Below are 72,089 nucleotides of genomic sequence, written 5' to 3'. Positions count from 1 at the left end.
AATTGGATACAATCATCTTATTCCTTCTGCCATTTCTATATTGACCCAGAATCTTGCATTTCATGTAATGACACTACAGCTAATTTTTCTGATTATTGAAAATTGTTATATTCTTTTATGTGTTAAAAAATATAGCCAGGCATGCTGGCACATGCTTGTAGTCCCAGTGATTCAGGGAGGCTGAGACAGGAGGATCATGTGTTTGGGGTCAGCCTCAGCAACTTCGAAAGGCCCTAAGCAATTTAGAAACATCCTGTCTGAAAATAAAAGCTGGGGATGTGATTTAGTCACAAAATCCCTGTAGGTTCAACCCCCAGTTACAATAAAAAATAAAATAAAATGTGTATGCTACATAATGACATTTTGAACAACAACAGACCATATACATGTAGAAGGTTTCATGAGATTATCTTGCCTAGGGATATCATAGTCATCTTAGTTTGTTGAAGTGTACTCTATGATGTTTGCAGAATCATGAAATTGACAAAAATGCATTTCTCAGATCATATACCAATCATTAAGTGACATATGACTCTGTGTGTGTGTGTGTGTGTGTGTGTGTGTGTGTGTGTGTGTGTGTGTATCTCCAAGCATTCTGCCCTGTTTGGATTTTTGTCATTTGTAAATAGTGAACACACAGGTTAATGATATTAACATTTTAATGCCAAGTTTAAGAAGTCTCAGTGATCTGAGTGTTTCATAACCTTAGGAGTACTCTTAAGACAAATTTGATTTTAGTTTTAAGAAATAATTCTTAATATCAAAGCTTAAACTGTTTGCTTAACATTTAGACAACCAATAAAATGCCTCAGAATTTTTTAAATGACAACTTTATTGAGATATAATTCATATACCATGAAATTCACCCTTTTGCTGAGGGCCATTACCAAGTAGGAATGACGCATCGAAATTTCCTTGCCAAGCGTACCCCATGCTGCTTAGAGGACATTTGATGGGACATTGCATGCATGCTTTAATGAGGTGACCTTGCTCAAGGACCTAGGCAGATCCCGGTTTAGAGCTGATCAGGTTTGAGGAAGTAACCGGCTCCTTGAGTTTAAGGCGTTGCCAGTTTAAGATAATGGGTTTTAGGGAAGTTGGAAGTTGAAGATTATTGCTGGGATTAGGGTGTTCCTGCTGCTTGTTCCCGTTGAGTTCTCGTGAGATTAAAATGGGATTGGGAGATAGCCTCGTGGAGTAGGTGAATTGTGTGGGAGACGGCAGAACGTGTTTGCCCCTGGACCTGTGTGGAGGTGGTGTGAGAGCTGGAATAAAGAATTGCTGTTTGAATCTACAAAGCTGTGTGGTGGCTCGTGATTCTGGTGCCAAGCATTGACCTTGGCACCCTTTGAAAGTATGCAATTCACGGATTGTTAGGATATACACAGAATTTTGTAACCATCAACACAGTCAATTTCAGAACATTTGTATCTCTTCAAAAGGAAATCCTATACATTTTAGCTATCACCCTCTTATTCTTTCAACTTTCCCACCCCCAGCCATAAGCATCCACTAATCAGCTTGCAGTTTCCATAGATTTCTTATGGACATTTCATATAATGAATAGACTCAGACAATATGTAGCCTTTTGTATCTGGCTTCTTTCATTTTACATAATATCTTCAGGGTTCCTCCTTGTTGTAATATGTATCAGTGTTTCTTACATTTTTATGGCTGAATAATATTCCATTGGATTAATTTACACACACACACACACACACATACACACACACACACACACACATATACACACTTTATTTCTCCATTCATCAATTGATAAACATTGGGTTGTTTCCATTTTGTGCATGTTCTGGAATTTATCCTGGGAATATAACTGAGGTAGTACATAAAGAACACATTATATTTATTATAACATTATGAAAGTGAAAAACTTGACGTTACTGGAGTCTCCAACATTAAGGAATTGTTTCAGTTATGGAGCATCTGTATGATGGGTAACTCTATGGCTCTTCAGATGGTGTTGTATAAGAATTCATGGCAGAAAAATATTGAGAACTAATTGTCAAGTGGCAAAACAGTACATAAAGTGTAATCCCACTTTATAAAAATGTTTTATATGCATAGAAAGGAGGTTGGAATCATATGTAACAGAAAACAGAAGTTCTTTCTACATGGTAGGATTATGAGGGGTTATTTTTCCTTTTATGCCTTTATTTTCTAATTTTAAAAAATTCCAGTAAGTACTTATTGAACACATAGTAAGTGCCACACATTGAATGGCACATGAAAAAAGGAATGTGTGGACTTATTTATTGTGTGCACACATATATATGCATCAACTTTTGAAGATGTGATAGGATCTTACTACCAGCAGTAGGATGTTATATTGTAAGTTTAAATAGATTAAGACTTACTGATGGCATACTTAGCAGATAAGAAAGACATTGAATCACTTTTTTCTGGAGAGGTGCTGTATATTTCTGCCTTCTCATTGAAATGTGTAGCTATTCTTTTTCTACAGGAAGTGATTGGAAATGGAATGCAGAGTTTATTTATACCAACCTGGGGTCAAACCAACAAATATAAGTATAAAAATTTATAGTGTGAATGAGACTCATTTCAAAGTAATTTCTTAAATCAGAACACGAACTCAGCTTGGCCTATTCTGAGTAGTTCCAAGTAGTATTATACTGTCACGCTTTTTATTTTTAATTTATATTATTTGCAAATGTATATCTTTGATTAGGACTTAGACTGTTACTAAAATTTTATTTTATCCATGATGTATTTTTTTTAATTCTTTGATATAGAGAAGGGTCTTATTTTTTAAGTATTTCAGTGAAAAATGAGTTCATTGTGAACGCATCTTTTGAAATGTATTTTCTTCATTGCAGGTCCACCTAATCATCTCATGAAAATGGTTTCTCTATGGAAAGCTTTGTTTGCTTCCTACAAATACATGCTTATCCCCTAAGGGATGTGTTATAGTCATTGTGGACATGTTATTTAGTATGTGGATTTGTTTTTTGTTTTACAAGAAATTTGCCTGTTTATTTTTTAATAGATTGTTTAGGATGAGGAGTCTGTGTCCTTATGCAGTAGTGTGAAGAATTCCTCCCATCATCCCCCAAGTAAGCCCAGTTGCTGTTTATGAGCAGTTCCAGTTTTTTTGTAGTATAATCTAAACCTGTTATTTCCCTGCTGTATAATAAGTCAGATTTGGAACAAAAAAAAAAAGAAACTGCTCCCTCCCCCCCAAAAATTGCCAATTCCAGATATACACAATCTGTGTGGGAAAAATTTCAAATGTATCTGAAAGACACAAAAGTAGATTTGACCAATGGCAAGATATCCCTGTCCTTGGATACAACTCAGCACTATAGAGAGTCCAGTTTTAAGTTATGGAGATGGCCTGAAGCGACACATCTGCATATATCTTGTTTGAAAAATGGTCATACTTCACAATTTCAAACAATAACTAAATCAACAAAAACACAGAATATAAACAAGCAAATAAACTTATTTCAAACACATAATTTAACTATACTGAAGTGGAAAACAAAATAACTCAAATAACTTCTGAACATTACTTTGACTCCATGCTATCTGACAATTATAAACAAATCATAATTGCCATTTCTTTTTGTTTTATAACAGTGCCCCATTTAACTCTGAACCTACTTTCAATGCATTCTAGGATCGAACAAGGAAGTAAAAATATGAGATCCAGGTTTCTCACTTTCAAGAGAAAGGAAGTACAAAAATAAGAAAATACAACACAACTCTATTGTACTGCACTGGAACTTAGGTTCAGTACAAACTCATAGAAAGATACAGAGAAAAAAGAGAAGAGACGCATGTACATGGAGGGTGTGTATGAACACACACACACACACACACACACACACACACACACACATTTCCTGACTGTCTGCACTAAGACCTAGAATCAATGACATTCTAGTAAGGAATCAACAGTACACCTAGCACCCAGATCCTAACCCTCAATGCCATCATTAGTGAATAAGGAACCACAGATGGCTGGAATCAGCTAATTCAGGGTGGAGCAGAATTACAAGGTGAGTTTGGAAAATAAAGTGCCAGAATTCAAAAACATCTGAAGAATGAAGAGTCAATGTCAGGACACAGAAACCACTGCTTGAAGCTGGGCACAATGGCACATGCCTGTAATCCCCGTGGCTTGGGAAGCTGAGGCAGGAGGACTCCAAGTTCAAAGCAAGCCTCAGCAATTTAGTGAGACTCCATCTCCAAAAGGAAAAAGGTGAGGAGGGGTTGGGGATGTAGCTCACTCTAAGTGCCATAAACAAAAACAAAAACAAAAACAAAACCACTGCTTTAAAGGACTTCCCACTGGCCATATATGGAACAATTTGAGCATAAAAATAAATTACTGTAATAACAGATTAGATTCCACTGAATAAAACAGGAATCCATGAGTCCATGCTAATGTCAATATATTTTAAAAAAAAGAGTGAAAAAGAAAAGCTCTTTCTTTCAGAATTTCAACTAAAAAATGCAAAAGAAATAATCAAATTAGAAAAACCACTATTTCACATAGTAGTAAATAATTTAGACTAAATCATCAATGGATATGAAAATTCGAGCAGCAAAATAGTGATCTAATCTCACAGCATTTCTCGGCAAAATATTTATTAATAAGGTACAAAAGAGTAACTTTTCAACAAAGAATTCTGACTGACACTATTTTATTTATTTTATTTATTTATTTATTTTTAAATATTTATTTTTTAGTTTTTGGCAGACACAACATCTTTGTTTGTATGTGGTGCTGAGGATCGAACCCAGGCCGCATGCATGCCAGGCGAGCGCGCTACCACTTGAGCCACATCCCCAGCCCACTGACACTATTTTAAAGAAATAACAAAGTTATCATGATCATCAGGAATGAGACAAACTGACATCATACTGCCACATAATTGCACACTGAGAAGACAGAGCACCATTTTTGTAGTATTCCTGCCTGAAATGCATAACCTTAAACTAACAATGAAGAAAAACAGACCAACTCAAACTGGGAGACATTCTATAAAACAACTGGATTGTACTCTCAAAAAATTTCAAGATCATGAAGGTTAAAGAAAAAAACTAAGGAACTGTTACAGATTAAAGAAGCTTTGAAAGAAACAAAGTACTTGGATTGTACTCTGGCTTGATTTTTGTTTTTTTGCTCCAGACACTATGGAAACGTAACACTCTCTAAACCATTGAGACCATAAATATGGTCTTCACATTAGGCAGTGTCATTGGCAATATCCTGATTTTGTAACTGTACTATGGTAATGTAAGAGAAATGTTCTTATTCTTAGGAAACACATGGAAGTATTTAGGTGAAAAGAATCATGATGACAGCAACTTACTCTCAAGTGGTTTATGAAAAGTGTGTAGAGACAAAACTGTAATAAGAATGTACTAAAATGTTAACTAGGAAATCAGAGAATGGTATGTATTACTATTCTTGCAACTTCTCAGTGAATCTGAGATTATTTCAAAATAAAAAAATGCTTCAGACAATGTATTCATTTTACATGTTCCTTTATCAGTAAGCACAAAGATGTTTCATGCAGTAAAAAAGAAATCAAATAAATTTAAAAACATCTTTTTCATTATACAGAAACTCTAAGTGATAAGAGAGAACAGTCAGTTTATTTGGCAATTCCATTTGTTTTTAGTGGTACACAAAGTAACAATGTATCTTATAATCAATGGAGTCTTATGTTCAAAAAAATACAATACAAAGTCTCATAGAAAAAATTGCTCAAAAATGCAAAAACAACTAGCCCTACCATATGTTCTCAGAAAAAATACCAATTCTAAGAAAATATAATTCAGTAAAAAAGCCAAAGTAACTTTCTTATCAAAATCACCATTAATACCTTGTGTTGCTAGAATAATCCCCCATGGCCACATCTAGGAGGCTTCGAACCAAGGTCTTTGAGGGCTCCTTGAGAAATTTTTGCTGGTAGATCCCTACTAAAAGATCCTGTACAGTGAGAAATTCTAGATCTTGCCTGAATTCTTCCATATGTAAAGAAAAAAAACAATTAGTGAAGGTGTGTATCAAAATGGAAACAGGTACTATAACACACTTCTGCAGTGACCCATAGTTTTACTTACCTAATGCTCGTGCCATTCGTTTCAAACACTAATTGACTCTGGCTCTATCATCAGACTGGACAAGGGAAAAAAATTATTTGTATTGTATGCCTACCTTAAGTTGCTTTTAATTAATTAATGCTGTCCTCTCAAATGGGTGGGGGGAGATATAGGGAATAAAGACTGAAGAATTTGATAACTAAATGAGAACTATTAAAAACAAGTGATGTACATTAGAAAAAAACTATTGTTACTACTCACCAGTTACATTTACCTAGCAATGCTAACAAAGTGAGACTTAGGATACGCAAACACATAAAACTATTAAGAAGGAAAATATTATATAGTCTGCTCATGATTAATAAGTACAAAAGTCAAAACCCAATTTCTCTGACTCCTAGCCTAGAAGAATTCAGATAAAATAAATAATATAGTTTTCTCTCAGCATTACAAAAAAGGGGGGGATGCTACATTAGAATTTCTGTAGAAGATAATCTTATGTGGAATAATAGATGTTCAGAACACAGCATCCATTCTTCAGGTTAAAAAGACACTGCAGATATTTCAAGAGGAAGAGCTCAGAAAATATGTTATCTATCCAAGTGAAAATATATTCAGCTTTATAGTCTTCAAAATCTCTCCCAAATCAGTGAAATTTTAAAAAAAGGAATTATATATTAATCACTCTGAAACTACTCAGAATTAATCTCACAAACACAGTTAATATACAGACAAGAATTCTTTTTCTAGGTGCTTTCTGTGGATGTTCCAGTATCTAAATGGATACCTTAAGAACTATTAACTGGAAATTACCTTGCAGTAGATAGGTAGCCAGTTCCCTGGGTTTGGATGAATAAATCTATACAGGTTTTGTAATACAGTTGCTTGGTCATGCCCCAATTCAAAGTTTGAAATAGGAATCTTGTGACTAGAATCACCTGAAGGAAATAAAAAGGAGGTAGAAGTTCAAACTTTGAACAACATAAATATTATGGTGTACTCTAGAAGTAGGAGTAAGAGAAGAGAATAGTAGGTAGTTCATATTTAAGCACTTGTTCCATGCCGCAATCTTGGCTGGGCACAAGATCATGAGCCACCACACAGCTTTGTAGATTCAAACAACAATTCTTTATTCCCGAACTCACACCTGCCTTCAACAAACACGTTCTGGGGAAATCCCAGTTCTGCTGCTGCCCAATTCACCTACTCCATGAGTCTTTTTTTCAAATACTTTTTGAATCTCAGGAGAACTCAACGGGAACTCAAGGATCGGGCATGCCTGAAGCAGCAGGATACGCCCTATCCCCCCGCCCCCCAAGCAGGGTACACCTTAAACCTGGAACTTCCCTAAACCCAAGGACGGGATACTCCCTAAAACCTGATCAGCTCTAAACCAGATCCGCCCTGGTCCTTGAGCAAGGTCACCTTACTAAAGCATTCATGCAATGTCCCAGCGAATGTCCTCTAAGCAACATGAAGTACGCTGGCAAGGAAATTTCGATGCATCATCCCTATTTGGCAATGGCCCTCAGCAGTTCCATGTGCTGGTATGCTTAGGTACTTAACATTTTAATTCATAGTCTTAGTCACTTTAGGAGATTGATGATATATACAAAAGTAAAGGCCACTGAGGATCCCAGAAATTGGTAGAGAAAGATAACAGTTGGTAAATGTGGGGTCAGGACCCAAAACACAGGCTAAAGTGAGCAAGCCTGCAGTGTTTTCATTATTCCCATGCTGCCTCTTGGGAATATTTTGTTAGTAGGGCTGGGGAACACTGTAGTAATGACTACTTTTTAAGAGGTTGTATGATGAAGACTTTAATTACCAGAATAGACCAAATAATTTGAACCAACTCTCCAGGAAAAGGAATAAAATTCCTTGGGTATATTAAGAGCATATGACAAGAGTAAAGAATTACTAAGTCAAGGTACACAAGAATACAGAAATCCAAAAAAGCAAGGCTAATTTTGGAAAAGTTTTCCCCTGGGTTATTTTAGTTACAAAAGAGAAAGCAAATGGCTGAGCAGTGTGCTTTTGCAGTTTTGGGGTTTCAACTTCTAGAAGCACAGTTTCTAGAAGCCCAGCTAAGATGACAATATTACAGGTCCCAAATTACTTACATTTTCAAATACTTTATAATCAAGTACAAAAAGACAAGAATGAGAATCAAAATAAAGTTGATAAAGATCCACAGGTACTCCAGATAAATAATTATGCTTATGTTTGACAAGTTCAAATTATGAAATTCAATGTAAAATTAAGAACTATAAGAAGAGAATGCAGGGGGCTGGGATTATGGTTCAGTGGAAGAGTGCTTGCCTTGCACACATGAGGCACTGAGTGTGATCCTCAGCACCACATAAAGTAAATAAATAAGCAAAATAAAGGTATTGTGTCCATGTTCAACTAAAACAATTTAAAAAAGAGAATGCAGGATGAATTCAGCCTAAGAAGATAAACAAGACTGATCATCCCCAGCAAAATCAACCAAAAGAAAGAAGATCCAAATTAATAAAATTAGAGATAAAAAAGGAGAAATCACAGAGACATCACAGAAATCTTAAGGAACATTAGAAACTATTTATTCTCCAATAAACTGGGTAGCCTAGAAGAATTGGATATATATAGATATATACAACCTGCCAAAACTGAATCAAGAAGACAGAAAACCCAAAAGACCAATAACTAGCAATGAGAGAGAAATAGTAGTAAAAGACTTCCAAAAAGAAAGGTCCAAGACCAGATGGATCTACTTCTTTTATTTATTTATTTATTTTTATTTATTTATTTATTTATTTAATGACTCTGGATTTATTCCAATGGTGTTTTACCACTGAGCTATACCCCAATCTTTTAAAATTTTATTTTGACAGGGTGTTGTTGAGTTTCCAAGGGTAGCCTCAAACATGCAATCCTCCTGCCTCAGCCATAATACGTTACTGGGATTATAATCAAGTACCACTGAACCTAGTGAAAAGCTCATTTCTGTAGAAATTGTCCCAATATAAAAATGATGCATTTTGACTATAAAGCCAGTTCTCCATAACACATGCATACAACTTCTGACTGTAGAGTGGACCACTTATACCCCAGCCTAAGCCATCTATTTTCTGCACAGACCTCAGGTTAATGTCTCTCACTTATAGTTTCAATCTCATTGTTTTAAAACTCAGATTGGAGGTTCCCTTCCTCCAGTACTGTTTGCAACTGAGGCTCAGTCATCAGCCATTTACTAGAATAGGTTAGATTTGATACATCTCCTAAATGCTTTCAATCTCCAATGAGCAACTAAGAAAGACAGCCCCCAGAGTGTGTGTGTGTGTGTGTGTGTGTTTGTGTGTGTGTGTGTGTGTGACGGGAGGGCTGTTAAAGTTCAATTTTCCAATGCTCATGGACTCTTCATTAAAATTTTCTTCTTATATACTACTAGGTCATTGAGATTTTGTGTAGTTTTCTTCAATTCATGCTTCCTGTGAGTGAAGTGTGATATGAGGGATTTCTTTTTTGATGAGAAATCAATCCAATAAATTCGTGTAATGAACAATTGAAATCAACATTGTTACCCATGTCATCTGTCATTTATTTTGCTATTAAAAATAATAATTGAGAGGCAATCAGGCACAAACAACTACAGCCCCTTGAGTTCCTACATAATCAAATGGAAGCCCAAATTAAACAGTAAAATGAAATTTAGGCTTAACTAATCACAAAACACCAACTAAAGTAAAACTGGTAACTTTGCATGTGATTATGCCCAAGGCAGGCAAATGTCCAGCTATAGACAACCAAGTGATTTCTTCACCTCTGCTTTCAAACCATGGAAGCCCACTGCATAGGCCTCGGAGGCTTTCTGGTTCTGAGTTATGCTTGTTTTCATGAATGGTTATTTGCTCAAATTAACTTCATTAAATATATTTTATGTTGTTTTTCTTTTATCACTTCTATGTACAACTTCATTTTGGTGGCTCTGATTGCTACCCTATGATGGAGGAGCAGAATTTTACATGTGGCTTAAGCAGAGTAATGAAGTTTTGCCCTGTGTTTTCAAGAAGTTGTATCTTACTGCTGTTTACTCTAGTTTTGGAGGGTCTTTCTACTATGGGCTCGAAGATGGCCTACACAGTGTCATTTCATTGGAGTGATTGCTGTCTTGGTCACTGATACATTGTGTTATGGTGGCTTTTCCTATTTAGTGGAGGAAAATTGCTGGTATCTCCCAGAATGATAATTATGCAAACTTAAACTATCTTTCATATTCAAATAGTGACAATATAAAGCTTTCTTTCAGAGTCTCTCCAAATCTCAGGGAGGGATTCAATGAGGAAACATAAGCTGATTGGACAGCTCAGTCTTTTAGTTTTTTTGGTACTGTGGACTGAACTCAGGGCACTCAACCACTAAGCCACATGCGTGGCCTTATTTTGTATTTTATTTACAGATAGGGTCCCATTGAGTTTCTTCATGCCTCAACATTGCTGATGCTGGCTTTGAACTTGCAATCCTCCTATCTCAGCTTCCCAAGCTGCTAGGATTACAAGGCTGTGCCTCTGTACCCAGCCAGCTTAGTTTTCTTAATATATGCTATCTTCTCTTGTAATATATGGAAAATATCCTTAGAAATTGTTTGCAGACTTTTCCTAGGGCTGCTTTTATGTATTATGCTTTGTCCCATATGTATCTGCCTTTCCCCAGGAAACCTGGGATGCATCGCACTGAATTCATTTTTCACTGATATCTTTTCAAGAACGAGGTCAGATGCTAGCACAGATGAGTACTTCTGTCTTTTCATTGTGTTAGGAAAAAAATTTGCCCTTCTTTAATGGCAAATTATTTTCTTTCTTCGATCAGCAAATGTTTTCTGTAATTACTCCACGGAATGTATTGACTATATAGCATAAATAAAAAGCCATTCACTCAAAACTTCTTGTCCAGATACTTTTTAAAAATACTATTTTTTAATTGGGTATGGACTCAATGCTTTTATTTGTTTTTATGTGAACCCAGGGCCTCACAATTGTGAGGCAAGTGCTCTACCACTGAGCTACAAATCCAGACCCTTGTCCAGAGACTTCTGATGGCTAAAATCAGATCTCCTCTCTTTGACATCCATGGGTGATAATATCAAAAGGGAGCCCAAATCTTCTCGAGTTTAAATGGACTGCTAATGAATAAAATAAGCAATATGGTTTACCTTTGTAGGAGAATAAATTTTAGTCTAACTTTCTATAGGTCTATTATTTTCCTTTGGACTAGTTCCTATTTATTTCAATCACTTCTTATTTACTTATTTATTTACTGTAGTACAAGAATTATAATAGTGACCCAAATCTTCCAATGCAGGACCTAGTATATGGTACAGTCTCCACATATGTTAGATATATGAAGAACCAATAGATATAATGGTGAATCAATTGAGAAAATACATACAAACTGCTGTGAAACATACCATGCCATAATGCAAGAGCTATAACGCATATTATTATGTAATATGGAAAATATAGAGTGGGATCATGATTAAATAGATAAAGGAGGAGATGATTTCTCTTAAGTTGTATGGAATTATTACATAGGACCATGAGCAAATCATAGCTAACCACTGGAAGGATGCTACAACTCCCCAATCTTATACCCATCTGCACCCACCACTCACAAACAAACACACATATTGGAGACATAGAAAATTTCAACAAGATATACTGAATGATATATGTAAGATCAAATAATACCTTGTTTGTTTAAAACAAAGTAAAACATTTTCCATCACTTTTGATCCCTTACCAACTTGCATTATACTAAGCATCCATCACTCTATACCATATTATATTATTTGTTTATTTTAAAATTTTCTCTATGTCAATAGAAAAGTAGATGAGACAGCTGACTTTGCTTACTGCTATATCCCCTAGAATAATGACTAGTATGTATCAGCATACTTGATAATATTTATTGAATAAACAGATGGGTGAATAAATAGCAGCTGAAGGCTAGAATAGATATTTTCTTATTCTAATTCTTCCTAGTATACCACTCTGTTTCTTAATAAAGCTAATCTGCAATTTTATGTTTTGACATGAATTGTCATGAAACAGAATAAAATAAACAGAATAAAACTGGGAAAAATAATTTTCAGTTCTACTTTTTATCTTATTAGGAAGACTGAAACTTCTTGACTTCTATCTACTGTTATTGAAAGTAAACTCAGACTATTATAAGTATGAAAGTGTAAAAGAAGGTGTACATAGCTTAGATACACAATAAACACAGCAAGATTCCCCTTTTTTAAAAAAGCACTATATTATTCAACAGCATGTAACAGCATATCAAATCTTAAGAGTAATTTGTTCTCCTTAGCATGCACTTCTTGTAGCTCAGAGATTAGGAAAGGTATATAAGGAGTTGAGGACATACTGAACACATCCTTCCTTCTAAGCAATGTTCTAAATGCATGACACTTGTTATATTGTTTTATTCTCACAATAATCCTGTAGAGTGGTCACTTTATAAATAAGAAAAATGGGCAAAGAAAGATACATTCCATTGCCCATTTATTTGGGAGGTGGAAGAGCTAAAACCCCATCTTTCTGAGTACCACACTATATCATGCTAATGTTGTTTAAAAAGAACAGAGGAAAATATCCTTTAAAACATGAGTCAGCACCCCCACCCCATGGTTTCCCTCTTCCCTATATATTTCCTGTTAAGCCTCACCTGTGTCAATCCTTAAATAGTAGAAAATACTTAAGAAATTTTCTAGGGGCTGGGGATGTGGCTCAGGCGGTAGCGTGCCCGTCTGGCATGCTTGCGGCCCAGGTTTGATCCTCAGCACCACATACCAATAAAGATGTTGTGTCCGCCGAGAACTAGAAAATAAATATTAAAAAAAAATCTCTCTCTCTCTCTCTCTCCTCTCTCACTCTCTCTTTAAAAAAAAAAAGGAAATTTTCTAGCAATCTGCTTCTGACAACTGGGTTAAATCTGACATCAGAAGCAATTGACACAGTGGAGGCCAGCATGTTTGCAGTGTAGATGGCATTTTAATAGTCACTGAATGATAAAAAGCTGCAGACACAATTTTGACTCATGTGACACAGATTTTCCCTTCCTAAATTCATGAAAGGAAAGGAATCAAAAAAGGAAAATAAGAAATGATGTTAGAAAAGAAGCAATGGTGTTTAAGACAACATTCATAATCTTGAACACCACTTGAAAACAGTCTTAAATACACTGTATGTGTTTAAATGTGTTTTAATATTTCAACTACTGTATAAAGATTTAAAACTTCTTTAAACAATGCAATGCTTGCTTTATGATCACTAAAATATTTTCATCTATATATATATATATATATATGTTTATGCAAAAATTGTTATTTTCAGGACACCTTCAAATTGGCTCTTTGTCTTTCTCTGCTTCAATGCAGGCCTAATACCTGCCTTCCTATGATCTCACACTTTATACACTTTCAGCATCCAAATACATGTATGTAAAATGTCTACTTCCATAAGAAACCTTCTCTATTTAGCAGGTAAAAAAAATGGTAAGAAAAAATTCTTCATACATTTTTAATATTGAATTCTTTAATGAATAACTAGCATAATATTTTCCCTTTTAAGTCTGAACTCAATAATTTATTGATATTCATTCACTATAACAAATACACCACTCTAATATAAGATACTACTATTAACAACAATTGGGTGCAGGCTATATAAGAACTCTGCACTATTTTGTCAATTTTTCTGTAAACTAAGACTGTTCTAAAAAATAAAGTTCACTAATAATTGGTAGGTAGAAGATAAAGATCATTCTGAGTCGAAAAGAATGCTGTTTTTGAAACTAATATTTTCTAGATTGCTAAGTAATGTTAATTAAAAGATAACAATGAATAATTGTTTACCTTGTGAAATCTGTAGTTCTATCCCTGAGCTGACTACTTACCAAATCAATAATCTTTCTTGAGTTCATACTTGTAGAACCTATGTATATGTTTTCTTCTAGAATCTCCCATTAAACATAGTATAGTTTTGGGAAGAGAAGTAGTTAAGCAAAACTGACTTGAGAGACTATCAACTAAACATTCAGAACCTTGTGGAGATGGGTGTGTCTCTGTAGGACTTAGCTATAATGAAGTAAAATAGATATTAATTTGCTATACTATTTGTAATTACTCAGGAAACATTATTTTATTTTTTACTGCTTAGCGCAATATTCCATACAAATTTTGACATGGTGGTAATTAGCATAATCTTTTTAAACTATTTACGTAGACATAAAACAAACAGTCATGTTAGCAATTAATTTAGATATTATTTGCTCTGTTTTATATATGCTTTTTGGAAAACAATAGGACTATTTATCAAAATCTAGAAAAAGAAGTAATGTGAACCTACTTTGTCCAGTTTTGAGTACATATACAAAATAGAAGACTCACCACACATCTCATCTGTCTTGGATCCCTTCTTAGGCCTTATTGTCCATATGGTGAAAGCTCTAAAATTTACTTCTCAGGTCTGGCCTTATGCAAGAATTCTGATACATATGTATCTGATTACCTTCTTGACATTCCTACTTGGAAATCTAAACAATACTTCAATTCTAACCAAATTGAATAGATGATGCTTGATTTCTCCCAATGTGCTGCTCCTAGGAAATTTCTCCAAATTTCCATCTCAGCTAATGAAACTATAAAGTCAGCTAAATGCTCAAGCCAGATACTGAAAAATAAAACTCAATTTTCTCCATTCATTCCCTGTGTTAGGTGGCATGTTCCTAGAAGGAAAGCACAGAAGGAAATTCTCATTCATGTAATTTACTGGGGAAGTGTTCTATTATAGAGGATGCATCAGAATCACTTGAGGATGCATCAGACTTAATGTGCTCACTAAAACCCCCTTTTTAAGAAAGCTGTTCAAAATTCACCCCCAAGAATAGGTTTATCTTCTCACCCATATAAAGTAGATCATGTTATTTCCCAGAAAAAGAAATATGAATGGTCAAAAATACATGAAAAAATGTTCAACATCTCTAGCCATTAGAAAAATTCAAATTTAAACTACAATGAAATACCATCCCTCTCATCAGAATTATAAATGATGGTGGAATGTGATGATTGTTATTATCCAAAGTATATGTATGAAAAGACGAATTGGTGTGAATATACTTTGTGTACAACCAGAGATATAAAAAATTGTGCTCTATATGTATAATAAGAACTGTAATGCATTCCTCTGTCAAATAGAAATAAATAAATAATACAAGTAACTATAAATAAATAAATAAAAAGAATACAAGTAACAATAAATGTTGGTGAGGATGTGGAAAGAAAGGTACTCTCATACATTGTTTGTAGGACTGCAAACTGGTACAACTATTCTGGAAAGCAGTATGGAGATTCCTTGGAACCACCATTTGGTCCAGTTATCCCACTGCTTGATCTATACCCAAAGAACTTAAAAACAGCATACCACAGTGACAGAGCCACATCAATGTTCATAGCAGCTCAATTCATAATAGCCAAAGTATGGAAACAATCTAGGTTTACTTTAGTGGATGAATGGATAAAGAAAATATGATATATATATATATATGAGAGACAGGAGAGAGAGAGAGAGAATATCATTGTAAGTGGAGTAAGCCAATCCCTATAAAACCAAAGACTAAATTTACTAACTTTTGGATGCTAATCCAAAACAAGGGAGGTTGAGAAAGAGAATAATAGAAATCTATGGGTTAAGACAAAGGGAAAGGAAGGCAAGAGTAGTGGGAAAGGAAATATAGAAGACAGTAGAATTAATCCATCATAACTTTCCAAGCTTTGTATTTGTATACATGATGAGAGTAAATCTATATCATGTATAACCCCAAGAGTGTGATTGTAAATAGAATAAGTTATATTCTCTATATGTATCGTCTGCCAAAATATATTCTACTGTCATGTCTAATTAAAAAGAACAAATAAAAACCATTAAAGCAGATCATGTCACCTCTCCAAGATTCTCCAGTGTGTTCAGAATAAAATCAATCTCCCTTCTATGTTCAACAGCTTCCCAAGCATTTATAGTTCAGAATATCTACAGCTGCCTATTTCCTCTTCCGGAAAGCTTCTCTCCTGCCATCCTGCAAATCTTAATCTGGCCTTTAGCACTGAGATAGAGATGGATGACTGCTTCTCATTGATGATGTCTCAATTAAAATGCCACTTCCTCCAAGAGATCTGCACAGATCATTCTACCTAAATTAGCTCCACACACTGACACCGTATTGTGTCTTCCTGCTATACTTCCTTCAGAGGACCCCAGTACTACAAAGTTACTTGGTTTGCTCCTCTGCTTTCCTGTTTATCATGTGTTCCCCCATAAGAATATGAACTCCACAGATGCAGACTTAGCATCCATATCACCTGCAAGAGGATTTGGCACAGAGTGAATCTTAAACAAATACTTTTAAATACTTACAGGTGAATAATATACATGGTTTGATGAGAATAATATTTTACATTTTAGTCTTCAGTTTTTCTACCTGGTAGAGGATAGTTTCTTAGAAATTTTTTTAGATTGTTCAAGGGAAATTTGCATTAAAAATCTTAGGTCAACTTGATGATGAATTTGGTTAAAATAACCATGATTTCATTAGGATAATGAATGTATCTCCATTTGAGAGTATTTTTTTTCTCTCTTCTATCCTCTGTCCAGAAAGACCAAGATGATTAGATTGATCAAAGTTACAATTAGAATAGTTCTATAAATACTGCCAGCAAGAACTTAGGCACAGTGTGATTGCATCAGTGGCTGGATACTATGCAATCACACAAGTAACTGACGAAAATGACATTGGTAGCTTCATTTAGGGAGAGCAAACCCAGTTTGAATCATAGAAATTGAACATGAGGCCATGGCTAGAAAAATCAAAGCAACAAATGAAAAAAAATTAAGCTACAATTATGCAGAATTTGGGTGTAGGGAAGCTTCTGGGGAAACATCCAGGACATGAATATCTAGGAAACAAAATATGACCAATTAAAAGTTACTCCTTTGGATATTCAGAGGTTCTTGGTCTCCTGACCAGCAGCTTTCCTTCAATATCAGCATCACCTGGGAATTTTTGAGAAGTTCAAATCATGAGAAACCTCTAGAGAGCTCCTGAAGGAGATATCTTGGAAGGAGGACCCAGAACTCTGTGTTTTTCACAAGCCTGCAGATGATTCTACCTGGCTGAAGAACCATCTGTTTATTATCACAATAAAAGATGCAACTGTTCCAAGGCTAGAGACAATCCACTGACTTGTGGATTAATATTGACCCATTACTCATGGAGAGTACCACAAACACAAAGCGAGCCTGACTTCCCTATTACAACAGAGACTTAAGGACATTGCTTTTGCTGAAAAGCACTTGGGCCTGCTGATGCCCTATGGATAAGTAAAAATTATGAAGGCTTGGCATTTATGTCTTTATCATGCATCTGTTCCCTTTACTTTAAACTTTGGGTCAAGTTCTTGCTCAATTCTATCCACAAGTATGTTAATCAATGAAAGTTCATCTAAAAACTGGCACTGCAAGCTTTTTAACTCTAAATTTATCTAATTGATTGCTTCTACCTTCAAAACTGAGGACACCAAGGTAAAAGTAACTATGATATTTTCAAGATTTTCACGGACAGACCCCCTGGACTAGTGTGTAGAAGTCTTCAGTCATTGTGATACACCTTCAAGGAACAGTAGTCTTCTAGGCAGATGCCCCTGATGAGCTCTCCCACTCCAAGGAGGAGTAATCACCTCATGTGAACCAAAGTACCCCTTTTGGGATCACAGGTCTGAGAGATAAACATTCTGGGATAAACATGGAGATTTCCTTTTTAAGTGATCAGAGCAATGCTGCAGCCACCTGTTAAAACCAGAACTGAGATTTTGTTCAATCAGACCTTAGCCCAATATCACAATAAAAGGCAGTGTCTTCCTTTGTTCTGTAGTAGATTGATTCATTTTCATATCTATCTCTCTTCTCTCTTCTCTCTCTCTCTCTCTCTCTCTCTCTCTCTCTCTCTCTCTCTCTCTCCTCTTCTCTTCTAGAGATATACCCCCTCCCAATAATGATTGCACTCTTTGGCTTAGTTTTATTTCTATTGTCATTGCGTCAGAAGTTCCTATCTCTGGCATCATTTGCAATGAAGTCTTTTTTATCTTTATGTTAAGTACTAGCACTTTTATTGTTAACTTTTGGTTCAATCCCATGGCAATATGTCACCTATATGTTAACACTAAATATGTATCAGCATATTAAGTTTCAACCACAAGGTAGCCTAAGGATCCCAGAAACAACCCTTATAAGACTGTGATAAAGTTTGAGGATCATATAACAAAAACATTCAATATATTGCTGGACTCACAAAATAAAAAAGATGACCTAAAATTTATAAAAGTCAAACAGGGTATTAAAGAGAAGATTGAGCAAGTGATCCAAAATGGCAAAACCCATATTTGAGTTCTTAGATGAGAAAAATGTCTCAACATATGAAAAAATGTAAATTATATGAATCATTTTCTTATTGTTACTGCTTTAACTGCTAAAGAATTGAAGAAATAATATCTAGTAAATCTTTCCTTATTTAGAGTTGATGATACAATTTTCTCTTTACCTATCTGTCAATTTTATATTTCAATTTTTGTTGTGTTACAAGTTTTTTGTCTCATTGCACTTTTGCTATGAGGCTTAGCTCTTTTGTACAACTAGTCAGCCTAAAAATACATTTTCAATCATTGATTTCCTACCTTGGTTAAGTGCTGTAGAATTGTATATTTTAATGATTTCTTAATTTAATGGTAGCTGCAGTGTTTGCGAGAAAAACAAAAAAACAAACAAAAAAACTTCCAATTACTCAATTTCTGTATTATCCCTACCCATTTACAAAAATTTAAGACAAATTTGTATTTGAATAATGTGTGCCTCATTTCCATTTTGATTAAGCTTCCACTTTAAGCTCACTTAATAGATACTATTTTAAATTTATTGGAATAAAGAACAACAAATATTAAATTACTGACTTTAAAGTCCAACCTTTATGATTAGCACTTGTTTCCACAGTGATGAAGATCATGGAGCTTTTTCACCCCCAACATTGTTACAAAAATATAGTTTTATTTTCTGCTTCACAATTCAATGAGTTGAGCATTAAGTGTGATTTTTTTGGAAGTATATTTTCTTCATTTGCTATTAACAGTCCTGTCCAGTATATTCACTATAATGACTGTGTTAATCATATTCTCCTTATTGCCTGTTAGATGGTATGAAATGTCTTTTGATCCTTAACTTTTAGTATTTTATCATCCTTTTCACCCTGGAAATCCAGTAATTTGACTCTCCCATTTTATCAATTTTCTTACTGTTTATATTTTTATAATTTTACCAAAGATGACTGAAAAGAAAGGTATAACCATATTTTATATTATACAGATGCCACAAAAATAGTCTTAGAGCACTCACTATTTTTTCAAATGACCCAATTGCCATTTACAATAATATTTTCATTTCATTTACATTTCAACTTTCCTTGGCAATCAGAATCATCAAGGCAAATTCTCTCTTTATAAAGTATCTAGCCTCCTTCATATTAAAATAGCAACACAAAACAGTAAGACACCTGGGGATAAGGATTGTTGTTACATTGTTCATTCGTGTATCCCAGGATCCTAGAACAGGGCTTGGTATATATTTACAGTCAATAAAATGTGTTAAACTTAAAAATCCAAAAGGAAATGTTTGTTTAGACAGAAATAAATTCTTTTTTTTTGAATTTTAAAATGAAAACATTTTTTAAAAGGTCGGTAGGAAGTATGCAAGCCAAAATTTTTTAATAAAGAATTTATTAGTCATGTTTTAGTAGAATAAATGATTTTGATACTGACAACGTGTCAAAAATAGGCCACATATATTACTTGAAAAATAAATTTTGGTACTCAAATTTCATTGATACATGTATAGCTGTAGAAGTTTAAGACCCACCTGATTTTTAATAATGTTAATTCAAAATATAAAAATGAGAAAACACAAACTTATCTTAAGCCTCTCATGAGGAAATTAAACAAAATATTGGAAAAGTCTCAGGAAACTTATGTTTTATCCATAAATACTGGAATATTATTCTATTTGTTACTGATTATACATATATTCCATATATGTCTAATAATTTTTATGTATTCCATATATATACACACACATATATGTGTGTATATATGTGTGTGTATATATATATGTATGTGTGTATATGTGTGTGTATACACACAAACATACATATATGGAATACATATATGTATTCACTTCGCGAAACAAAAGGTAAAACTTGGATAGGACATGTGTCCTCTTTTTTGAGATTTTTTTTCTTTTTACAATCAGACTATTAAATGTAAACATAGGTTTTCCCAGTCTAATTTTCAGTTTTAAATGTGTCACAGATGCTTCAGTCACTCAAGGGGACAAAAGAAAGTGCAATTTGTCATTGGAAACAGAAGAAAACTCAGATGGTTATTGAGCTAATTCTCTATATACCATAAACATTTCCTGGTTTGAAAAATTTGGTTCAAGAAAGTAGACTTGATTTGCTGAGAAAATAGACTGTGAGAAGATTTCTATGAGCTGGCTTAGATTTCAACAGCAGCCTGCATGAAATCTATACAGAGAGCCTGCTTTGGTTGTCCCAGATCTTTTCTAGTTAACAATAACCTTCCCTAAATAATTTTTAAAACATCAATGTCCAAACTTTAACTCTTTCCTAGAAGTAGCCTGTGCTCCAGAATTTTTGTCACTATGCTTCCCATACTATACATTTATTTATTTATTTATTGGTTCCAGGGATTGAACTCTAAGCATTTGAACACTGGTCACATCCCAGCCCTATTTTGTATTTTATTTAGAGAAAGATTTCACTGAGTTGCTTAGCACCTCTATTTTGCTGAGGCTGGCTTTGAACTCAGATCCTCCTGTTTCAGCCTGCCAAGCCCCTGGGGTTTCAGGCATGTGCCACTATACCCAGCCCCATCCTATACATTTTTGAAATGTGGTGTTAATTAAAAATAATGGTTTAAATAAACATAAAATTACAATTAATATTTCATTTGCTTCTCTTACACTTCCTTCTGCCCTTCATTTCCTTCTTCCTTTTTTCCTTCATCATGTCTTCCGTCCCTCCTTTTATTTCTCCCTTCCTTTCTTCCTTTATTACCAGCCTTCATCTCTTATTACATTCTTCCTTTATTCTATCTTTTCTGCCTCCCTCCTTCTCTTCTTACTAGGTACTGACACATTCAAATACCTCATGAATCATTAAAGTGTATTAAATGCATAATTAAAATAATTATAGAGTTAGTGATAAGGTAGAGAGTAGTATAATTTAGTGTTTCATTAAAAGATTAATGCAAGGCTAGGGGGGACAAGAAAATTGTGAGAGGTCTAAGACAGTATGTCAATGTATTTGTTCCTAGAAAATCTAGTCAGTAGGGAATTTTTTAAAAAGACAAACAGGTGGAAATATTGAAGTGCATTATAATGGTCACAAAAAATGTTCTGGTGTATAAGGAGAGATGAGAGTATCAATTTAAGGACAAGAAGACACTAATAATCAGATCATGAACAGACTATAATCTGAGATGTTAAAGTTAATTTTTCTCTTTGTAAGGAAAGATATATCTTTAAAATATGCAAACATTATAGACCAAGAGATAATATTTGCAAAATTTTTAAAGAAGTGAATAACAGTAGCTCTCCATAAAAGTTAAATACTGCAACTGTATGCTAATCAGAAATTGAAAGTCCTAACAAAAGAATTCCATCTTCCCAACTCCATTACAAAGGTAGTTACTTTGATCTATTTTTTTCTATGTGCATTTTGAAAAATTCACCTGTGTGCCTGTGTATGCATGTGCATTTCATGTCATACCATATTTTATATATATTTTAGTCTATCTTTTAGGAAGTAGATATCACAAGGACTAGACTAAAAGACAAATTCAAAGAAGGTTGAACCTGGCTAGGTGATAGTAATTCAATTTTAAAGGAAATTATATGCATACATATGTGTACATGAACACACACATGCTTATTTATGTATATGATTAACTTGTTTGTTTATGCAATACATATGTGAAGGTATGTATTATGTAAAGTTAATATATGTTGGTATAATAAAAACATATAGATATGTAGTAAAACTATATAAATATGCCTGTTTTCCTTCATTATTCATTATGTAATATTCTACTACATATTTTTCATTTGAGCTTTAGAGAGGGTGTATGGGTTTGATTGATTTACAATGTTACTTTTACAATCATGTTTTCCCTTCAGTCATATAAAGAAGCTCAAATTTGAAGTATTTGTATCTTTGCACATAATTGTGATGGTGTGTTATTTTATAAATAACAGGAAATAACACTGCAATATGTCTATCATACTCTATAAAAATTTAAGGAATACTGAAATATGCAAAATAATTGCATTAACAATTTGTTAAAACCATTACAGTACTAGAGTTTTTATTTAAAATTTGTTTCACCCAATCTCTGAAAGTTTACTTTGAAATATAGGAAATAGTTTAAAACAGAGCCAAGTGTTCAGATTTGAAATTCAGTTACAAATTATTTGTTCCACAATAACTGATTCATTTGGAAATTCATGAATGGGTCATGTGTTTTAAGAAAATTCTAGTAGTTCTCACAGAGGAAGTGGATCAGGAAATGGCAAGCATCCACACTTTCATTCACTGATTTTCTCAATTTGGATGTAATTTCATATTAAATCGCCAAATTCTACATGTTAATTCAAAAATAATTTTTACAAGTTTACAAGATTCCTTCATAGTTTTAATAAATTATTTCTGAATTAGTATAGACAAATTTTGGTGTTTTTAAAAAAAATCAGATCGAGAGAGATTTTACTTAGAAAGTAGAGGCCATGTATATTTTCATTACCAAGAATGATACTATGAAAGAGCTAGCATATTATACAATCTTTGCTTTGAACAAAATTGCTCTGTCAGAATGCAACAGTGAACACTCCAGACCAGGATCTCTGTTTATAGTCTACATTCTTGTGGGAGATTGCATACAGTAAATAGAAACTCTAATTTATTGCATTTTAGAAGTTGCAAAATGATATGGAAAATAAAAAGGTAGCATACATCCCATTATGAGGAATTGACAATGCTGGAGTAGAGGATGGAGTTTCAGCAGGATTGCAATTTGAAACAAGTTGGTTGGGGGTAGTGAGGTTGGAGCAAACACTAGAAGAAAGTGGAGGAGTGAAGTCCATGCTGTCAGTGGAGCATTCTAGGCAGAGGCAAGCACCAAGGCAAAGCTCCAGAGGTGCAAATTTCCATAATATGTTCCAGAAGCAGGAGACTGGCAGCTTGGCTGGGGCTGACCCAGGTAAGGAGACAGGGACTAGATGAAGTAAAAGAATGAAGTTGATCATTCTGTGATTTTGGAGCCATTAAAAAAGTTAAATAGTGGAACCCAAAAGATGCCCATATAAATTTGTAAGTATAGACTTTTTTAGATGTAATTAAGTTAAGGATTTTGAGATTAGATCATATGGGATTTAGTGTGGGCTCTAAATCCAGTGATCAGTGAAGAAGAGAAGACACAATTCCACCATATGATAATTTTGAGATCTCAACAAATTTAAGTAACTTTTGTTAACACAGTTGTCATTATTCATACATAAATGAATTCCACAAATCTTATGATATATGGAGAAAGTAAATAAAAATAATTTAAAACATCAGAAAGTAGTAATGATATTATTTTTCTTAACTCTGATTAATAGCTATGATAGGACATTTGGCCCCTGAGAGAGAAATAAAGTGGTAGTCAATCAGTTGCCTGGCAGGAAAGAAATTAAGAATAAATGCTCTTGACACATTTTTCCTTTGCCCTCTGATCTCCTGCCTGTTATTCTACTGGCCAAATCCTCTGATAGCCAGTGATCAAGGAGCTCAGTGACAGAATCCATGAAGATCACCCTCTAGAGACATTGAACAGAGAGATGAGAGTGGATCAGTAAGGGCAAAAGAGACCATCCAGCCCATAATAAAAGTAGTCAAAGTATGTATTCTCTCTTCTTTTCATTATTATTTTTTCATTGAATTAGCAATCTTCTACAAAATCAACCACAATTCATTAGACTATTAATGATAATCTTACTTACTACTTGAAGAAGTTTCTATGGAAACTCCTAGCCTAAGACACTTTTGGGAAATGTAAGAGGCTAATGCTATCTTCATAATGACAGTAAGACTATATTTATCTTTTGGTTGGGTTTGCATTTGCATTGAAAATGCAGAAGCGTTGGTGTCATTACCCGCCTATGAATCACGCCAGAGGCATCAAACTCTTGCCATGATATTTTTCACCTTTATGAGTTTTCTGTGCTTTTGGCAGTGGGGGGTATCTCCTAAGAATGATGCAGTAAAAGTCATTAATTTCATGAAATCTCAATCACTGCCCAGAAGCTTTGGAGCCTGAGATAGTAAGACCATGAGTTCAAAGACAATCTCAGTAAAAGCAAGGCACTAAGCAACTCGGTGAGACTCTGTCTCTAAACAAAATACAAAAAGTAGGGCTGGGGTTGTGGCATAGTAGTTGAGTGCCCCTGAGTTCAATCCCTGATACCTAGGAAAAAAAACTCAATTACTGATTACAATCAATTTTAATGATGAATGGGAAGTATGCATAAAACATTCCCACTGTGTATCAAAATGAATTGATACTTCAGAAGAAAAGCCCTTGTGTGAATGGGATGCATCCTGAACCCATTAAGCCATTCCCTTCAAGGAAAACAACTGACAACATTTTTTGACAATCATAGAATTCAAATTTTCTAGCAAAACCTCAAATTTTGAAAGCATTTATCTACACCAGGATACTAATAGTCTCCTAGCATTTAAAGTCTTTTTAAAAGAGACTTTTTGTGGTATTACCATGCGATTATTTGATATTACATAATTAAATCTTTCAACCTTTAGAAGTTTACATAACTCCCCAAACTGATATTTTCAAAATTACCATTGACTGAATAACAAAATAATATATGTGAAAAAAATTCTAATTAGAGAGATAAACAATGGATTTAAATGAAACTGATTACAACAGGCTTAATGACATGATTTATTTTAAAATACTGAAAACAATCTTTAATAAATTATCATTTGTCAATTTCTCTATAATATAAAGGAATATCAACGATTATCTGAAAGCTACATATTTTTCCAACTATATAACAATGTGAGGCAAGACTTTAATGATGAAGTTCATTCAGAACAGAATATTGCAACAGATGTTTCATATATTAAGCAAATATTAAGAGGTAGTTGAATCAGCAATCTAAAAATTAGCAAACTAAAAAAAAGGAACATTTCTCAATGAATAGTTTGAAATTTATGTTTGTATAATAGGGTTTTCATAAAAATACAATTTTATTGGTAAAACTTTTCATAATAATACCTGTTTTATACAAGTATTTTACTTATATTAACATGTATTGGGTTATTGTTATTTTGAGATTATTAATGAATAAAATTATTTTCAGTTTTAATTTCAAATGTAGTATCAAAAGTTATATGAACAACATTTCTCCAGAGCCCTCAATAACATTAAAGAATATGGAAGGGACCTGAGACCATGATGTCTAGACTAGCTAACAAATGTTCAGAGATTATGTATAAAATTATGTTAAAACTTCTATTGCTGTTTGCCTAAGTATATTTATAATTTTATATTTGAATATTTACACAGAATACATTTTTTAAAGAGAGAGTGAGTGAGGGAGAGGGAGAAGGAGAGGGAGAGGGAGAGGGAGGGAGGGAGGGAGGGAGGGAGGGAGAAAGAGAGAGAGAGAGAGAGAATTTTTTTAATATTTATTTTTTAGTTATTGGCAGACACAGCATCTTTGTTTTGTATGTGGTGCTGAGGATCGAACCTGGGCTGCACACATGTCAGGCAAGCGAGCTACCACTTGAGCCACATCCCCAGCCCTACATTTTGTACATAATTATAAGAAAAATAAAATTTCAATATAAGGACATATGGCCTTTGGATAAACTACATGAAGTCAAAGCACAATAATCATTACTTTGTTTCATAAAAGACTAGATGATTATTTATGTGTGTTTTAAATAGTTTAGCACATGAAATCTGATATTTATTCAAATAGCCCACAAGAAAGTTTATGAGATTATAATTAAGAAGTTAATTATAAGATTTTTTTTCAAATGGTCACACTTGACAAATAAACATTTACTGTTTATAATTTATCAGTATTTTAGGAGCCAACACTGAATAATTTTTGCCAAATATTCTGAAGATCAATTGCTATTAATTTTAATTTTTGTGTGTGTATGTGTATCATGGAATGGTATTTTATGTATTCATAATTTTAGAAAATAATTGTATATTTATCAAAAATTATATTTTTTACACAAATAGTCTGAGAATGAATATCCTTAAGTTGGTCATAGATATCATAATTCAGCCTTTTTATTGTGCTTAAACTATGATAGCTATTACTAATTTACTGAAGAGAAAAAAATAATGTTATATCTTATATAATTTAGTAGGAGCTCAAGTGACTATGGCTTTCTTCATTCAGTTTTCTTCTACCCTTATACATGCAGAGAACCCACAGAATCAAATGCCATGAAAAAGCAAAAACTGTGCTTCTAGAGAAGTTAGGGAGAAAAGGTTGATTTGTATTTCATGTCAGTATTTTAACATTTTTGTTAAGATTTGTGTTACTATGAAAACCTTCATGTCATCAGATATTTCAAAATGTTGAAACAAAAATTTTCAGTAATTTTCTTTTTGAGAATTAAAGATATCTCTAAAAAAATTGCTTAAAATATCACTGCATGAAAATTGTGATTATACCTTAACACTGTAATCTCCATCATAAATCTCTCCTAGCCTGTCATTTGCTAGGAAATATATATATATATATATATATATATATATATATATATATATATATATATATATTTGAATAACTGTATTATAATTAATTTCTAAAAAAATTCTCTTTCCATGTTTGAAACATTTTATAATCCAAAAATAATTTCTGTAAATTACAGAAGACAAGAAATAATTAGGACACAAGAACTCTCACAAAGTTTCTTTAGCAAAGTTTTATACATGCCAAGTATTAACTGTACCCAGTGGTAGTAAGAGCCTCCATGTAACAACAAAAATCAAGGAGTGATCCTCATAGTCTCTGGCTTTAACCATTATACATTTGATGTATTTTGTGACTATTGGGGATTGAATCCAGGGCCTCACACATGCTGAACAACTGCAAAACCACAAAGTTAACATGCCCAGCCCACAAGATTTCACTTTTTTGATAATGGTACTGTGGTTTGAACCCAGGACTTCATACATGGTAGTAAGCACTCTGCCACTAAGTTACATCCCCAGCAATTAACCATTATACATTTGTTAAAGGGAACAGTTATTATAAGATTTCTTATAAGTTTATGAGATGTTTTCAATTTAGTGTGATTGCTGTCAGTGCCTTGATTTAAATATGTATACATATATATGTATAAAATATATATACACATATACATAAGCATATATTTACATATTATGCATATTACATCTATACTATAAATATACTATAGATATATACTATCAATATATTGTAGGTAGATGTTTATATCCTCATCCTTTATATTTTTTCCTCTTAAAACATATTCTATTAAAACTTCCTCAACTCTCAGTTTTTGGATTCTGCTAATTAACAAAAAGCTTTACCTGAATATGAACATAGAAAGCTAGTAATTTTTGAATATAAGTGACAGAATTTCTATCTTATCAACTTTTGTTAAAGCCATCATTTTTATTGAAGTTGTTATTTTACTGAGAAGAAATCCTACTAATCTGGATAATAAAATTGAGAGAAAACATTTTTTAATATTTATTTTTTAGTTATCGGCGGACACAACATCTTTTGTTTGTTTGTGGTGCTGAGGATCGAACCTGGGCTGCACGCATGACAGGAGAGCACACTACTGCTTGAGCCATATCCCCAGCCCAAGAGAAAACATTTTTAATGAAAAAAATTCATGTCATTTTATAAGTTATGAATTTCTAAGATTCAAGTAGCATAAAATCTAACTTCAATTTTTTTAAGGAGAATCTTTATTATGCATAAATTTTGGCAATGATTCTTATTAACAGCATAATTCTAGGCCAAAAATTCTATGATGTTAAGAAAGTAAAGAAAGAGAATAGCACACAACTTATCTTCCCATCTGTACTTCAATTTATATTTAATTCTAATAGTTATTCAGAGAAAACTCTTCTAAATAAGAAAATAATGACTTAAATTACTTCTTCATATCGAATTAAATTTAAACCACTTGATTTCAAGCCTTAAAATCTAAGTCATAATTATGACAAAGTCAGTTCTCCTGAAGTTATATTATAATATTAACACATTGTAAAAGAATGCTATTAAATTTTCTTAGTAAATCAAAGTAGAGAGTAAATGCTATTCTTAATGTGGAAAAACAGACATGCAAAAATAACCAGGAAATTTCTTTTTTATCTAGCAGTGATAAGCAATAACCCCATCAAACATTAAATTTTGTATAAGCTCTCTAAAATTAAAACAATATAATGTTGCCCACAAATAGACCAAAAAATATGGAATGAAAGAATTTACAGAAATAGTCTTGACTCAAGTGTGGCATTACTATGGAATAAAACTGCTATCAATTCATTGGGAAAAATATGGACTTTTTAATTAGTGCAACTGGAACAAATTCTTAAGACATTTGGAAAAAGATAAATTGAGATTACTATTCCATATTAAACAAAATAATAAACCCAAATGGATAAAGAATGTAAAAAACAATAACAAATAAGCAAAAACAGAAATCATATTAAAGTACAGCATGGGCACATATATTACTCAGCATAGGAAATAACACTCCATTTCTCAAAATACAGATATAATAAAAGAATATTAATAGTTTGACAACATTAAAAGATTTCTTATAGGTAAAAAAATTTATTTTGATCCAAAAGCAAAGTCACAAGATAACTCTCAAACTGGGGGAAATATTTACAACATTTATCACAGGTAAAAGACTAATAACCATATTATATACAGGTATTTTTAAATCTAAGAATTTAAAAGACCAAACTTCCAATAGAAAACAGGGCAACAGAGAACATGAAAAAACTACAATGAAAACAAAATTTAAGTGACATAAATATATGAAATAATGTTTCCTTTCATAAGTAAATTTAATTAAAGCAATGGATCTGACATTATTCACAGTATTCATATACATATTCATGACATACCATTTTTATTTTTGTTTTTCATATTTATGCACCACTAGGTATCCATCTCAGGTTATCTAGCATCTATGCTAGGAAAGTGCACTGCACTGAGCCACATCCCTGCCCCATTTCTAATTTTTGAATTAGCAACATTTTGAAATTATAAATAGACACATGAGGAGGCAATGAGGAAAGCAGTATCCCCACACACTGATAAATAGCTATTATTAATTGAGCATTTATTATGTGGTAGTGCTTTACATACTCAATTTCATTTAGAATTTACCATAACTAGTAGGGTTACTTATCATCTTCTGGTTTAGATATTTAGAAACTAAAGCTTAGAATATTTAAATTACTATCCCAAGGTCACACAGGTGGTATTTGAGTGAGAATAACCTGAATTACTGTGTAGTCCAAATTCTATAAATCATAAACTTTTAAAAAAAAATGTCCAGGGGTTACACTGAAAAAAGAGGAGGATCTCCTGAAGAGGGGGGCCTTAATAAAAATAATTATTTGTTGTCTCTTGATAAGGGAGGTTTCTTCTACCTAGTCACACTTAAGTTTCCCACCCATCCTTCTTTCCTATGTAAAAAAGCTTGGCGAAAACGACATCAAAAACTTAACACATTTATTTGGCAACAGTTATTTTTCCAAAAGAATTAACAGAAGAAGAACCAATTAAAACTGTGTCTGGCTTGACAGTGGTACATATGTGCAATCCTAGCGGCTGGGGAGGCTGAGGCAGGTGGCACACAGATTTTGAATTTAGCAATTTAGTGATACCCTGAACAACTGAGCGAAATCCTGTCTCTAAATAAAATATGAAAAAGGGCTGGGAATGTGGCTCAGTGGTTAAGCGCTCCTAGGTTCAATCCTCGCACCCCCTCACACGCCCCCAAAAAAGATGAAAAGAAACATTGGAAGTGCCTCCTAATCAAAAGGAGGCACAAAATCTTTGTTGTTTGGGATTACTAAGCCTGGGGCTGATGTTTGCCATCTTCCGAAGTGCAGAGAAGTGAAATGTTCCTTTTAATTGTGAAGAAAAAGGCCAACACAGAACTGAGAAATAAAAATAATCTGATTGCTCAAGTCTTTTATGTTCCTCATTCCAATATTGTCAAAGCACTTCTTTCCTAAACTATTTTTTAAAGTTATTTCAGGAAGAAATATTGCAACTAATTTAATTTGTTTTTACATAGAACCACAAAGGCATGTTAGTAAAACTTTTTGATTAAGAGAAAGACTAATCATAAGTCACTTTAAAACGTGATTAGCATGTCATTGAGGTATATACTGAACAGAAGGGAGAGGGATTGGAGGCAGCACCCTAGAGAATTGATCTAGTGCAAAGCTAGACCTGGTGAATGATGTCAATACCTAAAATGGATTGATGGAAGAGCTGTTAGGATAAGTAAGTAAAAACACTACCAAAGAGGTAACCACAAGGAGATGAGTTTGAGTTCAGCTCAGGATGGGAGCTTTTACTCTGAACCAGTAACTGCTAAAGGTAGGCATAGCTGGTTTCAATAAAAGAAATGGTTGAGAGTGTAAATAGAAAATGAAGAACAAATCTTAGACCCTAACCTTGTAATACTTGTCAGGAACAGAAAAAGCAACTGAACAAAAAAGACTAAGGAATATAAAAGAAGTAAAGGAAAAATAGTAGGAATAAAAGGAGTTTTTCATGTCAGTTTCATTTTGTTTTTGGATGAAGTGTGACTTCAGGTTCATGAACCTGATTGGTCTCAGAAAATGTGGTAGAATCCAAATAAAATCCAAACCGCCAAGTTATGGATTTAGCTTTCACATTTGTACTCCTGTTGTATCCTGAAAATTTCAGCTCAGGACACTATGATCCATCTTAAACATTTCTAGCACATTGTGCCAGGCTTTTTGTGATTTATATTCTTAATATGACACGTTAAATTAGTAGGTATTATTGTATTATGTATTACTTTATCATGAATAATTTATCACCTAAAGCTAGATATATTTCAGGAAAAAAATGTACTTAAAATAATGTTGAGAAAAAATAATAAAATTAATATGAGTGCTGTTTACAATGTAATTCATTATAAACAGTAAAAAAAAACAGGCAATTGAGCATTGCTCTGAAAAATTTCAGACAAGTTGGCCTTTTGCTGATTAAGAAATTAGGTTTAAAAGTCTTCTTCTTTATTCAATGTCTGCATGATTTCAATGCAAACAAAGAAGATATATCTGTTTTTGTTTTTGTTTTTAAGTGGGATAACCTCTAAATATGGATTACTTAATCAGAGCTGAAAAAACAATCATAGAACAGATGGAAGAATTTTCTGGATCACTCTCTACTGCTTAGGATTCAAGGTTAAGTAGTCAGAGCCAGACTACAGCAGAAATTACTCAAAATTGCAAATGCTGCCTGAAAAGCTTGTAATAACATTTTGTGAATGTATGCCTCAAAAGGGAAAATCAGAAATTTAACATTGCAGATTTATCCTTTATTCTCACTGAACTTTCCATCTCTTCATTTTAAAATCGAAGACATTGCTTTAATATAAAGTGCAATACTTTCAAATATCACTGGCATAAACACCATCTCAAATCAAGTTTTCATTTATTTTCTAGATATTGCTTGTTCTCTAAAGAAAACATTTAAATATCTCTTCATGTTTTATATCTAAATTATGTTTCTTTTAAAAATATAGAAAACTAACCAATAGATTTTTTGAAAAACTATTGCTTTTATGAAGATGAGTTAGAATTAACTATTACCTGTTTCTTCTGCTAGTACAACTAACATCTTTGGACAGTACATAAAAATCAAATGAAATCAAACCAAACAAACACTATTCTGAAATGTGGAGAGAATGTCAAGTGGCTAGCTATCTTAAATTCAAGAAATTATTAAAAATGGCAAGAGGTTGCCAGTTGCGGTGGCGTAAGCCTGTCATTTCAGCTGCACAGAAGACTGAGGATGAAGGATCTGTTGTTAAGTTAGCTTTAGCAACTTAGTGAGACCCTGTCTCTAAAGAAAGTCTTTTAAAAAGAATAAAGAAGGTGTAGAAATGTTGGTTGCTTGCTTACTCTTTAAGTGCCCCTGAGTTCAATCCCTGTTACCAAAAACAAGGCAGGTGTTGAATTCTTGGATTTTCTTTTTTATGTCATGTATCCCAGACATGAAAGAAATTGTTACAGTCTGAATTTAAGGTTATTGGTTATAGATTAGAAATTATATATTTATAAAATATTAATTAATAAAATAATAGGATTAGAAAATAAGTTTTACAGAATTAGTAATGTTAAGTTACTCCAGTCTGCCATAGTTAAAAGATAAAACATAACAATACAACAATAATAATCACTGTAAGACAAAGAATCTAAGTTGCTAACACTAATATAGAAAATATAGTGTGATAAGTGTAAGTTTAGAGGTCTAATATAGTTACACATATTTAAAGATATTTACAGATAAATATAGAGATGAATATAGAGATGGATGTAGTGTTATTTTTAAATTGTTTTTGTGTAGACCTATACAAATGAGGATGTAGATCTAAACAAATGAGGATATAGGCCCCCATAAATGAGTATACTTTTTTTCTCTTTTTGCTCTGCTAACTGCATTTTCAGCCCTTGTATTTTGCTTGCTTGCAATTTGCAAAATTCCATAGGAAAGTCCCCAGGGTAGGATTTTCTTTGCTATTTTCTTACTGAAATACTTTGGTCACAAACAACTCAGGGCTGCTGTTTTTTTCAGAGAGCACTTGGTCTCTGATGAAAGCAGTCACTGGCCAGGTAAAATTGACAAAATACAAAGTTTTGATTTGTTTCTAATTCAGAATTAGTGTGTTTTCTGAGTGGTCTCTGCATAACAAAATAATGACCTAAAAAATAACTTAAAACATTAACAGAGACAGACAAAATTAAATTAAAAAAGGAAAAAACAAAAAAAAAGCAAAATTGCAATTGCTTCCTCCTTCTCTATACCCAAATGTTCAGGAAAGAGGAAACCTCGAAAGAGAGAACACTTTAGGCAATAATCTTGCTACTACAGTGAAAAGTCACAAGAGTGGCTCTATTTTCACCCATAGCAGCAAAGGCTGAGTACAGAGCCTGTACTTCTTTTGAAAAAAATTAGTTGTAAATGAAACATTTTATTTATTTATTTATTTATTTATTTATTTATTTATTTATTTATTTATTTATTTATTTATTTGTGGTGCTCAGGATTAAACTCAGGGCCTGTGGACTCAGACCAGATCCTATCCAGAGAATTGGATGTAATGATGTACAGCACAGGTCATCTTAAGACCAAAGAAAGGCTGCATCCTCACCAACCCTTTCCCCAACCACTCTGCCTTAGGTGGGTGATTTCTTCCTTCTGTGGTTAGGAGAGAAGTTACTGGCTGTGGAATTAATGTGTCAATAATGGCATAGTCTTTTCTTATCTTCATTACTAAAACGATGTGTCCTTTCTTTCCATATGATTGTAAAATGCCTGAGAATAGGAGCCTTTGCCTATATCTCTCTGTATCTGCTGCAAATCTAAATAACTATTATCACCATTATAATTTAACTTTGTCATAATTTTACATCATACATAGAATACCATCATCAGTGCCTGCCTTCCTTTGTGGCTTACCTGTTTGTAATTATGCTCTCATATAGTATTGCTTCTTTGGCTTTCTTATTCCAATTTACATATGTTTTTATTGTTTTGCTCTCAGGCTTGTGGATTTTTATGTATGGATCTCAGGAACAAATGCTTTTATATTCACAGGTCAGCCTCCAAAACATAAAGGAAAACAAAAATCCCGAAATAATGAATCAGAGAAATTCAGGTATTTTTTTTCCTCTAGTTTTATAGGGACTTTTTATTTAAATTACATTGGATTTAGAGAGTAATTTGGGGAAATCAGTGTCTTAGTATTATTTCTATTTAGGAACTCACATGTGACTGTCCATTTACTTCGTATTTTTCTTTATATAAACAGGACTGTTTTATTTTAAGATGATTTAAAACATGCTTTTCTCTTTTAGTTCTAGTTCACAGTTGACTTTACCAGTTGATTTGAAAAACATCTTGGAGAAACAGTTTTCTAAATCTTCCAGAGCTGCACACCAGGTAATGGAAAAAGCTTTTCCAGGAGAAATAGCAAAGCTCTGGTCATGAATTAATGTATGCTTGCTAAGAAACTGGACTATCATTAATTTAAATACTAATTCAAAAATTGTTACCCAGAGATTTAACCAGTGGTTAGAACTGTAGAATTTCTTGCCAAAGATTTAATAGTAATACTAACTTTAAATATTTTTCAAAGATTTGGATAATTTAAAAAGATTTAAACATATGCAGTTTCATTATGCCTACTTTAACAATAAACTTGGTAAATTCTTTTTATGTTATTTAGTGATGAAAATTTATATCATGGAATAGGATAATTGCTTCAAAATTCATGGGTCATTTAAAATTCAATTAATTATTTAGGTCTATATAACATCTTACAAAGGACTGAAACAGATTTCTAATTATTTGAATAAAAGCAGTTTTAGAATTTGTTAACAGTTGGAGATTTTTTAATTATATGTTTTTATATTTTTACTGACTCTAAAAACCCTGAAGGACTTTAAAAAAAAGCCTGTGAAGGTAAAAAGATTATTTATGATAGTTGTTTGTGAACCCATTGTTTTTTCAATACATTTTTATTGGGCCCCTCCCAGATGTTACAGACAGAGGGAGTCTGCATTGACACTGTCCAACCTGCTCTGATGAAACTTACAGTACAGATATCCTATGTTAATTATGTTAAGGGAAATAATTTCCAAGGCTATGTGGATCTGTTCCTAGAATAAGAAAGGAGATTAAAACAGCATATTTGGGCTGGGGTGGAAGCTCAATGGAAGAGTGCTTGCCTATCATGTGTGAGGCACTAGGTTCAATTCTCAGCACCACATATAAAAAATAAAATAAAGATCCATTGACAACTAAAAATATTTTTAAAAAATATTTTTTAAAAAGTTGAATAACTAGTGATTGACAGGACAGCACTTCATGGTCTGTAATCTCAAATTCACATATTAAAACAAATGTGGCTATCATGTGTGTTTTAAATACTATAGTGGATAACCAGGTTAATATGAGAATTGTTCTTTTCCATCATATTTTGGGGGAAAGTTGTCCTATATTTTGGTTCATTGGCTAGAAACTGTCAGGAATCTTTTGTTAATCTGTGACTAAACTGTACAGTTTACCTTTTGAGTCTTTATTGTTAGGAATAGTGAGGAGTATATTGTTTAGATTAGTATTTTCTGTTCTCTGAATGGTGTACACATGTATAACAAGGATGACTAGACTTTATCCTAATGTCTTACCTCTGTCATCTTTGTGGAACTTTTGTAACTTAAGGCTATTGCCATGTAACTAAAATCTGAATTCACATTATAATGTTTGTGTACATATGTTTTCAATTTGCAAAGAGTTTATCGCTTTATTTGAGTATATTATGTCAATTTTGTTTTTATTTTTTATGTTTTTCCCTTTATTTAATATTGTACTCTGTCAATAATTTTTTTCTGGTTATATTTAAGTACATGTAAAGTAGGAGTAGTTAACGATTGAAATATGTATTTCTTGCTTAAAATTAATGTTTGTTTCAGCACAGGATGACAGTTGTTAAAATCTGATTGTTTGGGTACATAGGTCGTGTGTTCTTATGTGTCTAATTGTTGTAGTCCCAGACAATTTACTTATTTAGTGATGTTTGGTATTCTTCTTACTTTGTTAAAACTCCAAAATATTATTGGTATAGACTGAAAAAGTAAGCAAACCTTTGCACTGTATAGAATAAAATGAATCAAACTTTCCTTTCATGGGCAGTGGCAGAGGAATGAAGATAATGAGGCAGTGCTGTGCTGAGAAAGGAATATGATGTATGAAGCATAGTTTGAGTATTTATTTAAATACTTATTATCATTTATAAAGTGTTAATGTGAACTTAACATGGTAAGTTTAAAATTAAAAAGCTGTAGATTTGCACTAGTGAAATATTTTTTTTTCTTTTTGCAGGATTTTGCTAATATAATGAAAATGCTAAGAAGCTTAATTCAAGATGGTTACACAGCCTTATTGGAGCAGCGTTGCTGAAGTGCTGCGCAGGCCTTTACAGAGTTGCTAAATGGTTTAGATCCTCAAAAAATAAAGGTAAAATTGCCAAATCATAGCTTTTTTTATCAATACCAGTGCACCTCAGATGAATTTAGAAAAAATCAAGGCTTTAACTCGAATTTATATATCTTATACCTGGTCTGGGAGCAGGTGAATCTCCTCCAGGTTGTGGGGCACAGGTGATGATCCCAATTCAGAGTTTGTGATTACATTCAATGTATGATCCATGCTTATGTTCTCTTTTTGACCATTGTTTGGGTTATCAGGACCTTCTGGCCTTTCCTTTTATGAAAAGGAGACTTTTAATAAATCAAGAATTTGGACTCACTTTTAGGTTGCATTTTTTTTATCCAGCAAGAAGGAATTAACTAGATAAATGAGTAGCTTAAGCAAGATTGTGAAAAAGCAGATATCTTACTTAATCTGTTACTAACACTCACATGCAAAAGCACATGATTTTAATTAAAAATTATTCTAATTTATTATGAACTATGCCTTAAACAACTGACACATCGATTCTGTGTTTTATTTTTTTAAAATATTTTTTTAGTTGTAGTTGGACACAATACCTTTATTTTATTTATATATTTTATGTGGTGCTGAGGATGGAACCCAGGGCCTCGCTCATGCTAGGCAAGCACTCTACCGCTGAGCCACAACCCCAGCACTGATTTTGTGTTTTAAATACTTGATTTGAATATAACAGTTTTGTATTTGCAAAATACATTTTCCAATTCTATTTGATCTTTAATTCAATCATACTGATGAATGATGTTATTACACTGTTTAGTGATGTTATTACACTGTTGTGGCTAGAAGGTTAATGTGATGTAAACTGGCAGATTTATGTTTAGATTTTTAACTAAAGCCTTTTTATTGACAGCAATTGAACCTGGCCATGATTAACTATGTATTAGTAATATATGGACTTGCCATTTCTCTGCTTGGAATAGGACAGCCTGAGGTAAGACTGTAACACAGAGAACAAACATTTAAAATAGGATATTGGTTTTGTAAGATATATAAAAACTGTTTTTTCATTTTGGCTCATTTCCTTCTGTGTACTTTCTTGAAAGGCTGAAATAGCTAAATTTAAATAGTTTGTGCTTTTTTTCTTTTTTTTTTTGTACTGGGATTCTACATCTTACTTACATAAAAAATAAAGAATTTAATATATCATGGAAGGCAAATTGCAAAAACATAAAGTTGAAGGAAAAGAGCAGGTTGGAGAATACAAACATTGTGATAACACTAGTGTATAATTTCGTATAGAACAATACTAAATATTGTGTATGGATATCTCTGCATTTTGTAAAACTGAAAAAAAACATGGACTACTCGTTTATCATATTTAAGATAATGACAACATTTATTGATAAAAGAGGGAATGAGCCTGAGGAAGTTAGAAAGGAGATCTCAACTTTGTGTTATGCTGTTTTATTAGAAAACTGAAGTAAACATGACCATGCTTAATAGCTCTTAGTTCTGGGTAATGAGTAGTTTGGTGTTTGGTTAATTCTTAAGTGGAGGATTCAGGTAATAGCATATGGTCTGCATGTAGGTGTGAGCTCTAGTGGTCCCCATTACTCAAGCTCTTCTTTTACTTTCCTGGGATACTTACTTACCTGTGCTATTCAGTGTTATAACCTTGTTTGAGGTTCTCTAGAATGATTTCAAGTATTATAACATATCCTTTCTGCCAACTTGGATGCTAAACTTCCCTGATAAAATGAAAGTTTAACTCTAAATTGCTACCTAGTTAAGATCAAACTTGTCGTTCATGTTTTACTCACTTCTGAGAATCTACAGTGCCTGAGGTTCATTTTTCTTGTTCTTGATGTGACAGATGGAATGCCTTCTATTAATGCCTGTCTAATTCTGTTTTATAATATATCAATGGAAACAGGACTTCATGATTTTAATTCCATCTTGACAGAATAATAAATTTCATGCTTTCCCTTATTGGAATTGAAGAAATAGTTTGTTATACTCATGATTTACTGTAAAATAGACAATTTTTTTTAAAAAAACTATTAATATGGTAGAATTTATGCATTTAAAAGATTTTCATCAGCATAGACCCTTAAGGAAGCCATGTGTTGACCACAGTCCAGCCCTTGTTTCAGACATTCTTGGAATGCCTCTAAAGGGCTATTTTTTTTTGGGGGGGGGGCTATTTTTAAGATAGCTTTTGTCTAAGAGAGAGTACTTAATAGGATGTAGATTACAATGTGTTTGCATGTGTGTATTTGTATTTGTGTGTTTTTTATCATGAATTTACATCTTATAGTATTAGCCAGCATAGGCCATCACTTTGTGTGTACAAAGAAACGTTTATATAGTTGGCTGTCTTATATTTTTGGCAAGGCTGGATTTGTTGAATTCCTGGGTTTCCATATGTTCATCTAATTAGCTACAGGAAATTTGTATAACTTCTAAGAAAATGAAGTGCAGATAGTATAATTTTTCCATAAGAATTTTTTAATATACAGTTGTTTTTTAATATTACACGAAAGGAATCAACTTTGGGGTGAAGTCTGTTTTAACATTTTTCTTCTTGCATAAGTGATTATTGTTCTCACCTTTATTAAAGGAATTATCTGAAGCTGAAAACCAGTTTAAAAGGATTATTGAACACTACCCCAATGAGGGACTTGATTGCTTGGCCTATTGTGGAATTGGAAAAGTATATTTAAAAAAAAACAGGTTAGTAGAAATGACATTAATTTAAGAGCACACTTTCCCTTGGGTTGTTGGGGATATGGCATAGCCACACCACTGCTGCTGGTGCCACCAGCATAAAAAGAATTTAAGAGGTTACACAAAAAATGCGCTCCTCCCAGAATTTTCTCTGTATGTATAGAACACCCTCCTAAAGCCCTCAGAATAATTTTTAGCTGTGGCTCAATTTGAATCCCAACTGAGATGAAACTGGAACCTAAACTATGAGATGTAGCATTTGGATGTGCACTATTAACATCTGCCATTAATATCAGTATTAATATTTCATTATGGATAACACTGTGAGGTAAGAGGTGGACTGATTTTAACATCTCTTTGAACCTTGATACGCTCTTTATGATGGGTGAGTTCCAACTTGAAGGATCCTGTTTTACAGATGAAGAACTCAGACCTAGTAAGCTGTACAGACCACACTGCAGCAGATGGACCTGCTGAGCTGCTCTTCACAATTATAAAGTTCTTTTTGGTCTATATCAGAGGCACCAGTAGCAGTAGCCTCACCACCATGTCCAGACTCATGTGTTACAGGATGAAACTGCCCTCTCCCACCAACACATTCACATCTGGAAGTTCTAATCACAGTTCCTCCAAGTGGGAATGTATTTAGAGATGAGGTCTTAGAAGAGGTAATTGAGGTAAAATAAGGCTGGTGGAAGAGGCCCTATACCACCAAAACTGGTTTTCTTGAGAGTAGACTGGGACATAGACATACACACACACACACACACACACACACACACACACACACACACACATCACAGGGACAACCCCATGAGACCAGAGAGAAGAAGGCCATCCAGAAGCCCTGGAGTGTAGCCTCAGAAGGAATTAACCTGGCGGACACCTTGATCTTGGACTTCTAGCCTCCAGGACTATGAGGAAAAAAAAGAAATCCTGGTGTTTGAGCCACCCTGTCCATAGTGCTTTGTCCCAGCCACTCGAGCAGACTCATACAGAGCACCTTTAATGTCACACATGTGCACTGCTGACTCCATCAGCTGCTCTCACCATACCTGAGGAAAGGCCCCTGGGGGACCTTCATTTCCAGATGTGGCCATCTCAAAACAGAAGCTGCAGCTTAGTTCTACTGTCCTGTGTTGCTATGTGTTCAAAACCCCAAGTTCCTTGTACTGTTTTGTTGTGTTTTGTCTTATTTTCTAGAAAAATGCAGAATCTCTGATTTGAAGCAGCTTTTCAATTCTAAAATCTGATTAAGCCTTTGTTTCTGATTACAGAAATGCTGAGTGTGTTGCAGGAGTAATGCATTTCAGAATCAATGGACAGAAAACTGCTATTTCTAGATGCTTATTTGGAGACTCCTGTCAATTCCTTGCAACCCTGGATCATTTTAACATCCATTATAGGATGATCTTTCAGCAAGCACAAAGCAATTTGCCTGGCTTACCTGCCACACAATGGCTCTGCCTCTTCTTGGGAGCTCCCTATTCCTAATGGATGTTTGCTGGCATGATGGGGCTAGACTATGACCAGATGAGAAGGGCAGAGCCAGGGTGAGCCTCAGCAGGTCTTTGTGCTGACCTGGAGTTGCAACAGAACAACCGCAGAAAACATGAGACGTGAGGGGTAACCTGTCTTCTTTTTACAAGTGGTCTCACTTCTTCCATTTGTATTTTTATTTTTGTCTCCCTCACCTTTCCTAGCTCTACCTAGATTTGCTTTATTGCTTTATCCCTGTTGCTGGAGCTAGCAAATAACAATATAGGACATTCGGTTAAATTAGAATTTCAGCAAATAATTATTTGAGTATAAGTACAGAGCAAATGTGTCATACTAAAAAAATTCTTATTGTTCAGCTGAAATTCAAATTTAGCTGGACATCTTATATTTTATCTGGCAACCTGATCTGTCTCTTAATATGCCACGTGTGCATCTCTCTTATGTGAATGTCTGTAGAGGTAGCTATAGAGACAGAGGGAGAGCAATCTCGTTCACAGATCTGCTTCTTTCCCTGGAAACCTATCACACATTCCCCACCTCCATTCTTTTTGTTGTTTTGTTTGTTTGTTTGTTTTAAAAATGTTTTTGGTACTGGGAATTGAACCTAGGGGCACTCTACCACTGAGCCACATCCCCAGCCCTTTTTGGTATTTTATTTAGAGACAGGGTCTCGCTAAGTTGCTGAGGCTGGCTTTGAACTCTTGATCCTCCTGCCTCAGAGTCCTGAGTCACTGGGATTACAGGTGTGTGTCACCATGTCTGGCTCCCACCTTCCTTCTTATAATGGGGAGGCTTCAAACATTTCTCCCATCTCCTTTGTTCAAGTTTTTGCATTCTTTCCTCTATTGACTATTTCCCTAATCAATTCTTTTAAACTATAATTTGAAGAAGTTTGAGAAATAAATGTTATTTTACTCTCTTCATATTCCCTTAGTAAATCTGAAAATCTACCAGTCAATTTATGGGCATAAATTAATCTAATATCTGGGGTTTGTTGCAGGTCATGTTGATAGGCTGCAGTCTCTACCGTCAGATTAGATATATGAAAAGGGAAGAATACCAAGGATTGTATATCTATTACAGTCAAGAATAGAGTGTAGCAGGAGGGGGAACTGGGTGATAATGGACTTCAGTCATTTCTGGATCTGGTTTAAATGGCTGTCTTCCTCACCAGAGTAGAGGGCAGAGCAAGAAGATGAGGGTTCTCACTCTGGGTACTCATCTCCTTAACTTTGCACCCTAAGCACCTCCCTCACCTCACCTTGACCCAGCCTTGACCCTTGACTCTTGACATAGTATAGTTGAACTTTGTCCCCTATAACGTAGCATTGCACAAGCTGAACTAAATTGCCTCTCTTAAAAAGAAATCATAACAACATTTTGGAAGATTCACTTTTCTTGCTTTTGAGTTATGTTTAACCTCATTCCACAAAAAGTTGAGACTACTATTTTTTAAAATTTTCCTACCACAAAGTTTTTCTAACCCCCTTCCATAGTACGTGGCTTGTACAGAACCTTTTTTTATTTCCTGATTTGCAAGGTTTCTGATTCACATTTTTAATAACATTAATCAGGTATCCATCAGTTCAGGGACAAGTACACTTTCCAGACTTCCAATTCTAGTGGACCAGCTTTTGGCCATTGGTATTACCTGGGGTTTCCACCATTCCCCCCACCCAGTGACTTCAGTGACAGGATGCTTACACATTATACTTTTCTTTAAAGTATTTCCATACACACATTAGAATGTACCTGTATGCATGTGATTTCATTTTGGTAGACTTTATTTTTAGAACAGTTTTAGTTGACAGCAAAATTGAGCATAAAGTGCAGAATTCCCATGTACTCCTGTCCCCATGCACAGCCTCCCCCACTATGAACATCAGAATTGTTATCTAAATGTAAATTCTGTGTTTTGTTTAAGATTCATCAACTTTAAAACCATTCTTTTGATGGTGTTATTACTCATATGAACAGCATAAGTACCAAAGATTATTAGGATCTTTAAAATGTGGTTTCTTTAAAAATGTGTGTGTGTGTGTTACTTTTTCTATAATCAGAGCCTTACATTTCTATAACACTGTCATATTTCCTGCCAGTAGAAATATTTTTGGTTCTTGAAATTAAATATACTAGTGATCAGAATAGTAGCTGGCCCATCAAAGGCAGTTGATGTTGAGTCTTATGTTCTAATACTTGCGACTTTAGAGGCTTTAGTGCACGCAGGGCTATATCTTCTTCCTTCTGGGGTAGGGTTAAGCTCGCCAAGACATCAAGAAGGCAGAGAGCCTTTGGAAGGACTGCCAGAGAAGACAGGTCTCCTTTGGGGAAGTGATGGTTTCATCAGCATGCCACCCTGGTTACATACAGCCTCAGTCAGTAAGTCTAATTTTAGGAGGTGCAAGACAAAAATACAGTGGAGAGGAGTGAACTAAAAATAGGCCCCCTTTCCCTGTTACCATCCACTTACTCAGAGGTTTGGCATGTTCCCAGGAAGCCAAGTTCTCTCCCTGCTATAGTGGGCATGCAGACATCCCATGGTTATGGAGAACAGTGAAAGCCCCATCCTGAATCACTACAGATGTCTCGACCTTCAGTTTTCTTCTACTCTCCTCCAGAATTGCTGGATCCATTTGAACAGCTGCTTCTGTATTTTCCAGGGAGGGTTTGCACCAGCCCTATTTTATTAAAAATATACCAGGGGTGCCATTGATGTGAGTGTGTTGTATGAGTCACACTCCTGCCATTCTCAGGGGGAAAATTTGTTTTTACTTTTAATTTGCACTCTACTTTTAATATTGAAGAATGAGTTTCATTTTAGTCAGTTTTTAAGGGCTTAATATGTACAAGACATTGTGCTGAGTACTGGAAGGATGGATTGAGACATCATTTCTATTTCATGGAGCCTACTTGGGGGAGCCAGATGCATCTCAAGATGGGAAATAGATGTTCTCTGCAGCTGCACAGAATCACTTGGGGGGCTGCCTTTGGAGAAATATCTTATTAAAAGCTGCAGAAGGGAACAGTTGTGACCTGGCTAGAGCAGGCAACAATAAGGACAGCTTATCTGCACCTCCTGAGGCAAGGGCAAGAATTGGCTCTATGTACGTGAGAGGTGACAATAGTGAAGAAGCGAATAAGAGAGAGGAGTCCCAACACTGGTTTGAAGATGGTGATTGAGAGGATGCTGGGCCAGATGAAATTTTCCTGTGTTGGGATGATGGTCAAATGTTATTTGAGGGTCAGGGATGCCCCTCACTCAATGGGAAATTGTTATTGATGCCTGAGATAGAAAGCTTTTCTCTTCTCCACCCATATAGCAGTAAATCTGCTGTTTCATGTGGATTTTTTGCAGGGGGAGGTGTTTCATTTGTTTGATATGGTGAGGGAGTATCACTGACAGTTCAGGCCATGTTTGTGAGACCACAAGGAGTAGAACAAAGATAGCTGTTTGAAAGTAGGAACCTGGAACCAAACATAACCTCGGAACATAAGTCCCCTGACCTTGCAGAAATCTCTGGAGGATTTGGGCTTCCTCAGAGCTTCCAGTAGGACCTCTGAGCAAGTCTTCTCTACATCTCAGGATCAGGGAATTCCAGCTCCATCTGCTCTACTGGATTAAACTCGTAAAATAACAATATAAAAGAATAAGAGTGGAGATGCCAAGAAGGAAATAATTTTAACTCTTGAATTACTGTTGTGGTCTCTGAAAGAGCCTCTGTAGCCGGGCCTGGGAAGATGCAGGTGATTTCAAGAGACAGAGTTGGAAGAGGAGGCTGTATCAGACTGAGGAAGTTCAGGAGATTGACTGTGAGGCACCAGGTGTGTGAGCAGCACAGGGAATGAGTGTGTGGCTGGGATGTAGCATGTTGGGGTGGTTAGGCCCTGATCAGATTCTGGAAGCCCTTAAACACTATGCCAAGTGAGTTTTACCCAATTCTGTGGATGACTGATCTAGATCTAGAGAAGAAAATTGGAGAAACAACATGAAAATTTAATTGCAGGGATAGGAGAACATTCAAATGCAGGACTCCCAGCCTTCTCACTTCCACCTACACCCCTGGAGGGTGGCCTACTGAGATCAGAGCTGTGGTTTAAGGGGTGTGGGTGAGAATTGGAGAGAGTGTGAACACAAAAAGCTTTAGTGGGAGTGGAAAGGGCGGTAGGAATTGGAGATGTGTTTTGGAGAGGGTTGATAGCAGGTAAAACTGACGAATTATTGATAGAAGGAGTTTTTGGTTTCGAGTGTGGTTGACTTGAGGGATATTGCTTAGATCCATATTACAAGAGAAATAACAGGTGGCAAGAATGTGTGCATGTGTGTATGTGTGAATGTGTGTGTGTGCATGCACACATACATGTGTGTTTGGTGGGTCGTGTGGTGGAGATAATGTGTTTATTTTGGATGTGTTGAGTTTAAGGACATTTACTTGGAGATGTTCAGCAGCCAGTTGGAAACATAAACCCAGAAGATGCAAACTCAGCTCCTTCTGAAATTATCTGTCTGTGTTACATAAATGCCATTGAGGCCCAAAGATGGTGGATGTAGACTTCAGGTGTTTCTATTCTGCTGATGTATTTCCAATCCTTACCCAGAAAGTAGTGTGCAGAAGTGTCTGGCTGCCCTTTCTCTTGTCTCTGCCCAAAAAAGATGCTCAGAGAGCAGTAACCTCAGTTTGGCAATGCTAAGAGGAACAGGAGAGTTTGTACTTTTCTTGCAAATTCTGCATGGAGCTATCTAATTTACTGTATTTACTTGCATTTGACCTTTCGTCCTTATGCATATGGATGTACCGACTATTTTTCTAAGAAAATAAATACAACTTTGCAAAATAGATTTGAAAAGAATACATAAGGAAAAAAGATGGGGGTATTTCAACCTTAAACCTGCCTTCCTCTTTGTTTTGACCTATAAGCATAAATTTGTGCTACCTGCTATTTGTCATATATTTGCTTATTTTAGATATTGTTCATTTGTTGTGTATTTTTATAGATATTTCCATCCTAAAAAACAACTTGAAGCTGTTTTTATAGAGAACTTTAGGACAAAATGTTTTGCTTAATAAATCCAGAAAGTCAAATGAATATATACTGAATCCCTGGTGTGCAGCAGTCTCTGGGCTTCTGGAGTGGAAAACAAAGGAACTGACATTTGCCCCTCCACGCTGCTGTGAATATTTGTGTATAGGATTTTGAGTGAACCTAAGACTTTGTTTTTCCAGGGTAAATACCTAGCTGTGAGATTAATGGGTCATATGTTAAGTGTATGTCTGACTTTATAACAAAATGTCAAACTGTGTTGCTTCACAGTCCCACCAACGATGTGCGAGGGTTCCAGTTGTGCTCTGTTGTTTTCAGCATGTGATATTGTAGGTACTTTTCTGTTTCTTTGTTGTTTTGGCTTGTTGGTTTGGTTTTTGCAGGTTAGCCATTGTACAGGTGTGTAGTAGTCTTCCATAATGATTTAATTTGCATTTCTCCTACGACTAATGATAGCAAACATCTATTCCTGTTCTTATCTACCTTCTGTATATTCTTTTTGGTGAAATATCTGTTTAAGTCTTTTGTCCTTTATGTTAACTGGGGTTTTTGTTTTCTGATTGTTGAGTTTTGAGAGTTCTTTATATATTCTAAATATAAGTCCTTTATTGCACACAATTTTTTTCTTCTAGTCTGTAACTTACTTTTTATCCTGTTAACAGTTTTTCCCAAAACAACAATTTAAGTGTTTTATGGAGTCTAACTTTGTAATTTTTTGATTAGTTGTGGTTTTTGTGTCTTATCTAAGAACTCTTTGTTTAACTCCAAATCACAAAGAATTCTCCTTTGTTTTCTTCTTAAAAAAAAACTACAATTTTACATTTTATGATCCTCTTGTGGATCAATTGTGATCCATTTTAGGGTAATTTCTACAAGGGATGAGGCTTAGGCTCATACCTTTTTGCATACAGGTGTCCAGTTGTTCCAACATTTGTTCTAAAGTCTATCCTTTTTTCATGAAACTACTTTACATTTTTGTCAAAAATCCATTAACCACACTCAGGTGGCCCTATGTCTGAACTCTCTAATCCATCCATCCCATTGATATGTGTGTGTGTCCCCTGGACAGCGTCAGACCATCTTGATTATTGTAGTTTATAGTTAATCCTAAAATGAGGTACCCAAGCCCTCCAGCTTCACTCTTCTTTTGCAAGCTGTTTTGTCTATCTAGTTCTTTTGCTTTTCCGTATGCATTTTAAAATAAATACACCTATGTCTATTTTAAAATCTGGGATTTTGAATTGAATTGCATTGAATTTATAGATCAATCTGGGGAGAATTAGCATCTTTACCATATTTAAAAATTCTTCCTTTCATTGATATTCTGTGGTTTTAAAAATCCATGTCTGGGCTTTTAAATTTTTTTTTTGATTTCCAGTTATTTATTGCTAGTATATAGAAATATGATGGATTTTTTGGTTGACTTATATCTATTCTGAACTTACTAACTCGCTAGAAGTTTCCTAAATAGAAAACCATGCTCCCTGATGCAGCTTTTTATTTAAATATATATATATTAGCTGTAAATGGACATATACCTCAATTTTGTTTATTTTATTTATGCAATGTTGGGGATTGAACCCAGGGCCTTGCACATGCGAGGCAAGTGCTCTACCACTGAGCCACAACCCCAGCCCACAAATGCAGTGTTGATATCTTCCTTTTCAATCTGCATGCTATTTATTTCTTTGTATTATCTTATTTCACTTACTAGGATTTACATTATGATGTCAAATAAGATTGATGAGAGGGAACATTCTTGCTTTGTTCCTAGTTTTAAGAGGAAAATATTCTTCCTTCAAGTATGATGTTATAGTGTTTTTGTCAATGCCCTCTATCAGGATGATCAAGTTCCCCTCCATTTCTTGTTCAGTAAGAATTTTTAATCATGAATGGATGTTGGATTTCGTCAGATGCTTTTTCTGCATTGGTTAATGCAATCAATAGATTTTTGATTGTCCTTTGTGGAACCAGATATACCTATATGCATTCCCAGAATAAACCCCACTTAGTTGTAGTCTATTGTTCTTTCTAAATATTCCCAGATCCATCAACTTCTTTATAGTTAAGGATAATAACATGTGTCTTCTATCATAGTTTAGTATTTCCTGCTTTGTCTATAAAAGTTGAACATTCCTGAAAAACAGTATTTTCAGGATTACGAAGTAGAAATATTATTCATATGAAACTTTTCCTGGACAGCTTCCTCTTTTCCCTGGAATCACAGATTCTCTTTGTTTTCACTAGGGGTGAAGAGGAAAGGAGAGGAGACAGTCTTTCTTCCTTTGATACCTAATATCATCCATCTTATATCTATAGTCTCTTGCTTGGAATCTATTCCATTCTTTCCCAATCTGAACTGGCTGTTTCCTAGGCCTGTGACACAGCTGTCATCCAGTGATTTCTTTTTTCTTTTTTTAAATCCCTGTCTTTATTCCAGGGAATATGAGCTTTAAAACAGGAAAAGGTGGGAGTGTGTTGGAAACTATTAGAGAGAGCTGGTATTAATATCTCACATTTATTAATTACTAGGTGCCAAGCACTGTTTTAAACTCAATACATAGATTACTTCATTTAATTCTTACCACAATTTATGGGGCTGTTGTTATTCTCTTTCCAATTTTACAGATGAGAAAAATGGAGGCCTCCAGAGGTCAGGTAACTTACCTTAAATTATGCTACTATTAAATAGTGAGTCCAGGATCCCATTCAAGATGGTGGGACTCCAGAGCCCACATTTTCAATGCAAAGAAGGACTGTGTTTACTCATAGAAAACTGATGGAAGAGGCTGTTTCTGTTTGTTTGTTTCTTTTGGTACTGGTGATTAAAATCAGGGGCGCTTAACTACTGAGCCATATCCCCAGCCCTTTTTATTTTTTATTTTGAGATAGGGTCTCACTAAATTGCCTTGGGTCTCATTGAATGGCTGAGGCTGGCTTTGAACTTGTGAACCAGTTGCCACAGCCTCCTGAGTTGCTGGGATTATGGGCATGCACCACGGCACCAGCCATAGAAAGAGTTCTTTTTTTTTTTTATTGTTGGTCGTTCAAAACATTACACAGTTCTTAATAGAAAGAGTTCTTAATCCACCAAGAACACTTGGCCACTGGCAAACAGTTGCTTTCTTAAGTGAAAACTCAGCTAGAATAGTAATAAGGGACCTGGGCTCTGCTCTTCCCTTATACAACAACACTGCCTGCTTAACTACTGGCCAGCAAATATGTTGTTGGCAGCCCAGACAGCAACAAAAGCAGTGGCTCAGGAAGAACTGAGGAAGTCAAGGGCAAGGGCGTGGATCACAGAGACACCTGAAGGGGTGTGGAGGATCTCCTGAAAACAAAAGGATGGTTTGGGGCCAGATAGGAAAGGAAGGCAAGCCTCCATTCTTTTTTTCCTTCTCTTTCCACATATTTTTACTGGTGCATTATAGTTGTACATGATGGTGGGATTTGTTGTTACATATTCGTACGTGCACACAATATAACAATATAATTTGGCCAATATCACTTCCCAGCACTTATCCCTGTCTCCCATTTTCCCATTCCTGGTCTCTTTCTTCAACTGAATCCCCCCTCACCTTTCTTTTCTTTTTTCCTCTCTACCTTCTTCATATGAGAGAAAACATACAACCTTGACCTTTAATATAATGTTCTCAAGTTCCATCCATTTTCCTATAAATAACAATAATACAATTTTATTCTTCTTTATGCCTGAATAAAATTCTATTGTGTCTATATATCACGTTTTCTTTATCCATTTATTCATTAGTGGACACCTGGTCACAACCAACAGTTTGGCTATTGTGAATTATGCCACTATAAACATGGTTTGCATGTATCACTATATTACAATGACTTTAAATTTTTAGGATAAATACCAAGGAAAATAGCTGGGTCATGTGGTAGTTCTGTGCCTAGTCTTTTGAGGAACCTCCACACTGATTTCCATAGTGGTTTTACTAATTTGCAAATCCACCAACGGTATAAAAGTTCCTTTTTCTCCAGTATTTATTATTATTTGTATTCTCAATGACGGCCATTCTGACTGATGTGAGATGAAATGTTATTGTAGTTTCAGTTTTACATTTCCCTAAATGCTAATGATGCTGAACATTTTTTCACATATATGTTGACCATCTGTATTTCTTCTTTTGAGATGTGTCTGTTTAATTCATTAACCCAGTTATTAGTTGAAGGGTTTTTTGTTGGTGTTTTTTTAGTGCTTTATGTACTCTGGATATTAATCCTCTATCAGAAAAAAATAGCAAATATTTTCTCCATCCTATGGTTTTTCTCTTCACTTTCCTAATTGTTCCCTTTGCTGAACAGAAGCTTTTTAATTATATGCCATTCTATTTATTAACTCTTATCATTATTTTCTGAGATGTAGGTATCCTACTAAGAAAGTCACTGCCTGTGCCTATATGCTGGAGTGTTGACCCTATATTTTTCCTAGGAGTTGCATAGTTTCTGGTCTAATTCCTCGGTCTTTGATCAATTTTGAGTTGATATTTTTGCAGGGTAAGAGATAAGGGTCTAGTTTCATTTTTCCACATATAGATAACTAGTTTTCCCAGCACCAACAGTTGTTCAATAGGCTGTCTTTTTTCCAGTGTGTGTTTTTGGCAACTTTGTCAAAAATCAGAGGACTGTAGATGTGTGTGGGTTTGTCTCTGTGTCTTCTATTCTGAACCACTGGTCCATGTGTCTGTTTTATGCTGGTACCATGCAGTTTTTTGTTACTATAGTTCTGTAGTATAATTTGAAGTCTGGTTTTGTCATGCGTCCAGCATTTCTTTTTGGACTGAGAATTGCTTTGGCTATTCTGGGTCTTTTATTCTTTCAAATGAATTTTAGGACTGTTTTTTTCTAGTTCTGTGAAAAATGTCATTGGTATTTTGAAGGAGATTGTATTGAGTTTCTAGGTGGGAAAACCCTCCATTCTTCATCAACCGTGCCCAGAACTGGAGTGAGAGCCAAGGGTGATGACAGAATTTTGAAGCACGTATGTCAGGCATCCCGGATCTGCTGCTCCAGGGGACCAGCCAAGAGAGGTCTGGAAGCAGGCTTTGAAATGGATGAGAATCCCATGGGTGCTCTTCTTAGGCAAAGCTGCAGATCATTGTTTTTCTAGGATCCAATCCAAGCCCAGACTCAGAGACTCCTATTGAATTCTCCATGCAAAAGGCCTAGAAAAATGACAGTGAGAAAAAGAAGTCTAAATCCACTTACATTATCATTCGTAACTGACAATACTCTGAAAACATCTCACACTTACCAGAAATTTTGAAATTTCTCCCTTAGCTATTTTTGTTGCTTTTGTCTCCTTTTATATGTGGGCCGTGTTCATAATCCCTATTATTCCAGAATCAACATGAGGAAGCCATTTGCTGAAAACCCTGCATTTTACCTTCAGTCAGTAGAGAGGCATGAAAGGAGAACTGGGGCTCAACTCTGGAAAGAAAGAGGTGGAGCAGTAAGATTGGTGCATAAGAGGTTCTGTGTTACCTCACAAGGGAGTTTCAGGTACAAGTAGCTTACAGTTGAGATATCAGCTGCACAGCGTAGGGTTACTCTGTGCAGTTTCCACTTGAAGTGCCCCTGGTCCTCCCTTGCCAAGGCAGCTGCTGGCTCACATTTAATTCACTAACCGGTTCTTCTTCTTCCACCTTGGACATCGTTTCTGGCCCTGGCAGAGGCCTAGGACTTAGCTTCTATAGTACCAGCCTTTTCTGAAAGCTTTTGTCTTACACACAAACACACACACACACACACATGCACGCACACCCCACCTTTCCCTGCCTGCTCCTTCCTGCTCTGGTTCCGTGTGAAGCAGCATCTACCCTGGTTCCAGGCCAGAGGGCAGTTCCCCCCCCACCCCCAGCTGCCGGCCTGCTCTGCATTTCCTGGGTGATGACATTATGGAAGAGGCTTGCAGCTTAGTGGTTATGAGTGCCAGACTGACCTGGGATTACCTCTCAGCTCTACACTTCCTGGCAGTAGGTGGTCTGCTTCTCCTCTGTGCCTCATCTGTCAAGTGGACAGAATCCTTATAATCAGGACCTACATCCAAGGGTTGCTCAAGGGCCCTTGTAATGAGTTAATTCTCTCAGGTTACTTGGGACAAGGCCTGGCACATATAAAAGCCTTCCCATTACTTTTTGTTATTGTGATGTTGTTATTGTCACCTTGTTGCCTTTTGCAGCCTGTTTAGTCAGCTTTCTGGTTGCTGTAACTAAAGGATCCCACCAGAGAACTATAGAGGAGGGAAAGTTTATTTGGGGGCTCACAGTGTCAGAGGTCTCAGTCTATAGACAACAGGTTCCATTCCTCAGGGCTCCAGATGAGGCAGGGACATCATGGTGTAAGAGTGTGGTGGAAGGAAGTGGCTCATGTGATGATCAGAAAGCAGAGAGAGACTCCACTTGCCAGATTCAAAATATATACCCCAAAGCCAGGTCCCCAGTGACCTACCTCCTCTAGCCACACCCTACCCTCTTTCAGTTTTCACTCAGTCAATCTTATCATGGCATTAATTCATTGAGTTAAGGCTCTCGTAACCCAAGCATTTCTCCTCTAAACCTCTTGCACTGTCTCACACATGAGCTTTTGGGGTACTCCTCATACCCAAACCATAACACAGCCCCTTGTTAATTCCCTTCCCCAGACTCCAAAATTACCTCTGTGTGCACACTAAAGTAGAGGAGGAGATGGGTCCTCCCAAAAGCTTTTTTACTTCAAATGAAAGAGGGGACTGAGCCATAGGTATCTTTGAGGGTTCAAACTTGGATGAATGAGGAAGGCATTTAGCAAAAATGGAAATGCTGGTGCCATCAGCTGGAATTAAGGACAGTGGTGTTATTTCATTAATTTGCAAATTAATCAGCTGGGAGTGGGGCACGTTTCTTTCTTTCTTTTTCTTTTTTCTTTTTCTTTTTTGGAGGGGGTAGCACTTTTTGTCTAAAGTAAAAAGAAAATATAAAAGAAACCTCACCAGTTTTTGAGATACTCTTCAAACTATGAATTATTTATTATCTCTTCATCATATTGTACCTTGACTCCTAGCCTCAGGCTTTTTTTAATTTATTTTTTAATTTTTGAATTAATGAGGTTGTTCTTTGCAGGTCTAGTATGGGGTTTTTTAAAACCAAATTTTACTCATAATTTAAAATTTAGACTTAAAAACCTGGGAACATTGCCACCATTGAAAACGAGAGTGATGACAAATTGAATTCTCACTTGCAGGTATAGAGTGGCCGAGGAATAGAAAGTGAGAGGACCATCTGGAAGAACCTGGGCTGTGAGATGCCCTCCCAGGACAGCAGATTCTCCTCCCACACCTGCATGTTGTGTGGGAGCCGTTGGTTGTAAGAGCCAAAGATCCAGGGTTAAGGCATACATGGAATTCACGTCAACAAATACAAATAGATTGCTCATGTAGTTAAAAGAAAAGAAAAGAAAAGCTGTCTTCCTTCATAATAGAAAGTGGCTTAGATCCTACTCTCAAAAACAAGAGACAAATATGTAAAGGCTGTAATATTGAACAAGATATAAATAGTGTCATAGAAAGTTACGAATGATGTGTTTTGGCAGTAGGAAAAGTCTAATTGAGGAAGTTAAAAAAAAGTCTTCGTAAACTGTTCTTGCTGTGTAGCTTACAAGGGAGGTAAAAGGTTTGTGAAATATGACAGGGCTATGGTGAGGGCATTCCCAGAAGAGACAGGAGCCTGAGCACAGGCTGCAAAGCAGGAAACAAGAAACAATGGAACAATCTAGAATGGAGGCCTATCACAGCTTGGGAAGGCTACTTGGGGCAGTATGACTGGATTCCTCCTTTCAGTTAAGAGTGGAGAGCCACAAGGGCATTTTGTGAAGGGAAATCAGGTGATTAGTGCTTAAAAGATGACCCTCTAAAGGTAATCTCAAAGGTGGACTGATATTCTAGTTTTAGAGGCCAGCTAAGAAGCTCGGATCTAGAAAATAAATTATAAAACACACACACACACACAAACCTATATATATCCACAAATATATATGTGTATATGTCTATATACCATATAAACACACACATATGGAATAGCACACATACACATTTGTACACACATATGTACATATACTCTCTGAGAACAAGATCCTGGCAGTCTAACCCCTATGGCCCGTAGCCCAGTCAACACTCATATCTTAAATATTATTGGGTTACATCAATAACTAGGTAGTTTTCTCCTGATTTCTATTAACCATCATTCAAGTCACCTCTCTCCAGAAGACTGTATGAACTATTTATAAATTCATTTTATCATTTAAAACTAACAACCACCACATGAATTTAAAGACGTGTTTTTGTCTGGTATCCAACCCATCACCTATATATTTATTGCCTTTCTGAATCTATAGCTCTGTGATAGTTGAATCTCTAATCCCTGCCTCTAAACCTGACCTTGCTGGCCTTGTATATATATATCTCAAATCCCTCTCTTTCCACACTCCTTCATTTCTACTCTTCTCATCCCTGACATTTATTCTCCTACTTTTCTAATTATTCCCTATTGAAGGGACCTTGAACTCATATTGGAATTTAAATTACTAAAAATTAGTGATTAAATTTATCACTATAAGTGTAGTTTGTATCTAGAAAAGGATCGCCAAATTCTTTATAACACGACTTTATAACACTAGTTGAAAAAATGCTATCATTTATAGGTACGAGGAAATAGGGGTCAAGTCCAGCCAGTGATGTTAAGGAGGACTTTGCTTGTGCTATTCTGAGTGAGGTGGAAAGCCATTGCAGGGCATGAGTGGAGTGACATGACCCAGAGAGCAGATGCTCTGCTGGGGGTAAGAGTTCCTCCCAGAGCATAGACAGGGCTCTTACCTGGCCTTCTTGGATCCACTGATTCCTTGGAAGATTGCCAAGAGATAAGTGTGAAAAGAGCAAAGATCACAGCTTGTTCAAGCCAAGTTCTGTAGGTGAACTCCAGTGTAAAATGGAAAGTGTGGGACCAAAGGGCTATGCAGCAGAGGGGATTTGAATGAGTTCCTCAAAGCAGTGGGGAGCCAGCAAAGAGTGACATAATAAATGATATGTCCCTTAAAAGGATCACTCTGGCTGCTGTGGAGGAAGGCAAGACAAGAGGCAGGAAGAGCAAGTGGTGGACTGCAGAGGGATTGGTGGACTTCCTTAAGGCAGTATCATGGGGATGGAGAAGAGGGGCCAGATTCCAGAGAAATCACTCAGGAAAAAAGAACTGGAGTTTGGAATGGGCTGGCTGCAGGGAACGAGATAGCAAGGAGGTTGTGCCACACATAACAATGGCATGTTCTTCTGATTTAGACTTGGGAATGAATTGCAAGTGCCCTGGCTGCTGACATGGGTCTGTGTCAAGTGTGAGAAGGGGTAGGCTGAGGGCTGGTTGATGAGCAGGCCATGTGCCAGGAAACCGGGCACTGCTATTAGTTTAACAGCCACCATGGAGACTGCGAGACTGAAACTGTGTTACGCTGACTTGGTGTAGATCATCTTTGAGAGCAATAACCTGCTTGATTTGGATCAGCTGGCTAGATTTTTATTAGCATTTGTCACAAAAACCAGGATCAGACAGATGCAGGAATGGCATATGGTGGCAAGGTGGCAAATAACAGGGGATGTGCATTTCAAACAGTATCGTGGCTGACTCATTTGTTGGAATGACAAGCCCTTATAAATGCAAAGACCTTATAACTTATCAAGAAGAAAGGCCCCTTGCCAATTTCATCCGACCCTTGGCTCTGTTAGTGCTGTCACTCGAGTTCGGTGCTTCTAATCTTCTTACTGGCTCACTTCAGGTTTTCCATCTTTACACCGAAGGGGATGAGCTAATGTGAATATTTTGCATCTTTTCAGATCCTGGGCTATTTCTTTTGAAGTTTGTTGTAAGGAAACTGAGTGAACAAAAGCTTCCTGTGGAACCAGTCGATCTTCATACTCAATAATGTTGTTAACATTAGTTATCTTTGAAATGATGGCTTGTTTTTGTTTTGGGTGTAAATAGTTGCAGTGGGAAAAGTGTCCAGGCGTGGGTTTCTTTCCCTTTATGATATTTTTAGTATAGTTACCAGTGATCAGGATTTGCAGAGAATAAAACAGCCAGGAATCTTCCCTCCTGTTACTGCATCCCGTAACCACAGTAACAAGAATTCTTAGAGTGGTAGAAGATTTTTTTAAAAAAGGAAATTATGTATAAATGTTAAGGATGGAGTAAGAACATATCTCATTGGGTACTATGATCTTCAATGTGAGAATGAAGACATCCTCTTGTAGAAAACCTATTAAGTCCAGATATATATGGACGCCTTAGTTATGCAGTTCATAACTCTTCTGTGCCTCACTGGAGAGGAGAGGGTGGAAGAATACCAGGTGAGGGGGAGCCCTCTAGAGGACAATCACCAAAGCAGACACTGGATCAGGAAAAAAAACTAGAAGTAAAGGAGAAGGAATGTTAAATTTAGGGCAGATCCGAACTGATGGTGTGAATGTAATGTGATTTGCCATGTGCTTCTGCTGATGTTGTGGTGGAGCAAAATGGTGACTTTAGCAGTTTAAGAGCTGCCAGGCTGTGGTTTGCAAGCTGACTCACAGCAGCTCTACATAGTGACATTTAACCATAGAAGCTTGCAGCGGCTATCGGATACCTGTCACAGAAAACCACAGAAGCAGAAGCAGGAAACAAAGCAACAGGGACAGAACAATCCCCTTAGTGCAGTAAAAGTCCTTAAGTGTATGAGCTAAGAGTCCCTAGGCTGTTTACAAGCTTGCACCCATATTCAAAATGTAGACTGCACCCTCCAATAGAATTGCACCAACTCCCTTGCCTTGATGTACCCCAAACTTGCTTATAAGGGGCTGAGGTTGTAGCTCATTGTCTTGAATGTGTGAGGCCCTGGGTTTAATCCCCAGCACCACATTAAAAAAAAAGTAAACCAAACTTGCTTATATACCAGAGTAAAAACCATGCTGCACTCAGGGCTCAGACTTTGGGAATTATCCCTCTGGGCTCTGGTGCTACTCATAAAGTGTTGCTGCCAGTTCTTGGTGTCCTGACCCTCATTTCCTGCCACAATGTAGAATATATTTATTAACAAATCGGTCATATAGCATCATCAGGGATTTATTGATGCATGTGCTAAGTAGGTACTAAAATAAAAATCATTCTTTTCACTCAGCATAATTCACAGTCCTAACCTGCAACACCTGGGATAGGTAAGGTCAGGAAATGGGGTGCATTGTGGTAATAAATAGGAAATTGAGGGTGAGTTGGATGAGGGGACCCCTCTCCCAGCGGTAGTGACAGGTAGGGTTTTCTCTGCATTCCAGGTGCTTCTTTAAATGGAAAAATGTGCCTTATAAACCCTGACCTGTGTTAAGCCATGAATATCATTATAACTCACTGTTGTTTATCTTGTGCCCAGGAAGAAATTGATGAAACACTTCATCTCCTGTGTCCCTGACTATAATACACATAAGATTGTAATACCAAATTTATACCAAAAAATTAATACCCTCTTGGCAAGGGTTTTAGTATTTCTGTTGATCCCTTACTTATAAATAAAATGAAAGAAGAGTTTAAAAATCTTAAACTTTGCAGTGCAAAATGACTTCTGACATCAATTGTTTTAGAGGATATTTTTAGAACATGTTGTATGGGAAATATCCTGCTGTCTGTGTGCAGTTAGATATTCATAGTATACATATCTATGTGTATATCTAAATGTAGCCAACCAATTAGGGTTGGGCCACTTGCTCACAGGTGCCTTAATGACCATCATTTATAAGCCCATCTCAAAAATCATGTTTGTAGGAAATAAGATCCAGACAGTGAAGCTCATACCTGTCAAAGCCAGCATAAGATTCATAACCTGAGCTTAGTCAGCCAGTGACTAATACGGACTCAGCACATTTAAGCCCAAACCACAGTGGCCTTCACTTCTAGTCTGAGACACTACAGGGCCCCTTAGTTTCTAGTCAGCAAGCCTGCTTTGCCCTTTGTTGAAGAGAAAATAGTAATAGCAAGGATTTATAAATTCCAGGTACATGTCAGGGGCCCTCCTAGATCTCACATCTTCCCTGAAGACTGCTGGGCTCATACATGTGGCCATATCTGAACCCTCTGTGGTCTTCCTCTCTATGGGACTCAATGGGTGCTCTATCGTGTAACAGGTTGGCTAAACTCCCTGTGTGTTCATGACCCTGGCACATGCGCATGCCCTTTAGAGCAGGGACAATGTCTTATACCTCCTAAGTGTAGTTCACGCTTCTGTTCATTCATCTGCACAGAAAATAGTTATTGAACCTATCTGAGGCCAGGTCCTGTTCTACTCTTTGAGGATATACTAATAGAGAGTCCTTGGGGTTAATGAACATAAAACTCATAGCCAGAACCATAGAAAGATAACTATAAACTTATATGCCCTGATAAATATGACAGAGGAAAATGAAATATAACACTCTAAGACAGAAGAGTTCATGATCTTATTTAAATTTGGGAGCAGAAAAGACTCCAAAATGATAATATTTAAACTGAAACCCAAAGAAACATAGTCTTTTCTTTAGTAGGGACTAGGAAGTATTTCTTGCCTTGAAAAGTGTTTAATGGTCTCTAAAGTCGCATGGCATTAACATCCTAAGTGCAGCGAATCTCCAAGGCTGTGTCTCCCAGTACAGCCTCTCCCTCCCCTTTTGCCAACCTCCCACACCTTTTATCTGGAAGGAAAGCAGTTGGATCTCAGGACTACTTGCAGAATTAGGACAAAGTTGTTCTTGCTAAGATACTTATGAAGCATTTCAGCAGTCTCTAGGACACATGAACTCAAGATGGCATGTGACCTTGATCACTAGTGCTGCAAAGTAAAAAGTATGTGGCCTTCAGGATTCAACCCATTTAGAGTTGAATCCCAATCCCATGACCTCCAAGAGATGATTTCATAGACTCAGTTTCTTCCTCTGTGAAGCGGAGGACAAGGTCTCTTGAAACTCACAAGGATTCATGAATATTGATGTGACACATCCAGGCACAGAGCTAGCAGTCACTCAGTCACTATAGCCCTGCCCCACCTTTCTCTGAACCTTCTGGGCCCCAATTTCTGTGGAACCCCATGGTTCTTCTCTCTGCTCCAAAAATCACATGAAGATTGCTATCACTTCCCTCAAAACCGGCTCCCAGAGTCCAAATTGTCTTCAGTTAAGAGACATAACAGGCCCATGATGGGCCACCTGGGCCCTAACCTTGGAAGGATGTGACCACCAAAGGACTGAGCAACACCTCACTACTGCTCAGAGTAGTCTAGAGTCAAATGGAGAAGGAGTATCTCCCATCCACAAGGTAGGGGCAGTCTAGGATTTGGTCCAGGGGTAACATAGGGACACCAGGCAGAGTGATCATTCAGAACCTGGAAGCAGAAAGTAGGGATGCACAGATGGAAGCCCAAGTGTGTGGGTGCAGCTTACCAGGAAGGGGGGGAAAGGGGCTATGATTGAGGGCTCCTTGAGGCCTCCAGGACTTTATGTACAAGATGGGCACTTGGCTTGATGCCTCTAAAAGAACGAGTCCATTCTAGGCTTCAGAAAGAGAGGTGTGGTCAGGACTGAGGAAGTCTCCAGTGATAGCTGCAGGTAACTGCCTGGACGAGGTCAGCTTTGGGGAGGAGTTATGGAAGTAGGAGAGCTCCCAGAGTCAGTCTGTTCTGCTTCTCTGTGAATGTTAAATGCAATTATAGTCAAACCTCTTTTTCTTTTACAGATCAGCACTGACACTTCAGGCTTGAGGAAGCCAGATCCAAAAGGTTGGAGTGTTCTATTGGCTGATATCCAGCAAGGAACTCACCTGCGAAAAGTCACACAGATCAGTGACCGCAGTGCCCCACAAATTGATTGTAAGCAAGCAGTTCAATCAGGCCTACCGCAAGCTCAGGGCAGGGGCAACGGCAGGGCACAGCCACAGTCCCCTGGCTGGATTGCATTTGTGATGCAAGACACACCAGGCCATCTCAGACCTGCTTAGTGGACAGGCAGATATCTGGGCAAGAGAGTCAGAGATGGTTTAGAGTGCTTCTTCCATCATTTTTCAAAGGCTAAAAGTTAAAAAAAAAAACAAAAACAACTCCATGGTAGGTTGACATTTTTATTCATTGTATAAAACACATATAACACAATTTACCAATTTTACCATTTTAAAACCTTTAGCGGCATTTACTATATCCACAATGTTGTTGGAACCATTCCCTCTATCTAGTTCCAGAACATTTTTATTACCCCAAAAAGAAAATCCCACACTCATTAACAGTCACTCCATTCCTCCCAGCCCAGCCCCTTGCAGCCACTAACCTACTTTCTTTCTCTATGGATGTGCTTATTCCGGTTATTTCATAGGAATGGAATCATGTCCTCTGTGGCCTTTTGGTGACTGGCTTCTCTCAGGCCAGCATTTTCAAGCTCCATCCATAATACAGTATGTATCAGTACTTCAGCCCTCTCACACAGTTTCATCTTATGGATGTACCATATTTTGTGTGTCCATCATGGGATAAATAAAGATCCCTTACCCTGTGCCAACATAGTCCTCAAACTTAACTAAGACAATAAAGCTCTCAAATTTAAAAAAAAAAAAAAGGAGTTTTTGTTTTTCACAAGGAAAAAGATGTATTCAAAATTTTATCTCACAGGATCATATGACTGCAGCCTCCTGTCTTCCAGAACATAATAGGAGCCTGTGTGAAGGTCAGATAACTCACGCTGAATTCTGCTTCTGCCACCAGGCAAATCAAGGGGCCTCTTGTTGTTGTTGTTGTTGTTGTTTGTTTTGGTGCTAGAAATGAAACACAGGCTCTGCCACTGGACTACACCCCTATACACCCCAAGCCCCAGGTAACTTCTTTAAGGCTCAGTTAGCTCATCTGCAAAATGAAGGAGATAATAATACCTGCTCTTTTTTCTATGGTGGGGTAGTGTTCAGGTTATGGAAGATTGAATTATTTAATAACGTAAGGTATTGGATCTTTATATATTTTACAATGATGTGCATGGTGGTCCTAAAGCTAGTCCTAAAAACATAATTGTATCTCATATGATAACACACAAAGACACTTTTTTTGAGGGGGGCAGTACTGGGGATTGAACTCAGGGGCACTCAACCACTGAGCCACATCTCCAGCCCTATTCTGTATTTAATTATTTAGAGACAGGGACTCAATGAGTTGTGTAGTACCTCACTTTTGCTGAGGCAGGCTTAGAACACACGATCCTCCTTCCTCAGCCTCCTGAGAAGCTGGGATTACAGGCATGGGGCACAACGCCAAGCCAAAGACATGTTTTTATAAAAGAGTTTTCAAAATTGATTATAATATAAATTAGTTTCCATTTAGACCCACTGTCTACTTGGCTATGCTTAATTAACAAATTAATCCATTTTTTTTGGAATACTCACTTCATAATGACTCCAGTAATTAATGTATATTAATACTCAGAATAATCTGTCTACTTTCAGCCACCAGTGGGCACTGTGTCCTAACTTCTCCCTGCATAAAAGCTTCAGGCTATAAATACATTCTGTCAGTGATTTTTGCCTCCGCTGAATATCTTTTCAGGTTCTGCAATTGGTAATCACACACATCTCAAGGGCTAGAGTTAGTGATGTCCAAGCTTTCAGGCTTCCTGTTTTACAGAAAGGAGTGGGGAAGGAAAATTCTTAAGCAGAAATCATTGCAGACTGTCACTTCTTGCTTGTAGTTCTGGTCAATCCCCTGTGGATAGCAAGTTAAGATGGTGGGCTGAATCAAATCCATAGGTTTTCTTTGTTTAGTCTTCCCAATGCCAAGCTGCGAATACGACCAACTCTACACCTGCCATGTTCAGGTTTTCTAATTTGCAGTGTACTGCTGATTCCCCATCAGCATTCAGCAAATGGGTAGAATTCAGGTTCCTTTGTTTGGTAGCCTTTCAGAGTGGTTGGTCACAAATGGTTAGCTCTTTGACAGGGCTGGAGAGGGGAGCAGACATATATAGGCACATGAGTCTGTGGAGTATCAAGGCAGAGGGCACCTGGGAAAGATGCTGAGTGCAAGGGCGACACTGGAAAGAGGACAATGGAACACTGCTGAGACGGTGTGAAACCCCAGAGTAAGAAGGAACTGCTCAGCTCTGCTCACACATCTTCACCACTTGCTCTTCTCTTTGAAGGTTCAAAAGCAAGCAACAAAGAAGGAGGAGGCTCTGCCAACTCCCAAGGAGGAAACACACCCCCAATCCTGGGAGATCTCTTCGCTGGTGGCTTTCCTGTGTTGCGACCAGCAGGGCAGAGGTTGTAGCAGGTAAGGAAAAATTTGGACTAGCTACATCATAGTCTAAATCTCCTTAACTCCTGGAACCAACTGGGAAATCCACATGTGACTAGTTGGTTCCACATGTGCCCAGGGACATGTGTTTTATAAACAGTCATATTAGAGATCATGTATTTGGGAAGTTAAACACTGGAACTTTCTAAATCACAGAATTGTTCATGAGGAATCTTTCAAATCATCCTCCTAACTAAATTATTCAATTAATAATTGAAGAGCAATTTGTATTATTTAGCATTGCCCAGACAGAAGGTGCAAATCATAATAGGTCATCATAATGACTTCACTATGGACTCACTAGAGATGCATGAGTTGTAATGGTTTTCACTCATTGTATCAATTAGGCATTGCTATGTAACAGAACATAGAAACTTAAGAGTTTTAAATGACCATTTATTATTTAGCTTATAATTCTGTGGGTTAGCAATGTGGAATGATCTCAGCTCTACTCCCTCAGCATCTGCAAACCTGCAGGTTAGGTAGGTGGCTTTCCTTTATCTTAGATTTCTCCTGTTTTTCCTGTCTCTGAGGCCTCAGCTGTAACCACTGGCTTGACTCACCTCAAGTCCATGTGGTCTCTCAGTTTCCAGCAGGCTGCTCAAGGGCTTGTTATCATGGTGGTGGCAAGGCTCCAAAATAAAAGGAAGATGTGTATAAAGTCCCTTGAGGCTTAGTCTTGGAAGCTACTGAGAAGTAACTTGGAAGGCTAGGAAGTGTTAATTCCTATCACATCCAAAGCAAGTGACAAAGATATGGAAATAGACTTCATCTCTTGATATCATATTCAATCATATTAAAAGATTAGGTTAATAGTCAATCATATTCAAAGATTACAGAATTAGGCATGAGAGAGTAATTGAGGCCATTATTACAATCAGTCCATTGCAGTTATGTATGCTTTAGTGGGCAATGGATGTTTTAAAACTTTTGCATTCAAATTGGGCATATATATATATATATATATCTCATAAGAAAAAAAAGTGTTTTCCTACTATTGTGCTCTTTAGCCAACAAGATGAATAAACTCCACGTATATCACTGACCCAGGGAATGTCAGGCTCCAAATATTCCTGGTACCTGATCTTCCACCACATGAGCAGGAAGCAGAGGATTTTGTACTCTCAACAGACTCACTTTCAGGGTTTTTGAATCTTGGATTCATGATATTTTCAATCATTTAAAAAGTTTGGATTGGTTATTCAAGAGTAGGCCCTGTTCTGCTTTTTAAGTTTATGATTCTTTTAAATTTCACTTGGCAACTGGGCATCTAGGTAGACGCTGTCTTATTTAGGGAGCTGCCTGGGTTTTCTGTCATCATCTCTGTGTACTATGGGAACAGGTTTCAGAACTTTTAGGCTGGATTCTCTGTGCTGATCCCTGCCCTAGACATCATATAAAATATAGATCTTGTCCCTGGAAAGATCACGTAGGGCTTTCTACTCCTGGGCATAGGCAGCCAGCTGTTCTGGACCCTGAAATTAAGTTAATTCCTCATGACAAAGATATGTCTTATGTCTTCCAGAATCTCCTCAAAGAAAATCTTCAACAGAGGGATACAACCAAGCTGTAGTAGTCTTGCCCAGGTGACTGTCACATCATAGCCCGAGGGCCACCAGTGCAAAAACCCAAACACCATACTCCTGCCCACTTATCTTCTTCCCCCAGAGGCACTTCTTCTATGCCTTTGGCCTGGCTTTTGACATCAAGTCCTTCAGGAATGATTTGTACCAGTTTGGGGAAACACTGGAGATTCATATGGGATGAAAAACTCCATAACCCCTCAATAGACACTGGGGTTTATAATCTGAAATAAAAGCTGCTCCTATGCTGCAGCACCCAGGAAGTTGTATATGTGAGAAGCAAGCATTTTTCCAAGTGTTTTCCACATATTGCCATATATCATATAGGGGTAGTGAAATAGGGGAAAGTGTGTTCCCTCCTTTAAGGGAGGACTATATTTGGAATAAATATTTGAATATGCCTCCTGAAAGGACAGTGACAGTCCCTCTGACAGTGACCTCTCTTAAAATTGTATTTAAACAATGATTGCAGAACTTCAGTGCATTAAGCAGGAAGAGGAATTTTTTTCTCCTTATCAAGAGGCAACGGAGGGGGAAGAAGAGAATCAGCACTGTGGTGCAAGGTTGTATCAAGAGTCAGAGCTCCCTCCAAGGACCCCATATCCACCCCAGTCCTCCATAAAGTCCAGCAAGCACAAACGAGCAATTTGTTGTTACCCCTGAGTTTAAGAGTTATTGGATTTCAGTGATGTGGTTGGGCTGGGGTTGTGGCTCAGTGGTAGAGCATGTGCCTAGCATGTATGAGGCCCTGGGTTTGATCCTAGGCACCACATGAAAATAAATAAATAAAATAAAAGTACTGTGTCCAACTACAACTAAAAACTAAATATTTTGTTTTTAAAAAATTATGTGGTGAAGGAGATACATATAGGATGAGAAATTCAGAGATCAGGAAAAAGCTAGCCCTTTGAAAATTAGAGTAAGTTTTTGGGAAAGAGGGCTTTGAACTTCTAGAGGCCATGTAACTAGGGGGTTCAAGGTCATTGGACCTGGAATGTGGAGGACACGTGTTTCCCTGCTGATTTCCCTTATGTATTCAGGGAACCATGAATTTTATGTTTGCAATATAGAAACAAAGGATGTCCTTGTTCATAAAATGCTAGCAGTGAGGAAACCTCCCTAGCCAGGTGTTTGGGCTTGGTATACCTAAGGATCCAAAGTAGAGCATAAGGGCAACTGCACCTAGCAGGTAAAAGTGGATGAATGTGAGGGGTCTTGAGATGAGGAAGGGCACAGGTCAGAGCAGTCCTGCGTCCTGGGCTGGACGTGAGAAGGCTATTGGCAGGTGAGAACAGAATAGTAAGATTAGGGTCTGATCTGGGCTTGTCTGGAAGGACAGCTCCTTGATGCTCAGAAGGACCTTGGCGCTCATCCAGCTGGTCCCAAGTGCCACACTGCCCGCTTTAGCTTCTTCCTTTCTCTGTTGTTGAGCTAACCCAGAATTTGTTTCATTTCTAGGTGGCAAGACAGGACAGGCCTCTGGTTCAAGAGCACCTTCTCCCCGGCTTCCCACCAAAACCATTAGTGGCCCGCTTAACCCCCCTGCATCTCCCAGGCTAGGCAATGCCTCTGAGGCCCAAGGCGCTGCCAGGATAGTCCCTCCTCACCCCAATGTGCCCGCCCCACCTCCACCTCCTCACCCCCTACCTCCACCTCTACCACCTTCTTCCCCCACCAAAGCCTCACTGGTGTCCCCACCGGGCCTACCCACCAAAGGGAGCTCTCATGCCATTGCACCCACTGTCCCCTGCCCTCCTCCACCTCCACTTCCACCGCTTCCTCCCCCTCTGCCCCTGGCATCCCTACTCAGTGACAAGGCAGTGAGGCCTCAGCTGGCCCCCTTGCACCTCTCGCCCATCCCGCCCCCTCTCCCTCTCCTCCCACCCTGTGGGTATCCAGGACTCAATGAGGAGCCTGCCAGCCCCGCGCAAGAGGTGCCAGAGCCCCCTTCCCCGCCGCCACCGCCACCTCCGCCGCCCCCACTTCCCCTGTATGCTTCCTGTTCGTCCAGGGCTTCGGTGCCAGCGCCTCCCTTGCCAGGCGCTAACAACTGCAGCGAAACCCCTCCCCCGCTGCCCCGCAAGTCCCCCAGCCTCCAGGCCCAACAGCAGAAGGCCAGCGTGCAGGGCTTGCCTGCACCACCTGGCCCTCTGGGACCTCAGCCGCTCCTGCAGAAGAGGAGGATCTGCAGAGGCCCAGGTAAAGCAGCCCAGACTGCGGAACCCCATGAGATGGCTCCAATCTCAGAATCTTGTTTTAGTCCAGAGCTACTCAGTGCCTCTGGGTAGAACCTTGTCCCTCTATGGGACTTTATTGTTGGAAGTTTTCATTTTAGAGATGCAAACCAAGGGCCAGGGGCACTGGGAGACTTGTCCAGGGAGGGATTCTGGCCATGATCCTCTTGCCATCACTGGCTGGGACCCTGGACAGCCACTTAACTGTCTGTGCGTCCTTCTCTGTAAGATGAGGACAGCAATCTTTCTACCTCCTGGAGTTGTTGTAAAGATGGAGGCCTTGTACGTGATGTGCTTAGAACAGGGAATAGCAAGTGAGCTCTAGAGAAGAGTTTTGTTTTTACTATGGACTTTCTGTCTCCAGATCTACTCCTCAGGTGGGGCTTGTTTCCCAGCCCAGGTCTCTGGTTGAGTCTTCTCCTGAATTATTCCAGTCTGGCTCCCAGCCTGAATCTTCACTGGCCTGCAGCAGATTGGATTCACATTCTGCCTTTTGGCAGGTTCTCAGCTGACTGGAGAAAACAGGGTCTGTATCTTTAGCCAAAAAGCAAAAATAATTCTTCACTTACAGAGCAGAGAGAATTGTGAATTAAGTGTTGATGGCTTGTGACTTACTTCACTGGTCCCTGTAGTGGTAGACTTCATGCACTGTTGACGCCTTTCCACACAAAAGGTACCACCACACATCCACACACACACCTGCATTTACACACACAGCTCAAACACAATTACAAGCACTCTCTCAGCCTTACACACAAACATCCTAATAAATGCGTACTCCATACACACACCCGTATACATACACACTTAACACATATACAACTCCCCCACACATATATCCATGCACATATTTTTTGTTCTGTCAGTAAATCTTTTGATGCAGAAAGTTTCTTAAATGTATTTCCTTAAATTAAAAACAATGCTAGCTTATTGTGGAGCAAATAGAAATAATATCGCCTAGAGATGGAAACTGTCATTTGGATGTCATTTTCATTTTTCTTCTGAATACATGTACATTTACATGCTTAATACCATTTTGTACTTACAATTTTGTATTTTTACTTAATACTATACTAAAAACAGTTTTGTAAAATTATTAAAATGTATAAGTAAATTAAAATGATAATAGGTACATATATTTGATTCCCTGTTTTTGTTATTATGAATAACAGTGTAGGAAATACTTTTATAGAGATTTTAGTTCATACTTTGGATATTTTTATTTTTTTAATTAATTTATTTTTTTTTCTTATGTGGTGCTGACGATTAAACCCAGTGGTTCACACAAGCAAGGCAAGCACTCTACCACTGAGCCACAACCCCAGCCCCACTTTGGATATTTTTTAAAGGATAGGTTCCTAAGAGAGAATTTCTAGCACAAAGGGCAATGATATTTTTAAGACTGTTGATCAGAAGAGATAAGGTTTTAATCATTCTTCTTTCAACTGACTGGTCACCAGGAGGCTCGGCATTGTGAGTGGTGAGCCCCTCTGGTATCTGTGATTTTAAATGTCCATGATGGAGTGGAAAGAAAAGCACGTTTTGGATTTGGAGAGATTTGAGTTCAGACCCTGGGTTCCTTGCATACTCCTGTGTAATCTGATGCCAGTTGCTTGTTTGTTTTGTTTTGTTTTATCTTGTGTTTTTTTATTTACTCTGACAAATAGGAATAATGACAGCACCCTTCACAGGACATTGCTGTGACTGTGCGGTGAGGGCCTGCGTGTGGTTGGGGCGGCAGCCTGTATTTTCCTTCCTTCCTTCTCCTTTCCCACAAGGAGTGGCAAGTTCCCATCCAGAGGAGGATCAGCAGTCTCTTTAGCCCTTTAATCTCCTTGTGGGATCAAATAACTCCTAGGTGCCTAGGAAGAGAAGAGTGAGAGAAAGAAGACTGGGACAGTCCTTTGGGAAGACCCTGCAGGGAAAGCAGGAGCTCAGAGGGCACCACTCTGCTGCTGCTGCTGCTGCTGCTGCTGGAACCCCCACCTGCTCAGAAGGTTTGCCTGGCCTCTCCCTTGGTGTCTTTGGATGTGAAACTTGATTTCACATATAAAATAGGGGTAACTTCTACTTCAGCTCAACTTGGGAGAAGGGAAAGAAGTTGTAATTGTAAGCAAGTAGCACAGGGAATGGTGGTGTACCGGCAGAGTGATGGTGGCAATGTCATAAGCAGCAGTGGGGTACCTGTAGTGAAGAGCCAGGACACTGGGCTGTTGACTGCCAAGGGTCACACAGAATAGCACAGGGAGAGGAGGGAGGAGCCTCTGGCCATTGACCAGGGAAGGCTTGAGGGTGTAGGTTGGATTTGAGTTGGGCCTTGGTGGTCGGGAAGGATCTAGGTTGGAACTGAAGGAGAATAAGCAGATTGCAATGCAGAAGAGCTGGTGGGGGCAGAACTCAGTGGGAGCAGAATTTGAGGGTAGGAACATGCCCCTACAACCTATTCTTCTGGCTTCCCTCTGGGCCCTCACCTAGCAACTACCTTTGCTGTTTCTATCACTCTGCAGTGGGGCTATTCCTTGAGCTGTACCATCTTTCTTGGGCGGGAGTTACTTGGGATTGAACTCAGGGGCACTCAACCACTGAGCCACATCTCCAGTCCTATTTTGTATTTTATTTAGAGACAGGGTCTTGCTGAGTTGCTTAACATATTGCTTTTCCTGAGGCTGGCTTTGAACACACAATCCTCCTGACTCAGCCTCTCAAGCCACTGGGATTACAGGCATGCCCTACCATGCCCAGAGGGCTACACCATCTTATAATGAGGGTCATCATTAATATTGTCACAACTGTCAAGCACTTACTGTATTCCACTTGAAGGAAATCAACACATTTAGTCCTCTCAACCCTAGGAGGTATGTGTCCTAGTATTCCCATTTTTGGATAAGAAAACTAAGGCACAAAGAACCTGTTATTTGTGCCAATGAGAGAACTGTGATTCATTCTCAGTTTGGCTCAAGCAGTTGCCCTTTTAATCACTATATCATATTATATCCAGAAATCTAAATGTCTAATCTCTCATATAGAGTTATAACATCACTGTCCCCATTCCTAATGCCCTGTCATCTTCCCCAAAGGGGACCAGTAGGGGAAAGCTAAATCCACCTCTAGCACCTCCTGCAAGATCACCCACCCCACAGAGCTTTCAAGCAAGAGCCAGCAGAACCCTGCCTGGACCCCCACCCAGCAGCCCAGAGGTCAGCTGCGGAATGGAAGCATGCACATCACCAGTAAGCAGGTGCACACCTAGGGGACTGTGCCAGTAAGGAAATGATTTCTCCTGGCTCCTGGAGAGAGATTACATGCTTCCCAGTGAACTGTGGGCTCACACAAATACAGGACAGCCTACAGAGCCTGTGAAATAGGGTTTCTTTCACCACTTTCTGGATAGTTCCAGGGCCTACTCTTAGACTCCTGACTCAGATTAGAGAACCAAAAGAAAACCAGCATTTAAATTCTCTCTTTGTGTGTATGTCTGTCTTTCTCCATGGAGACCAGAGTGCCAGAGAGACCAGAGTGATTTGGATAAGGGCAAGGAGTGGGTAGAAGGCCCATGAGGTAGGGGGACAATTGGAGCAAAACTATGGAGGTAGGAAGTTAAAGGCACCTGGAGTTGGATGTGACTGCAACACCTCTGCCCTGCTTCTGTGTGCTAGGCTATGGTCAGACATAAGACCCAGCTCAAAAGACAGGAGTCAGCCCAGGAAAGGGAGACAGGAACACTCCTCTTTTCTCCCCAGGAGCTCACTTATGCTCCCTTAGGAGCTTCCTTAAGATGTTGGTTGGAGTAGTATGGTGGGTGATGGGAAATCACTGCTGGTCTCACTCTACTTTCCCTCCTCCCAGCCAAGCAGTAAAACTTGAAAGGTGGATGGATGTCTTGGGGGGAATCAACACCTCTGCACAGAGCAGGCAAGCAGAACACAGTGCATTTTCATAGAGTGACGTGTGTTCTCCTGGAGCGATCCAACGTGGGGCCTGCCTGTAACCCAACTAAACTTTACCATTTCCCACATGTGCAGATGACTTCGAGTCTAAATTCACGTTCCATTCTGTGGAAGACTTTCCCCCTCTGGATGAATACAAACCATGCCAGAAGATTTACCCCAGCAAGGTCCCCCAAAGTAAGTACTACCTTGACAAGACTTCTGGCTTTTCCTGACACTCCTAAAGTAGGTGCTTGGTGTGCATTGATTGACCAGAAACTGCCTGAAGGGTGACATCATGATTTTACTGTCCTGCTGCAAGGATACAGTGTGTTTATACTTAATCAGAACATGTATTTGTCCTTGCACATAAGAGTTCATTTGGAGATTTTGTTTTTATTTTTGTTTTTTGCACAACACCAGGGTTAACTGACATCAGATTTGGATGCCTAAATTTACCACATATCCCTTTCCTCCTGGGACTTTTGGCTAAGGAGCTGAACGCCCGCAAAGGACACTGAAATGGGATACAAGGACTGAACTGGGAAAGAAATAGAATTTCCCCCAATTCAGAATTCTGACAAATCATGCAATGGAAAATATCCTTAGGCCAGTGGTTCTCAACCATGGCTGGCTACCTACTGGAATGACCTAGGAGTTTTTAAAAGTCCTGAACTCCACGCTGCCTCTCATCAAAATAGCCAGGGTGGGACCCAGATGTCACTATTTTTGAAAGCTGCCAGGTGATTCTGGTGTACAGTATAGGTTGAGACTCAGCCAGGAGAAGGCCTTCTGCTGACTGAACAGTGTGGTCAGGCTCCAAGAGAGGCTTTAACTCAGCTCGCCTGTTCAGCCATGAGAAGAGAGGAAGAGACTGAGGCTGAAACAGCAGGGAAGTGAGAGAAAAGCGAGGGTGGGGTACTACCACACTGTCGCTGCTCGCTGGTTAAACTGAGCCAATTCTTGTGTGGTGCTGAGCCAGCTGGACTGGATGAGGGGTGGCAGGAGGCAGCAGATTCAACAGTATGGGGTAAGAGTTGGATGTGTGCCTACCCTGTTGCCTAAGTAAGGACCCTGTCCCACTCACCTGAGCACCCTAATGAAAAGTCATCAGAGTCCAAGGCTAGCTTGAGACCAGGAATCGGGGACCAGGTTCAGTGGCCCTGTCCTCTCAGAGGGGCCTTGGTGAGGTCCCTTCTGCAGAGGAGCAGAGGTGCTCAGCCTGCTCTGGTCAGGGCAGAGGGCTCTCAGCACCAGCCTGGACAGAGTTCCCTTTTCTGGCTGTGGGACTGCCTGTCAGAGAGAGGGGCCTTGTGTCCTCTTTTAATCACAGGTAAATACCAGTTTTCTGACTTGAGAGAAAGGGAGTGGATTGTTATAAAGGCGGATGGGGGAGAAATCACATCCCTTTAAAAAGACTGAAGAGGGGCTCACCTGGCATGTGTGCGGCCTGGGTTTGATCCTTAGCACCACACAAAGATGTTGTGTCCACCGAAAAAACTAAAAAATAAAAATTGAAATTTATTCTCTCTCTCTCTCTCTCTCTCTCTCTCTCTCTCTCTCTCTCTCTCTCTCTCTCTCTCTCTCTTAAAAAAAAGAAAAAGACTGAAGAGCCAGCAGTTGGAGGAGGCAGGTGCTGCACTGGTCTCACCTCACATTCCTGCTCAGTTCAGCAAATGTGTCCACACTGCTCTTGCACAGCAGGCACCCTGCAGACACCAAAGGCTGCAGAGTAAGAAGCAAGGTCCCCACACCATCCTCCGCCATGCACACTCCTGAAAGATGAGTGAGAAGCTAGCTGCCGTACATGACAATGTCTTAATGACTGGAGTGTTAGGGGCATTAAGGGGAATGAGTAGAAGGTGTGGTCACAGTGGCCTAGAGAGAGGACACTGTTTACACATGCCCAGGAGAGAGCATGATAGCGTGGTGCATTTAGGAACCATAAGTCCCCCATGGTACTTTAGGCATAAGGTGCCTGATTGAGTAAGGATACACAGGCTGGCATAGGTGACAAGTTGGGGAGTGTCACTCAATAATATCCCTTTGCTCATTTTGTAAAATAAGCATAATAATCTGGTGGGAAAAAAGGTATCAGATGAAGACTTAGGGGTTCCCTTTCTTGTTGGACATGACTTAGGAAGTTGGCAATGGTAGACT

The 72,089-nt window shown here is 37.3% G+C and overlaps 1 long non-coding RNA gene and 1 pseudogene across 1 annotated transcript; both read left to right on the top strand.

Moving 5' to 3' along the window:
- Positions 1-34,196: 34,196 nt before the first annotated feature.
- Positions 34,197-37,517, top strand: LOC144374690 (uncharacterized). Its single transcript, XR_013434023.1, has 4 exons — positions 34,197-34,260; positions 34,460-34,544; positions 36,486-36,620; positions 37,468-37,517. It is a non-coding gene; the product is annotated as an uncharacterized LOC144374690 (long non-coding RNA).
- Positions 37,518-61,699: 24,182 nt separating this feature from the next.
- On the top strand, positions 61,700-66,140 carry LOC144374685 (WAS/WASL-interacting protein family member 3 pseudogene; annotated as a pseudogene).
- Positions 66,141-72,089: the final 5,949 nt, after the last annotated feature.

The sequence above is a fragment of the Ictidomys tridecemlineatus genome, unplaced genomic scaffold (assembly GCF_052094955.1).
Source record: "Ictidomys tridecemlineatus isolate mIctTri1 unplaced genomic scaffold, mIctTri1.hap1 Scaffold_82, whole genome shotgun sequence".
NCBI lineage: Eukaryota > Metazoa > Chordata > Mammalia > Rodentia > Sciuridae > Ictidomys > Ictidomys tridecemlineatus.
Note: the sequence above shows the minus strand (reverse complement) of the source record. Positions and strands in the feature narration are given on the sequence as shown.